The sequence below is a fragment of the Humulus lupulus genome, chromosome 7, assembly GCF_963169125.1.
Source record: "Humulus lupulus chromosome 7, drHumLupu1.1, whole genome shotgun sequence".
Classification (NCBI taxonomy): Eukaryota; Viridiplantae; Streptophyta; class Magnoliopsida; order Rosales; family Cannabaceae; genus Humulus; species Humulus lupulus.
In genome coordinates, this window is record NC_084799.1 from 205407353 (window position 1) to 205479441 (window position 72089).

A 72089-nucleotide genomic window follows, 5' to 3' on the forward strand; every position below is an offset into this window, starting at 1 on the left:
CCGTTTGGGGCATTGACCTAGTAGGTTCCCTCCCAACTGGAAAGGGTGGAGTGAAGTACGCCATAGTCGCGGTAGACTACTTCACCAAATGGGCTGAAGCTGAACCTATGAACACGGTCACATCTAAAAAAGCACTGGACTTTGTCATCAGGAATATAGTGTGTCGTTTTGGGCTTCCACGAAAAATTGTGTCCGACAACGGAAAGCAATTTGACAGTGAACACTTCACGAACTTCTGTGCTTCGCATGGAATTATCAAAAGCTTTTCCGCAGTCGCCAGACCCCAGGCTAATGGGCAAGTGGAAGCTGTAAACAAAATATTAAAGACCACGTTGAAGAAAAAACTCCAAGCCTGCAAGGCTCACTGGCCGGAAGAACTTTCGCGAGTACTTTGGGCCTATCGCACAACAGAGAGAACTTCGACGGGGCACACGCCTTATTCCATGACCTTCGGTTGCGAGGCCGTCATCCCAGTAGAAATTATGATCCCCTCTCACAGGCAAGATACCTACGATCCTACCCGGAACCATGCCCTTCTCCAGGAGTCATTGGACATGATCGAAGAGCTCCGGGAGCAGTCGCAGGTCCAACTAAAAATGTACCAAGGCAAGATAGCCCGACACTTTAACACGAGAGTCCAGAGCCGTACATTCGAAGTTGGGGATCTTGTCCTACGGAGAGTATTTCCTGCTACGCAGGATCCGGGAGTAGGAGTCCTCGGACCCAACTGGGAAGGCCCCTACGAAGTCCAAGAAAAAGTGGGCCATGGGACATATCACTTAAAGAGACTCGACGGATCTAAAGTCCCGCGCGCCTAGAACGCGGAGCACCTCCGCCGCTACTACCAGTAGGCCCCGGACCATCCAGTCGGAAGTCCTTGGTGAAATTAGCAAAAGTGAAAAATGTGGAAATAATCCTCCCTGTTGTAAAACTCACGCCTAGCAGGCTAATTTAATGAAACACGGAGAGATTCACTCCGCTTTTACTGCACTTTTTATCCCTGTGTTCAAAGCTGCGTTTTAACAAGTGACCACGCGGTCCGGAGACGTCCGGACCCCACGCTCACTTGGGGGGTATACATGGCTAAGGCATAGCCATACGCCCCTTGAACAAAACGTACACAGAACACCACTTATGTGCTAGCATTGTGTTTGAAATTTTTAAATTGTTTGAAATGTTTAAATTGTTAAGCTTAGGTTTATTTGTTGCCATGAACATGCTTGCATTACGTGTCATATGTGCATTATGTGCTTATGTGAAAATTGCCATGGAAATGCCTGCCATTATGTATCATGAAAATTATCTCCTGTGTAGCCCAGCGATGGACGGGACTGGGGGTTGAGGCACGTTCATAGAGCTACGCCAAAACACCCCCAACTCCCTGACAAGTCCTTTGCAGAATTCTCCGCGATCGCTGTAGAGCTTTGCTTCGCAAGCTCCAGCTCCGGGTCTCAGAAGGCGAAAGATGGCAAGATCCGCGAGCGCTGTAGAGCTTTGCTTCGCAAGCTCCAGCTCCGGGTCCCGCAAGGCGAAAGATGGCAAGACCCGTGATCGCTGTAAAGCTCTGCATCGCAAGCTCCAGCTCCGGGTCCCGCGAGGCGAAAGATGGCAAGATCCGCGACCGTTGTAAGCCTTGCTTCGCAGGCTCCAACTCCGGATCTCACAAAATAATGCGTGGCAAGCTCCATGGCCATTGCAAGTTTCAGCTCCAGAAGCAGACATGCTCGATCCCCCACTCACAGCCGGCCTTGCTTCGCAATGCCCCTGCTCCAGGATCACACCTGGTGGGCGTGGCGATTTCCCCGACAGCAATGAGCCTTGCCTCGCAGGGCTCCATGCCAGGTCCCTGAAGTCAGCCACCATGAGGTTCGCAACAACAGTTAGTTTTGCTTCGCAAAGATCTAACCTTGAGTCTAGCGACGCTCACCAAAAGAACTCCCGTCCCAAACAATGGAACGACTCACCTTAGCAATCCCAGCGAACAGTATAACTACAAGTCCCGGGATTGGCTATTTGCCTCAGGAAAGCTAAAATACGGTGAAAGGAGCCTGGCCGTTGGAACCAGGAAACCTTCGTAACCTAGAAACTACGTAGGAAAAGACATCATCCGTTAAAGCTTCAAGTGGGAAGTGCATAGGTTTTGGCCGTTGGAACCAAAACCCCATACGCCCCTACAACAGTTTCTACCATATAAATGTCTACCCTAAGCGCAAAGATAAATAAAGAACTCGGCAGAAAAGAAAGGAGAATGCTATGATTATGGCAAAAATGTCCGCAATGAAAAACTCAAAATGAAAAATAATTAAAGATAAAACCCCTTCAAGCATTGGGGGTAACTACAGCTTCCACGACCGCAGCTTCGGGGGCATCGGTTTCAACTGAAGCTGGCAGAGTCGGCTCATTGGAAGGCGGAACTTTGTCATGAGAAGGTTCAGAGGTCCCCGCCTCTCCGGGATCTCCCACCTCAGGAGCTCCAGCACGTTCGTCAATGTTGTAAGTTTGGACGTACGCCTCTGGGCCCTGATCCCACACGAGTAGCTTCTCCCTCATGGCTTCGGCATCATCTCCCAGATAGCCTAATACCTCCGGGTTCACTTTCCAGAGTTGATGCATGAGGACCACATGCGATATATTAATCGTCCTGTTCAGTATCACCTCAGCATCCTCCTTCTCCTTCAAGCGCTCCGCCTCGGAGGCTGCCAGCTGTGCCTCCGCGACAGTTAGTTGAGCCCTCAATTTTTCCATTTCGGCCTTGGAGGCATCACGCTCCCCCTTAAGAGAATCAATCTCCTTGCGCTGTTCCCTATTTTGGCTCAGCACGGATTGCTTCTCGGTCACATGCCCCCTGGCAGTGAATTGTAAGGCCCCGATCTCTTTATCCTTCTCGGCGAGCCCCAACTGCAGCATAGACACGAGATCCCTGCTCCTCTGATGGAGTTGCTCCTCCCCGTGCAGCTTACTCTGAAGAGTGGAATATTCCTCTTGCTGCTTAAGGAGGAGATCATTTTTTGATTGCAAGCGAGCTTCCAGGGTATCCTTCTCCACCTTAGCTTGGGACATCTCTTCCCAGAGCTTAGAGTTTTCGGCCTTCATCCCATCCGACCGCTGTCTAAACTCATTCTCTGCCTTGGCCCGGTACTCTTGATATTTGGCAAGATATTTCTTGTCCGCCTCTTCCTCAGTCGTGCACCGGGCCTGATCAATCTTCTCCGAGGCCTCCAAGGCCTGTTGGGTCAGTTTCTGCTTCTCCGCCTCCAAGGCCTGGCGAGCCAGCTGGCTCTCCTCCAGTTCAACCAGAACTGCACCAACCTCCCGGAACGAGCGTTCCGCGATCATAGAGGCCTGCAAGGAAAGACAACAGAATGAGCTAAAGCCGGACAAAAAGACAGATGATCCCAAAAAATAACAACTGACGGCTTACCCCGGATAGTTGCTGCTTCACAGCGTGTGTCAGTAACAGCGGATCCTTACTGCTACTGATGGCCCATTTCTCAGAATTGAGCTCGCATAAGCTCAGGGCCATGTCCTCCATCATCTCAGCTCCGAACGGCGCCAATGCACGTCCGAGCCTAGGCACCAGCCTCTTCTCCAAGGCTGGACCATCCAAAACCGCTCCGGCCGGGTGAAGGGATCTCACCCCCTCGGCCAGCTCAGCTCTCTTCACGGCAGACAAGTTATCTGCCCTTCCCTGAGTAACAGCCTTCTCCGCCTCTAACCGCCTCTTCAAAAAACTATCGGCCCGTCTTACACCCTCCAGGAGAGCAGCGGGAAAACTGGTTGGCTTCCGCGGAAAGTGGAACTTCAGGCCAGGCAGGGGAAGATTGGTTGTCTGAGAAGAAGGAGACCCCGGAAGGGTGGACCCCCTTTGGGCTGGAGGAGGAGGCAGACGGGGTATTAAGGCCCCGGTCTGTTGCTTTTGCTGCTGCGGCAGCAGAAGTAATTGCCCTTGTTGCTGCTGCTGGTTTGGATGTTGTTGTTGCTGCTGCTGCGGCGTTGGTGATCGTCTCTCTTGTTCTTGTTGCTGCTGTTGTTGTAGTTGTGGTTGCTGTCGTTGCTGTTGTTGTTGCCTTCGACCGGGAGAAGAGTGTCTAAGGCGTTTGTGCTTAGCGCCCTCAGCATCTTCTCCGGGACGCTTGCTCACCCCAGTTGTCCTCACGGGGAACACAAGCCCTTCCCCGTCGCTGCTGCTACTCGAGACCATCATAGTCTCGGAAGGCCCGTCAGCAGGAGACTTCTCTACCCTCGGAGACGCTTGCGCCTCGCCACTTGCCTTCTTGGGGGAGGCAGCTTTACCTCCCCTACCAGCCTTGGTCTTCCGTCCTTTCCCCGTGGACGGGTCTTGGCTGGTGGCAGCCTTCTTAATGAGTAAAGTAACCCTCCCCAACATCTTGGCTTCTGGATACTCTGCAAGAAACGTTCAAAGCAAGGTTAACGAACCAACAAGCAATGAGAAAGAAGATAAGCGGAAGACAAGACAATCAACAACATAAAAGCACAAGCAAGCCCGCCAGCAGGGAACAAGAAACAAGAAAAAGAAAAGTTTGAAAGGGACGACCATGCACGAGAAACGTGGATGGCCTTCCCCGAGCAAAATAAAACATCGCTTCCTGCTCCAGGAAGCTCCCGTACTCCTTGAAGTCCGGGAATGACATGCTGAGAGAAGAAGGGTCAACCATGATGACACCTTCTGGCAGACTACCGTCACTCAGACACCAGAGGAGCTCATCTACCCTATCGCAATACCTGTCGAAGGGTATCCTACGCGGATCTAGCCTAAGGAAACGGGGATCAAACCCCATCTGAGAGGTCCGGGAAACCTCAGACAGGCTGGGGGTGTGGATCAATCGAAAACTAGTCTTACCTCTCCCGGAGGTACTAGCCCCCGGAGCCCCTTCGTTAGGGTAAGCCGCGGCATGGCGAGCCTCGATCTCCTCTTCCTCCGGCTGGGGGTCGGGGAACCTCTCCGCCCAACTAGGAGATAAAGTATTTTCGTCCCGAGCTGCTTGGGTGATCACCTTAGACAGCTCCAGGGCAATCTGCTCCCGGATGTCAGCTGACACCTGAGTTTGCCCCCTGCCACTCACTAGCTCGATGTTTTGGAATGAGGCAAGTAACCCATACTCCCTCAACGATTCGGAGGTCACAAGTCCCTCCACTTTCAACTCTTCCTCAGAAAGCCCTTCGTAGAACTTGGACCTCCTTATCATCTCCGCGCAGCGAGGTGTCCGCGGAACGACTTCTACAAAAATCAAATACAAGCGTTAGAGATCCTCCCAAAAGGCAAATCAAACGCAAAGAAACAAAGTTGAAAAGGAGAGGAAGGAGCGCTTACCAGGGATTTTGAAGTCCAAAGATAGGGCTGGCACCCTCTTCAGCGGGAAGCCAGTCGTCAGGAACCAGTATTCCCGGAGGTCTGGAACCCTCGCGGTATGACAAGTGGGGCACATCACGTCCGGGTGCCTTTCTAGCCTGTAAAACCCCACCTTGTCTGAATGACCCCTCATAGGCTGAGACTTCAACCCGTAAAAGTACAGCACCTCCTCCGGGGTAGGAGCTTCTAGTCTCCGGGACTTGCAAAAGATGAACCACCCCGCTAGGAGCTTGTAGCTGGGAGGAATCAACTGGAAAGGGGCAATCCCCGCCTTCACACAGAAATTGGCGAAGTAACTCCTTAGGGGCAAGTGCGCCCCACACACTATGTGTGCCCAGCTCCAGGCACCAAAGCCCTCGTGACTCTGGCTAGCTGACTCGCCCAGCACCGACAGACGGTGCCACATCAGACCTGGGATGTTCTTCAGGCCTGCCTCAGAGGAATACAGCTCCAGCATGCCATAATTCCTGAAAAGGTTCGGCTTTTGGTCCATCTCCCAGATGGAACTATTGGAGGTCGGTGGGCTAGCCGCGACCACTTTCGCCTTTCCTTTCCCCTTTCCACCAGCGACAGGAGAGCCCTTCTCTTGGGCAGAATCAGCCTCCCCCACAGCAAGGATTTGTTCCTTTGAGATGTTCGTCACTGGACAAAAGAAAGAAAGAAGAAAACACTCTAAGCAGTCAGCACCCTTGTCATACCCTAGTGGTATCAAAGGCGTCGGGGAGACCCTCCCCGAAAACTGCTTGGAGAGGCTCCCACCGAGCTTACCGAGGGATTGGCACCATTCCACCCGAAGGGCAGCAAGGAACCAGACTCAGACTCCGAGCCTAAGCCCACCAAAAGAAGTGCTTTTCCAGAGAAAGACACCCTAAAGGCGTTCATGCTTATGCCCTAAAACAGCAAAACAAGGGACGACTTTCCAAACGCAAGTCGCCAAAGCATGCAGAAAAGGCTACTTATTGACTCACATCAATCACATGCCTACCAAAGCCCTATTCACGCATGCACATAAGCGATAATGGCAGAAACCTCTACTCTAACAACTACCAACAACCTAAGGTCTGGGAGGAAAGAGCAAAGTAGAAATACTTACTGATATTCGGGTAGTTGGAGGTTGAAGGAGTAACTGGATCACTGCCCAGCACGATCGCGAGAAGTAAAAGCTGCAAAGACGAACGACGATTCAAACCAGGAACTTCGGCGAATAAACCCACTGCCAAATCAAAAGAAAAAGTTTCCAGATCCTTACCAAAAGAAGTGGCAAGTTCGGAGGAACGGAAGCTGGGAAGCCTGAGAGTTCGAAGGTTTGGAAATCTGAAAATCCGAAAGATAGAGAATTTGAAAGCGTAAAGAGGAAGAAAGGTCCTTTCCCTCGTTTTTATAGCAGGGAAGAAGTCGTTTCGAATTCCTCAAACGGACGGTCCCGATCTTCCCATTCCGTGTGCATCGGATCCAACGGCTGGAGATGATGCGACGATCCTATTTATGACTCCTCGGATGGGAATAAAGTATTTATTTCCCATCATTACACCACCTCGGGCCTGGAGTACCATTAAAAACCGTCAAATCATTACTCAGATGACTGACGCACGCATACTCAACCAGTCGCCTCACGCACACGTCTTGGTCGCAGAACCATTCCCAGAATGACACGTGGTCCTTGCCGCACTTGAGTACTTGAGTTCAAACAGAAGAAATTCCCTTTCTTTTTCATACTAACACTCAGGCGGGAAAAAGGAACTCTTCCGGGAACACAGAAGGTGGCCCCTCGCCTAATCTAAGAGACCGAAACACCCGGAGGACTGTACAAGCTCCCGGATCTCTCGAAGCTCCGTGACCTTGGGGGGTAAATGTTATCCAGATTTCCGGATAGCGTTTAGATTGATGTCCTCGGGGAAGCAGAATTATCGATGTCTTTCACGGTAGGTGACCCGAGTTCGCGGATGGACAGAAAGGCTTCGCCTCTCCTGTTTAGTATCCGGATTACTCTTCCAAGCAAGCACAACACGGAAACTCGTCGACTCTCCCGGACTCCCGAAGGATACCCCTCGGGGAGGCCCCTTCCAGGAGAGGCTCTTCGAGTGGTCCCCGCGGAAACAGTTCCGTGCCTCGCACAGAACAAAACCGAACGGTCGAGTCCGGGAGAAGGCATATTTGGAACGATATCCGTCTGACACAGGATCCCGCCTGACACGCCCGTCAGGTCAAAGCCCACACATCCCAGCACGCCTAAGGGTACCTTTTCGCCTACTGTTCCGCTGACAACTTGGAAAAGACGGCTGACTTTGTGTATTCCCCATACTTTCACGTAAATATACCCACATAGAGTCTTGTAGCCATGCTACTACAGTAATTGTATCCCCTATTTATGGCTGGTGTAATTAAGACTCATGTACGTAGAGAAAAACCCTAATCCGAAACCCTAGCTATAAAGACCCCTTCATTTTACAAGAAGAGGGACGAAAAAATCACATAGCAAAAACTCTACTAAAATCTCTCTAGCTTCATCTTCTTCAAGAGAACCCGAGAGAAACACTGTGAGTGTGTGAAGTTCTTGTGCACCAGCCATCTTACTGTAACCTTTTCCAAGTATAATAACATCGACTCGTGGACTAGGGCTTGTTAACGCCTGAACCACGTAAAAACACTGTTTGTTTAGTTACATTTCAGCATTTCTACAGTTCTTGTCTTTTTATTATTCTGTTAGTTATTCGTTTCCGAAAAACTCGGTAAACAATATGTACAATTATAAAATACAAATACTAAATATGTACGATTTTAAAATGCAAGATACCAGATATGTATAATTTTAAAATGCAATGTAAGGGCAACTCCAACCATGAGCACTAAAATAGTGTTAAACCAACATCAAAATAAGGTAATTTTGACACCATATTTTTTTTCCAATCCAACCATAACACTAAAAATTACACTAAAAAATATATTTAACATTATTATATTCTCCAGAAAGTACACATTATATTATTATATTATTTTATCTTACAAATTAAATAATATACATATATTTATATATATATATAATATTAATATAAAACACAAAAATTAAAAAAAAAATTCATTTTGCAGTCGCACTTAAAGTACCATTGAAGGCATATATAGTTTAGAATCATTAATGAGTTGGCGTAACATGCATTATACCAAGTAATAAATGGATGCTTACCCTATAAAGAAAGTGAAGATGAAATAATTAAATAGGTTTTGACTAAAAAGAAGAAGAAGAGTAGGTGGCAGCTATCTATTTGACTTGAAGGAACAGAGACCACACACACTAATTAAAAGCGAAGCTTGAGCTGAGAACTCATATCATTATCGAGCTGTTAATAATATGGAGAAGAAACAAAACAGCGATCTTAAACTTCGACTTCACATAGCAGTATTCCCATGGCTAGCTCAAGGTCACCTAATCCCATTTCTCCAACTCTCCAAGTTGATAGCTCAAAAGGGTCACCGCATTTCCTTCCTTAGCACCCCAAAAAACATCCGTCGTCTCCCAGACATCATCCCCCAAAATCTCTCTCATCTCATAACCTTCGTTGAGCTTCCGCTGCCTCACGTTGATGGCTTACCAGACGGAGCTGAGTCAACCTTCGACTTACCGATTCACAAAGTCCCTTTCCTTAAGAGAGCCTACGACGGGCTTCAACCCTGCTTGACTCAGTTTCTGGAAAACTCGGGCCAAGTCATCAACTGGGTCGTGCACGACTTTGCTTGTCACTGGCTACCTAGAGTCGCGAGTCGACTCGGGATCAAGTTAGCTTTCTTTTCCATATTCAACGCCACATCAATGTCCTTTTTTGGACCACCATCGGCGAGCGGTTCTCGGAGCCGACCGGAGGACTTCACGTCGGTCCCTAACTGGTGGAAGGAAATGCCTTACGACGTCGCTTTTAAGTTGCACGAGATGGAGTCTCACTGGGACTGCATGGACTCCGATGTTTCGGATATTGAGCGAGTTAACGAGGTGGTTCAGGGCTGCGATATCATACTCACCCGGGCTTGCCTCGAGTTCGAGCCCGATTCCCTGAGTCTTCTCAAGACTCTTCACGAAAAACCGATTCTTCCCATCGGGTTGTTGCCACCGTCTGAACCAAGAGAGTATGGAGACGAGAGATGGGAAGCTGTGAATCAGTGGCTGGCTTCCAAGAACGGTGATTCCGTCCTTTACGTTGCGCTCGGTTCGGAGTTGAGTCTGAGTCAAGAAATGATGCACGAGTTAGCTCGTGGAATAGAGAAATCTGGGCTGCCGTTCATTTGGGTGATTAACGATCGCCCATTGGTAGAAGGGAAACTGGGTTCGCACATACTTCCATCTGGGTTCGAAACCCGGGTCTCGGATCGGGGTGTGGTGTGGAGGGGTTGGGCGCCACAACTGAGGATCTTGGCTCATCCTTCGGTGGCCGGGTTCTTGACTCATTGCGGGTGGAGTTCGGTGATCGAGGGACTCGGGTTCGGACGTGCGTTGGTTCTGTTTCCCGGTGGAAGCTCGGACATGGGGTTGGTTGCGAGGCTGTTGCACAACACGGGAATCGGGTTGGAAATTCCCAGAGATGATCGGAACGGGTCGTTTACTTGCGACTCGGTGTCTGAGACGATTAGGCGAGTCATGGTGGACGAGGAAGGAGAGCCACTCAGAGCAAAATCACGTGAAATGAGGAAGATCTTCGGCAGTGTGGAACTGCAGAACAAGTACTCGAACCAGTTCGCTGAGTTTCTTGCAAGAGAGACTACTGAGTCATCCCAGTGACGTTGAACTCGGATTTGGTGATTTCATTTAGTCAACTTAATAATATATAAATTGAAACAAAATAAATAAATAAATAAATAGAGATTCTATATGTAATTTATTACTTGGCAAATTCCATCTGAAAAGACCAAAAATAAAATAAAATTACAGAATGAATCTCCAATCTCATAACCATGTTGAGAAAGGAATATGTATGATGTTCTTATCACCATGCAATAGATTTGTACTTAAGAAACCAGAAGGTTTTTGAAGATGACTTACTAAGTTCCTACAACTTTATTAGTATTTTATTCTATTTTGATCCCCACCAAAAGTTATCTTCGTCTTCAAGTAACACATTACTTGTTTTGTGACGAATAATTATCAATCCTGAATCATGACGAATATAGAAACTCACCTTAGCAATTCCACATACAATCTGAAAGTGCTTAGGCCATTCTAAAAGCATCTGCAAATGTTGGCTTCTACTTTTATTAGAACAAAAGTGCTTAGGAGTATTACCAAAAATGAAATAGTCAGGACTTTTTGTTAGACATATAAACCAATAGTTTCATTTCTCTGTGAATGCAATAACCAAATATCTTTCGTCCAACTTCTTCTATCCATTCTGTGTGTTCAATTATCTCGCCCAAGACAATTTTTGAGATCATCGTAACTGCAGTAAATTTCATCATCCTTGTACACAAATTGGTAAAAATCTGTTCATCCCAATTTCATTCGGGTATGAAATCGTTTTTTGTATTCTCATCTTTCTCATCTCTCAAAACCAAGTTACCATTATCCAAGAGCTGAACCATAGACCAAATGACACTCTTATTCTGTCCAAAAAGCACAAGATTTCCTGTGTCGTCTATAGTCAGCGAGCCAGATGAATCATTACAACATTTTCATATGAGATGTTCTTATACCGAATTCCCAGATAACGATTTTTTTATGAACTCTCTGTTGGAGTAAAGAATCCCAGTTCAAACCTTCCTTCTCTGGATACCAGAGTTGTGTTATCTCCCAAAAATTCTGAAGGTCTAATTGTATCAACCTCAGCCAAAGTTGTTTTAGACAGAAAAAAGTCTCAAAATAACAAAGGCAACCATGTTGTAGTTTTCAGTCAATTTGTTTATGGAAAAACTCATGTGGTAGTGAACATTCCTCACATTTGTCTTAATAGTAATGTTGAACATTCAACAATATATAATAATCATCAAGAAGTTGCAGAGAAATAAAGGGTAGGAAAAAAAATCAGATTCAACTAAATCATCTAGCTACACAAAGATAAACCAATCCGCAAAAGAATTGGTAACTGAGATATATCAAAATTGGAGTATACAAACATTAATAACATGAGATAGTTATCTATTTCTGAAAACTGTGCTAACCAAGTTTTCTACTCTGACAAAGTAGATTTAAGCTCTTATCAATTCACCTTTGTAATAAAGCTGAGGAAACGTTGGTCAGTTTGAAAAGACTTTCAGTCCCTGCCTCACTTCCTCTTACAAATATATAATAAGAACTTAATTCATGAACAAGGACACAGTCAATATTTGGTGTTATACACATTTGCATTACCAACGATTACTAATATTCCCAAGTAATAATGTTATAAAAAGTCTATGTTGCCGTTATTGTAACACCACAAGCACTATTGGCATGAGTCCCCTCTTTGAAGACAAGGTTTCCTCTCACAAAAGTTGATGAAACTCTTCCGTACAACTTTCTTCCCATGTAAGCTGAGATTCCCTACACATACACAAATCCAAATCCAAAATCAAATAATTGATTAAGAATGATCTTTTAACTATAATGTAAAATTTAACCCCAAAAAAAAGGACATACAGGATGTTTAATGTATATAGGATGGTCTTGAGTGAGTTCAAACTCCACTTCAGGTTCCCACACAACAAAATCTGCAAAGTTTCCAACCTCATTGGATCCCTACAAGAGTGAAAACTCATGAGACATAACTTGACTTTCCATTTTAAAAAACAAAGTTGGTCAAGTGATCTTCTCATGTGTATTCATGACATAAATGAAAAGCAGGTTTAAGGTAACTGGCAGTAATATAACTTGTTAGCAAAAATAAACATTGAAACTCCAAGTGGTTAGATGCGTGTGTGAATCTTTCGGATTCAAATTCTAGCGAGTCTAGAAGATGGAATTAGCCAAATGATGAACTTACCTTCAATTCTAGTCCAGCAAGCCTTGCAGGCCTCTCACTCCACCATGAAGCTAATTGCTCCAAAGTTATTCCATATTTTTCCCAGGAAGCACAAACTGCAAATGGTCTCCAAAAGAAAAGAGAGAAAAACAGAAAATTCAGTTAGTTTTCCAAGCACATCACAAAATTATATCATATATCTACAAGAAAAATGCTAGAGCCAACCTGCAAAGATGATATTCCACCCCAAGCCCTCAAAAAGTTACCATCATCAGAAAATTTGAGATTGGGATTGGTGAAAACCAACTATACTATTATATAATGATCATCAAGATGTTACAGAGGAATAAATGACAATTGAAGTGAAAAAAAATCAGATGTAACAAACTCATCTAGCTACACAGATAAACCAAGCAGCAAAAGAATTGGTTACTGACATATGTTAAAAATTTAAGCTTGCAAACATTATTAATTAATATGGGATAGCTGTATCATAACATTCAGACCACTATTGCTGAAAACTGTGCAAACCAAAATTTCTACTCTGACAAAGTAGATTCAAGCTCTGACAAAATTTCTACTATCAGAATTTGACTTGGCTTCTTCTACAAAACGTTTGGATAATGGCAATCCTTCGAGTCCAGTTTAGTTTATGTTATGCAGCAAACATGGACTTCAAATGTTCTCAGAGATCTACACCAACCAAATCACACCTAAACCAAATACCAAACACTGCAGACAGAAAAATAATGCAGCAATGAGAAGTAAAGAAAACACAGGGGAGTTTATACTGGTTCAGAGCAGTAAAGTCTCCTAAGTCCAGTTTGGTGGCCTTGCCATCTCAATCCACTATTATCAAAGAGTTCCAGACTACAAGAGAACAATGGTGGTGCCATGAATACAAACCCTCAGCTAACACACACAGGTTTGTACACTTATAACTTGTATTACAAAGTTTCTTTCTCACACCATTTCTGAACTTCTCTTCTCTCTTTTTCTCTATACAAAACTAATAATTCTGTAACAAACTCGTCCTTTCCAGCCACCTGCCCTACAAGTTTTCAATAACTCAGTCAATCTTTTGCATCAGAGGCTTAATCACTAAAACACCTCAGCAAATGATTGTCTAACCAATTCTGCAGCTCCACACAAGAGCAACTGCTCAAGCATGTAGCCTTGCATTCCTCTATGTTCATACTCTTATTCACCCAAGAATGTTGAGAATCAGACACTTTCGAGTGAAAATAATCATCGAACACATCTTTCTCTTTGTCATCGCAGCTCACGGAGCTGTTTCTCACACACCCTTCGGACCAGTTTTCTTGATTATTCTTTGGCTTAAAACCTTTCAAACATCGGCAGACAGGATTATCATTGATCACGACACATTCTGAATTAGCTCCACATATGCCATAGTTGTCACACAGGTCTCTTGGAATTGAGTAATAACGTCTCCAAGTCCAATCACCGATAATGAACTCTGTGTGTTCAATTGTTTCGCCCAGGACAATTCTTGAGATCATTGACTCATCTTGGACCCTGAGAGTGTAGTAAACTTCATCATCTTGTTGTGATGATTCAACCACTTGTCCAACTCAGCTGACATGTCATTGTTTAGTTAGTTAATTACCTGTAATGTTTGTAGTTAGCTTTATTTTGCTTTTATCTGAGTCTATAAATAAGAGTCCTAGCTTCTTCATTTTGTACTGAATTTTCTAAGTCATAAAAGAGAGTTTTGGAGGGTTGTAAAAGAGAGCATTGTGTATTTGATCAATGCCTCTCAGTGTGAGCTGATTTGTAATTGTGTAAAGCTAGGCTCTTTGTGACTCTATTTGTATCATTCTTTGGAGATTTAATAAAGGAATCATCAGCCATTGCCTTTGGCTATTTTCTCCATCAGATTAGTTCTTTCTTTTCATTTTGTTCATTTGTTTCTTGTTTAATATTTTGATTCTCATTGTCTTGTTGCATATATTGGATTCTGTTCTTGAATTGGTGTAGGAAATTACACCACAAGTGGTATCAAGAGCCAGGTTTCAAGCTCCAAGAAATCAAGAACTTGCTTCAAGAATTCAAGAAAGCTTCAAGAATGGCTGGTGTGAAATTCGAAGTTGACAAATTCACAGGGCATAATGACTTTGGTCTTTGGAGAATCAAAATGAAAGCACTCTTGGTGCATCAGGGACTTGCGAAGGCCATTGATCCCAATAATGAAATGAAAGCTGAGGATGACAGAGAGAAATTCAGTGAGACAGAAGTAAAAGCTCATAGTGCAATCTTGCTCAGCCTTGGAGATGAGGTTCTTAGAGAAGTGTCAAATGAAGATACAACCATTGGTCTATGGGAAAAGTTGGCTGCAATTTACTTGAAGAAATCCTTGGCAAATAAATTGTATTTGAAGAAAAAGTTGTATACACTTCGGATGGATGATGCAAAAGAACTCAGAAAGCATCTTGATGATTTCAACAAGATCATTTTGGAATTGAACAATATTGGTGTCAAGCTTGAGGAAGAAGATCAAGGTATAATCTTACTCAGTTCATTGCCAAGATCTTATGAACACTTTGTTGATACAATATTGTATGGAAAGGATACTCTCACAATGGCAGAAGTGAAAGCTGCCTTAAACTCAAAAGAAATTCAGAAAAGATCAGAAGAAAGATCTGAAGCAGGAGGTGAAGGGCTGTTAATTGCTCGAGGCAGGACTGAACACAGAGATCAAAGGCATGTAAAAGGTAACAATGGCTATAAGAGGCACAACAGCCAGAAACCAAAGGCAAAATTCAGATCAGGAAAGTTTTGCAATTACTGTAAAAAGGAAGGGCATTACAAGACTGAGTGCTACTTCTTGAAGAACAAGCAAAACAGAGATAAAAGTCAAGAAAGAGGAGAAACTAGTGTAGTTTCTGATGGATATGACTCTGCAGATGTCTTGGTTGTATCGAGTGAAAATTCAGGTAATGAATGGATTCTTGACTCTGGCTGCTCTTTCCATATGTGTCCTAACAAAATGTTGTTTCGAGACTTCAAAGAATTTTTAGGTGGTTCTGTGCTACTTGGAAACAACAAGGCATGTCAAGTGAGAGGAATTGGTTCTGTCACAATAAAGATGCATGATGGTGTGATCAGAACAATACAAAATGTTAGATATGTTCCTAATCTGAGAAGGAACTTGCTATCTGTTGGGACTTTAGCTCAGAATGGCTGTGTAATAAAGATTGAAAGTAACACTATGAAGGTTATGAAGGGTTCATTACTGGTTATGAAAGGAGAATTTAAAGGTGGACTCTACTTTCTAGCTGGGAAATCAATAACAGGTACTGCTTCAGTCGTTCAAAAGGATGTTGACATGACTCAACTTTGGCACAAAAGGCTTGGACATGTAAGTGAGAGAGGTATAACAGAACTGACAAAACAAGGTCTGCTCAGTGGAAAATTAAGTGGGAAACTAGACTTCTGTGAGGAATGTGTTATTGGAAAGAGTTGTAGGGTGAAGTTTGGCAAAGGAATACATACTACAACAGAACCTCTAGCCTACTTACATTCAGACCTATGGGGGCCTGCAAAAGTATCCTCTCTAGGTGGAGCAAATTACTTTATGAGTATTGTAGATGATTACTCAAGAAAGGTGTGGATATTACTGTTAAAAACAAAGGATCAAGCTCTAGAAACTTTCATTAATTGGAAGAAGTTGACAGAAAATCAAATTGGAAAAAAGGTTAAAAAACTCAGGACAGACAATGGTCTTGAGTATTGCTCCAATGAATTCACCAAGTACTGTCAACAAGAGGGCATTGCTAGGCACAAGACAGTAAGGAAAACACCTCAGCAAAACGGATTAGCTGAGAGAATGAATAGGACACTCATTGAAAGAGTAAGATGCATGCTTAAAGGAGCTGGTTTGGAAAAGAAATTTTGGGGAGAAGCTGTCACTACAGCAGGCTATCTAATTAATAGATGTCCCTCAGTAGCCTTAGACTTTAAAACTCCTCAAGAAATCTGGACAGGAAGGAAACAGTCCTATGAACACTTGAAAGTGTTTGGATGTACAGCTTATGCTCATATTAAACAAGACAAGTTAGAGCCAAGAGCAATCAAATGCATGTTTATTGGGTATCCTACTGGTGTTAAAGGCTACAAGCTATGGTGCCTAGAACCTGGATTTAAAAGATGCATAGTGAGCAGGGATGTTGTTTTCAGAGAAGAAGAAATGCCAATGAAGACACCTATTACAGCTCAACCTGTCAATACAAATCAGACTGCTCGAATTCAGGTGGAAGATGCCAATAATGCTCAAAGGGATCAAACTGTTACAACACCTGAGGATAGATCTCAAACAGGTGCAATTGCATCTGTAGAAGTCACAGATGAGACCAGCAATCTTGATAATTATCAACTGGCCAGAGACAGAGAAAGGAGAGACATCAGGGCACCAGAAAGACTTGGATATGCTGATTTTATAGCATATGCCTTGTCTGTTGCAGAAGAAGAAATTGACACAGATCCCCTGACATATGAAGAAGCTATGAGGAGTAACAAATGCAAACAGTGGAAGAAGGCAATGCAGGAAGAAATGTCTTCCCTACAGAAAAATAACACTTGGGTATTAGTTGAAAAACCAGAGAAGAAAAAACTGGTTGGATGCAAGTGGATATTCAAGCTGAAAGAGGGAATTCCTGGAATTGAGAAAGAAAGGTTTAAAGCCAGACTTGTGGCCAAGGGATTTACACAAAAAGAGGGAATAGATTACACAGAAATATTCTCTCCAGTTGTGAAACAAACATCAATTCGAATCATAATGGCAAAGGCAGCTAGAGATAAGCTTGAGGTGGAACAAATGGATGTAAAAACTGCATTTTTACATGGCTTATTGAAGGAAGAAATTTTTATGCATCAACCTGAAGGTTTTGAAAATGGTAATCCAAATCAGGTTTGTCTTCTCAAGAAGTCTCTTTATGGTCTTAAACAGGCCCCTAGACAATGGAACATCAGATTTGACCAATTCATTACTAATATTGGATTTGTCAAAAGTAACTTTGACCCTTGTGTCTACTTAAACAACAACATATATCTGCTTTTATATGTTGATGATATCCTAATTGTAGGCAAATGCAAAAGAGACATTCACAATCTGAAGTTGCAGCTAAGTAATGAGTTTGAAATGAAGGACCTTGGCAAAGCCAAGAAGATCCTTGGAATTGAGATTGAAAGACCTGAACCAGGAATCATTATGCTGCATCAAAAGAAATATTTAGAGAAGGTATTAGAGAGGTTCAAGATGGATAAAGCCAAAACTGTTTCAACACCTCTAGCCCCTCATTTCAAATTATCTCAGGATCAGTGCCCACAAAGTGAGAAAGAAAGAAGAAACATGGAAAAGGTTCCATACACCAACATTGTGGGCAGCCTCATGTATTCTATGGTTTGTACTCGACCGGATTTGGCTCATGCTCTCAATGTAGTCAGTAGATACATGGTTAATCCTGGAGAAGAACATTGGAAGGCTTTAAGATGGATTCTAAGGTATATTCAAGGAACAACTCAGCTTGGATTAATTTTTGGGAAGAAAACAGAACAAGAAGGAGATGTTATTGGATTTGTAGATAGTGATTATGCTGCAAATCTTGATACCAGGAAGTCACTTTCTGGTTTAGTATTCTGTGTATGTGGAGGTGCTGTCAGCTGGAAATCTAATTTGCAAAAGGTAGTTGCTCTCTCAACTACAGAAGCTGAATATATAGCTGCAGCAGAAGCCTTTAAAGAAGCACTTTGGCTCAAAGGTATAACTCATGAACTTGGTTTTGACTCAAGTAAGATATCTATCTACTGTGATAATCAAAGTGCTTTGCATTTGATTAAAAATCCTATGCTACATGAAAGATCAAAACATATAGATATCAAGTACCATTTTATAAGAGACATTGTTGCCAAAGGGCAGGTTCATGCTAAGAAGGTCAACACTGAAGATAATGCTGCTGATATGCTGACTAAGAGTGTGACCTTCCAGAAGTTTAAACACTGTCTAAATCTCCTAAACATTGATAATTGTTGTTGATCTTCAAACCTTTTGAAGCTCAATTCTTTATGTCTGCTGCTGCTGTCCAAGTAGTCAAATCAAGGTGGATTTGTTGTGATGATTCAACCACTTGTCCAACTCAGCTGACATGTCATTGTTTAGTTAGTTAATTACCTGTAATGTTTGTAGTTAGCTTTATTTTGCTTTTATCTGAGTCTATAAATAAGAGTCCTAGCTTCTTCATTTTGTACTGAATTTTCTAAGTCATAAAAGAGAGTTTTGGAGGGTTGTAAAAGAGAGCATTGTGTATTTGATCAATGCCTCTCAGTGTGAGCTGATTTGTAATTGTGTAAAGCTAGGCTCTTTGTGACTCTATTTGTATCATTCTTTGGAGATTTAATAAAGGAATCATCAGCCATTGCCTTTGGCTATTTTCTCCATCAGATTAGTTCTTTCTTTTCATTTTGTTCATTTGTTTCTTGTTTAATATTTTGATTCTCATTGTCTTGTTGCATATATTGGATTCTGTTCTTGAATTGGTGTAGGAAATTACACCACAATCGTTGTACACAAATTCGTAATCAATAGATCCCATGGCCCTTGACGACACAATTTCGCAGACCCTTTACTGATAATTCGTAATCAATAGATCCCATAAGTGAAATCTCCATCACAGGGGTCATCAAAACTCTTCCATGATGATAAACGCCGACTGAGACCTCTCCTCAAGTCCCATCCCAATTTCATTCCAGGTAATATCGTATCAGTAGGATAATCAAAGCTTTCCCACAAATAGTTTTCTGTGTTCTCATCTTTCTCATCTCTCAAAACCAAGTTACCATTATCCAAGAGCTGAACCAGTGGTTCCCGGGCTTGTTTCGACGAGTTCGTAGTTTGATCATCTGTGATGTTCGTATACCAAATTCCCAGATAATGATTGTTTGAACTACCTGGAGTAAAAAATCCCAGTTCAAACATTCCTTCTCTTGATACCAAAGTTGTGTTCTCTCTCATAAATTCTGAAGGTCTAATGGTAGCAAGCGAAGCTAACGTTGTTCTACATAGAGAAAGTCTTAAAACAACAAGGGTAACCATAACAGAAAGGAACTCCATTATTTTCAAGCTCATGATGGTGCCAACGTTACCATTTAATCCAACATTGTAATGATATAACTTCGGAGCCACAGCAACGGACTTAACCCCATTATTTTCAAGTTCTTGATAATATTGGAGGTACTTTTCAGGCATCTTCTTGGAAAATCATAGTCAGACTCAGGCATGGAAAAATGCATGTGGTAGTGAACGCTCTTAACCCCACATTTGACTCAATGGTAATGGTGAATATTTAGTTAACTTTATCAAAATATACACCTACTGATGATGATGGAATTCGACATGAAGAAAAGTACACAAGTATAATTGAGTACGCAATGTGAAGGTTGACCAAATCCACATTCGGGCCAGCCTTGTTAAATAACCAAATACATCGAGTAAACAAAGAAGCCAAATAGACAGGCCTTTGATGCAGAAAACATCATAATACTTGTTGGTTCAGCTCACACTTAACTCATGCCACTCTTGTTCTTGCACGTGTCTTGACATTGGTTTAGTCTGTTAAGCCAGTTAGTTTCAGTTTCTTGGTTTTAGTTGAGTCTGTCATTCTGATATGTTCTGATTGGTCCCTTGTGTCTATTTAAGTGTACTTGTTTCATTGTAATAAAGAGTGTGACATAAGTGAGATCTTGGTTATACTAAAAAATAGAGAGTGAAACCGAGAGACTGGATTTGTCATCACTCTATTTTTCCTTGCTAGCCATCCTGTGACATTATTTGGGTGGATGCAGTTTCCTCCTCTGATACAGATTTTGAAATCTACCTATGGGCCAAGCATCTTCAGCCCGAAAGTTCAACGCTGGCTATAGACTTTTTGTTTTGGTTGTCAGGATATATTGGTGTGTTGATGATCATTTATGTATTTATTTGCTTAATTAACTTGGAAAGAAACCTGTTTATATTGAGTGAAACTAATAAGAACATATAAATTACCTGTTATATTTTTTGCAATCTCTATCATGAACTTGATTGATCCCAAGGAAGGCAGCAATGGCCTTAGTTAAATCCACTATCAAAAGAAAGAGATTACACCCTCAAGAGTAACAGTCAAGTTTCTACAAAATTCTATTAGGCTTTATGAACTTAGCTGACAAACATAATCAGAGTTGGCTAACATTCTTTCTGGTTTTCACACACTAGCACAGTCATCTGTACAATCTTGAATGTGAGAGATAGACAATGTTACTTAAAGACCAACTCTTCAGTTATTAACGGTCATAACTACCAAAACTGTTATATTGGCTGGACTTGCAGAGTATGGTATAGCCTAGTTGAATATTCAAACAACATGAAACCCAATAAAATTGATGCTGTATTTATGCTTTAAACAACTTTTACAACAAGAGTAAAAATATATATTTTCGGTAATACATTTGTGGGGTCATATAAAAATCTACTTTAGAAACTCCTTTTCAGAATTTGACTTGGCTTCTTCTACCCAAATTAGGACTCCAAATGTTCTCAGAGATCTACAGTAACCAAATCACACCAAAACCAAAATACCAAACACTGCAGCAATGACAAGTATAGAAAACACAGGGGAGTTTATATATACTGGTTCAGAGCATACAAACTCTCAGCTATTCTCAAAGAGTTACAGAATACAAATTCTCAGCTAATACACACAGAGGTTTGTACACTTATATCTCTTTTTAGTTCTTTCTCACCATTTCACCAGCCATCTACCGTACAAGTTTTCCATAACTCAGCCAATCATTTGCATCAGAGGTGTAATGATTAAAACACCTCAGAAAATGATTGCCAAACCAATTCTGCAGCCCCACGTGTACCAACTGCAAATTCTAGTTGTCACCTTAATTTTAAACCACCTTTTCTCCACTGTTGAGTTGTTTGTTTTGCCATAAATTTATATATCAGAACATGTGGTCTGAATATGATTATGATCCTCAACAATATTGCTCAAGACAATTGTTTGAACACTGTGAGATATTAACATATATTCTGAAGATTTTTCACTCAATGTTGTTTTCCCATTGGCTGCAATTGCGCAAGAAGATGAGCTTCGCAGAGAAATTCATAGGCCAAATCTGCATTTGGACTAAAGAAATATGCAGAAGTTATTTCATCTCTAAAGAAAATGCAGAACCTAATGCAACTATGGCCAGCGTTGCCATAAGCTATGTCTTACTCTTGATCACTTAGTACATATGGTAACAATCAGTCATGTACAACTAATGTGAGAGACATCCTTAAATAACAGTTATTATAATTAAAACAAGCTTAATCATATTAACTAAAAAGGGTTTAGTTGGTTTGTCGATAACTGACTTTTTCACATATATATGTAATAATTTTTTAATATTAAAATGAGTGCTTTAATATTAATTTGGAGTGTAAGTATGACTCCCATTTTCCAATATCCAACTTCATAGTGCATACTCCACTTCCCTCAAAGCCACTTTCTCTTATGTGCCCCACAACAACCAGAATATTATTTCCTCAAAAGTTCCCAAAATACAGTCTCATTCCTCATTCTAGTCAACCCAAGAAACAGAAATTACCACTCTTTCGTCTATTATAGATAATCTTAATAGGTGTTTTATCATAAATCCTAATCAATATTCTAGAGTAGTCTACTCCAATCTGCACACTAAACGAGCCATAAGACAGCACAATTTCTTGGTTATATTAAAGAAATATATATTCATGATTTCAGCTGAGGCCATTATATCCTTCTGTACATGATGTTGTAATACACATCACTTAGAAATTATTTCAACACTTCAAAATAAGACAGTACAATTTGATATTGACAGTATGTATAAGTTTCTCATCATACTCTTGCCTCACTACAAGGAAATAAGTCTAATAATGGCTTATTATAATCAAGAAAAGATTCAAGAATCACTTTTATTGTCATGAATAGCACATTCTTTTCTGGCATAGATTCATATATACTACATGTAGATTACTAATACCAATCATCATTGCATTTTTGAACGAAATAAATAGAAATTGTAATAATTCAAATTCTAAAAATTTACATGATAAACTCCGATTTGTTGTATGAATTATCATCGCGCCTCGACAGCTGTTATGCTTGTATTGCATGATGGTGTCTTAGAAAAGGGGGAATGATATCCCTCCCACAAATCTGTGTTGGTGAAATAGGCTGGTGGTTTGGGTTGAGGCAACACTTTCTCACCGCTCAACATTAGAATAACAGAAGACATATTAGGCCTATCAATAGGTTTTTGTTGCACACACAAGAGACCAATGTGGATGCAACGCAATGCTTCTTCCATGTTGTCGTTTGGATCTCTTAACAAGCACTTATCAATAAACATAAATGTGTTGCGTTCTTTCATCAAAGTCCATGCCTAACAAATATTATAAAAATATAAATAAAAAAGAAAAAACTTAATACTTACCAATCCAATTAGGTTAAGTATGCTATCTAAATACTTACCAATCCAGTGAGGTTAAGAATGCTATCTTCATCGTATAGGCCTCTACTTTTCTTTCCACTTACGATTTCAAGCATCAATGTGCCAAAACTAAATACGTCAGATTTTGTTGAGAATAAGCCATTGGAAGCATATTCTGGAGCCAAATAACCACTACATTCGCATAACATTATTTATTAGTATACAATAGATTTATATTAAAGAAAGTAAAAGGATTTCAAAGATGACTTACTAAGTTCCAACTATTTTGTTTGTGTTTCCTTCTATTTGGTCTCCACCAAAAGATCTAGCCAAGCCAAAGTCGGAAATTTTGGGATTCATGTCCTCATCAAGTAAAATATTACTAGCTTTGAGATCTCGATGTATAATTCTCAATCTAGAATCATGATGAAGATAGAGAAGCCCCTTAGCAATTCCACATATAATCTGGAAGCGCGTAGGCCATTCTAATAAATTGCGCTTCCTTTCATCTACAAATGTTGGCTTATACTTCTATTAGAACAAAATTGGCAAATTACATGTATAAAACATCACATGTATTAAAAAAAGGGGAAAAAGAATATTACCAAAAATGAAATAGTCAAGGCTTTTGTTGGACATGTACTCATAAATCAATAGTTTCATTTCCCTATCAATGCAATAACCAAATATCTTTACAAGATTTCGATGTTGAAGCTTAGCAATTAACTTAATTTCATTTTTGAACTCATCGACTCCTTGTCCAGAAGACATTGATAGCCTCTTCACAGCAATTTCTTGGCCTCCTTCCAGCGTACCCTAATGTATCACAATGGAAGTAATTATTTACTTATTTCAATATTTAATTACCTATATCTATATCTGGTAGAAAGAATAGAGAATGTTGTGAAGTAGGTAAATGAGAACTTACTTTGTACACAGGTCCAAAACCACCCTCTCCAAGTTTATTATTCTCTAAAAAATAATTAGTAGCAGTATCTATTGTATGTAGGTCAAATAATGGAAGCTCCAAGTCATCATTTTGGCTTTCGTTTGTCTCTGAAAAATTACAAAGTGGCCATGAAGATTAAAGCCTAAAAAACAAATGAAAAACAGATCATACAAGATGTAGGACAATCAAACATAGCAAGATAAATGGTTCTAGAAATATGCCATTTTAATTTTTTTATACATATCTTGGTGTGTTGTGCTACTAGAAATGTCTCCAAATATTACTTCTAATTAATACTATATTTGGAAAGTAAATTAAAACCAGTGTTACAATGTTCAAGAGTTGAATATAACAACCAACAGAAAACATCTAAGAAATGGTTATAGGCAAAGCCATTGAGCTGCATTCCCATTAACTCACATATTTTATATATCTGTTAATTGAAATATTTTCCCCCAAAATATATATATATATTACAAATTTCCTATCCAATCCATAGAAATCATGTCTCATGTCAGATTATATATATATTCGCAAGAACAATACTATTGTTCTGTGTAAAGTGATCTACTCTGTATTTGTGTTCCAACTTAGTATTTTCTTCAAGTTCTATTCAGTTTCTTATGCATTTAAATTTTATACCAAAAGGGCATTTGTTAGTAATAAAAACATGTCGATTTCTATTCAGTTTCATAAAAAAAATGGAAAGAATGAAGTAAAGGGTAGAGACTATTACCATAAGAGTATCTCCTCCTGCGAATGTAAAAGCCAACTAGAAACATGCCACCAACTAATCCGACGATGATAGCTGTAATTATCAATGCTCTCTCCATCTTGACCTTACGATCAGTTCTTGCTTTTTCATGATTAACTTTTGGAGCAGAGAAAAGCAAATATTAGAAAATCCATGCAGAACATACTAGTTATAACCAAAACAGAATACACTTGAACTTACTTTATATGGATCTAAATTTTTCAAGCTGCAGTTTACCTATTTCAGAAGCCGACATTCGAATATATAGATCTTGTCCTCCCAACTGATATTCTCTTATGTCAAAAAGATCTCCAAACCAGAGCACGCAGCCACTGCCTTTTTCCCTGATATCTAAGTTTGTATAAGCCATACAAGAGCAATTGCTCAAGCATTTAACCCTGCATTCCTCTAGATCCATACTCTTATTCACCCAAGTATATTCAGTATCAGGCACTTTCAAGTTAGAAAATCTAATGAACCCATCTTTCTCCTTATCATGGCAGCTCAAAGGATTGTTCCTCACACACCCTTCTGACCAGGACATCTCCTTCCAATTTTCTTGATTGTGAGGCTTAAAACGTTTTAGACATTGGCAAACTGGATTATTTGTTGTGACACATACTGAATTAGCTCCACATATGCCATAAACATCACACTCATCTTTTGGAACTGAGCTATTGGTCTCCCAAATTTTCTTTGATTCTATCCATACCAAGAGCTGTAAAACACTTCTTGTTTGGTTCATGACCACTCTTGAGATCACTGACTTTTCGTTCTTGACCAGTTTTGAGATCACTGACTTACCTTTGAGCTCGTAAACATAGTAAACTTCATCATCGTTGTACACAAACCCGTACTCGAAAAGTGCGTTTGCCCTCCCCGTATCAGGATTTTCGCCGAAACTTATGCCATTCCATGACCCAGCTCGATAAAATTTTGCAGACCCTTTACGCATAATTAGTTGAGGGTATGTGTGGTGTCGTTCATCAAGCTCCATCCCATGAGTCAAATCTCCATCACAGGGGTCATCCCAACTCTTCCATGCTGATAAACGCCTATTGAGACCTCTCCTCAAGTCCCATCCAAATTTCATTCCGGGCAGGTTCGTATCAGTAGGATAATCAAAACTTTCCCACAAATAGTTCTCTGTATTTTCATCTTTCTCATCTCTCAAAACCAAGTTACCATTATCCAAGAGCTGAACCAGTGGTTCCCGGGCTTGTTTCGTTGATTTCGTAGACCAAACGACCCTCTTATTCTGTCCATAAAGCACAAGATTTCCTGTGTCGTCTATAGTCAATGAGCCAGATGAATCGCTGATCGGTTCACACCTGTTTGCCACCCAAACAACAGTTTGAACTGAGATGTTCTTATACCAAATTCCCAGATAATGATTCTTTGAACTGCCTCGAGAAAAGAATCCCAGTTCAAAAAGTCCTTCTCTAGATACCAAAGTTGTGCTATCTCTCATAAATTCTGAAGGTCTAATGGTAGCAAGCACAGCTAACGTTGTTCTACATAGAGAAAGTCTCAAAACAACAAGGGTAACCATAAAAGAAAGGAACTCCATTATTTTCAAGCTCATGACGATGCCAAAGTTACCATTTAATCGAACATTGTAATGATATAACTTAGGAGACACGGCATTGGAATTAACTCCATTATTTTCAAGCTCATGATAATATTGGGGGTACTTTTCAGGAATCTTCTTGTAAAATCATAGTCAGACTCAGGCATGGAAAAATGCATGTGGTTATTGAACGCTCTTAACCCCACATTTGACTCAATATGGTAATGGTGAATATTTAGTTAACTTTATCAAAATATACACCTACTGTTATACTGTTGATGATGGAATTCGACATGAAGAAAAGTGCACAAGTATAATTGAGTACGCAATGTGCAGGTTGACCAAATCCACATTCGGGCCAGCCTTGTTGAATAACCAAATACATTAAGGAAACAAAGAACCAAATACATACTTGGATGGGATGTTAAGAGACCTAATGGTATTGGGGCTAGTTTCCACGTAACTTGGTTGTGGAAAATTTCTAGTCACTTTGTTGAAAAATACATGGACCGGTTTGACTTTTTGGACATTTGATGATGGAAATATATATATATATATAATGCATATGGCCACCGATTTGGACCCGCTTTGTACTATAGCCGAACGACTCACGCCTGTCATTTTCAATTAATAAAACTAAATACTCTACTTAATAGTACAACTGAATGTACCTGCTTGAAAATTATATATAGCTTCATGGCCCACAACATTAAAGTAATAAATTTAAGCAAAACTTGTGATAACCGGTTTTACCAACCGGTTGGAGTTTTTTTTTATTAAATAATTAGTTTGAAAAATGGTTAAATATGTCATTACATGTTGCATATTTGATATTTTATTATATTTTGAAAGGCTTAAAATGTAATTTCAATTGTCTTACTATGCATGAATATTTAGCAACTTAGATTAGTATTGCACAATAATTACATGACATCACACAAATGTTTAAATTGTTTTACACAATTGTTGCATCAGGTTTCACATTATTTTGACTATTCGTTTTGGTTACTAGAATACGTGACATATAAATGGTTGATTGATTTTTTGACTTGGTAAGACGTTTGTTAACTATTTCTTCATGCTTTTTCGTAATTTTTTTTAATTTAATTCGTAAATTCAATAATTAAAAAATATATATTCAAGTATTTAAGGATTATATATTAGGGCAAACTATTTTTGGGCATTAAAATTTCATTAATATTGGTAGGAATAAATTAGAAAGTGAAATTCTTGAGTTAATAACTATATTTTGGAAAAATACTAAAAATTATAATTTTTACACTTAATATGCCTAACATGACATTTCGCTAACTTAAGAATGTTACAAATATTAAGTTAGGTCCCTAAATTTATTAAGTTATATTTATTTTAAATATCATGTCACTTACACCTATGTTGACCAATTCATTTAAGTAGTGGTGTGGTAAAACTAAATGGATAAAATACCACTATTTTCCTAAGTGTGCATTGTTATGAATAAAAAAAAAATGAGTAAAAATAAGTGGTAATTGGGCGCAATTGCATCTTCATGACCGGCCTTAATATTTCATTCAACCACTCAAGAACCTTACTAATGAGGAAACAACATCGTTTAAACTCATAAATCGCAACCTACAAGTAAATCTCTCACAAATTTAGAACTAATTTGGTAATCATCCACTAATTAGGTTACTAGGTGTGCTATTGGGAATATTTGACTATATATGTCTAGTGTTACTAATAGTACTAACATCTCCTAATATCTCACTTAGTTCTTAGAGAGCCTTACCAATGAGGAAACCACATCCTTTTTACTTTCACTTTGCATCCTCCAAGCTAGTCTCATACTATTTGAAAATTAATTTGGCAATTATTTACTAGGTGTGATGTTGGGAACACTTGACTTTGTGTAGTGTCACTAATTTCACTACCAATGAGTTTTGGGCTCAATGGATTTAATTGGGAACCTTAAGCATAATTTGAGGTTAGTGGAAATTTTGGGAAAAAGACTAAAATACCCTTGAGTGAGCTTTGAGGATAAGCTTATAGTAAGGGGTAAATAGGTCTTTTGGCTATGTAGTAGATAGTTGAACCAAGGCTGAGTCATATTGTAACGCCCTGGATAGCCAAGACCGTTACACTGTGTGTTTATAAGGTGCCAGACTGGCTAATCAAGTTATTTAAGTAAAATCGTGTTACTGAAACAGTGGAGGAACTAGGGTTAAAAGCGTTTTGGTCTCAAAAGTTATATTTTCATTACTAAGCATTGTTTATCTACATGGGATCCCAAAAACGACAGTTTAAAAACCATTTACAAAAGTTACAAAGTTTAAATACATTGACTGGCCATACTAAGGCAAAAACGAGCAGTTAGGTAGTCCCTGTCCTGGTCCACTCCTCGATCGTGGTGATCGAACAGCTAGCTATGTACATTTCACCTTGGAGCTCTCCACCTCGGGCTTGGTCCAGCCTGCCCTTGCCTTAACCTGCACCACGTAGCACCCGTGAGCCAAGGCCCAGCAAGAAAGCATGATAACATAGTAAGATCAGCAACACTTAACAAATATTTCACAATGCTCAACCGAGAATTCAACATTTCATACATTTATCCAATCAGCAATAACAGTTGTCATTCAGACAGTCAATTAACTATATTCATAGCACAATATTCACGTTCATAACCAATAGATTGTCATACCCATCAAATAACATTCAGGGTTGGCGCCCTTAGTCGCACCCTCTAATTAGCACACTGTCTTCGGCTCAATAGGGCCGCCCCCAGTGTAATATTCACTGACTCTGGCCAGCTTAACCAAGCTCAGTGATAAATAAGCTGCCTTAGCTCCCAGTGGCCGAGCTGCGCCTCAATGCGCAAATATTGATTCCGACACCCTTAGGCTGGTAATCGCATGTCCCATGGCGTAATAACACCATCTCACGACATGATATACAAATATTGGGAACACTTAGTCCCATCGTGACCACATGGTTAATCACACTCACATAACAATACATACCAACATAGGGAACACTTAGTCCCAACCTAACCACATACTCAGGTGTAGCTTTCTTACCTTTCAATTCACTGGTTTCCGATGCCACGAAGCCGCGAGCACGGTCCTCTACCCCGAGCCTTTCCAAAGTCCTAATCACAACACAAAAATAATATTCTTTGTCATTAACCAATCCAAGACTACCTTCCCGGAACCTAATCTACACTCTCGGAACCCCCAAAACCCTAGAACAACACCCCGGAGACATCCCCCGAACCCCCGGGGCAAAGGCCAAAAATTGCCAAATGTGACACCCTGAAATTAGCCTTGTGCCGCGGCACCCACCAGTCAGAGACTCCAAGCCGCGGCACACAAAACCCGTGCCGCGGCACGCCTTCGCAGCCCAGAATTCTGGGTTTTTCCTTCGCGTTTTTCCCCAGCCTAACTCACTCCAACTCACCCCAACTTCATACCCAAGCCCCAAAACTCATTTGAAACCCCACATAGACCAACCAACAACTTATAAACACTATAACCCAGCTTAACTACACAATCACCCACAGAATTCATACCTAAATTCAAACTCTAACACCTAAGCTGAAACTTGAGAAAAGTACAAACCAGGCCCCTAAATCTTTAAACCATAGCAGCTATGAAATTGCAAACATACTTAATACCCTTACCTCAAACCGAAATTCGACCTGAGCTTCCTCCAATCCAAGCTTGAGCTGAATTCCACCTTAACAAACCAGCTGAACTCCATACAAGAAAAACCATGGCTATCTCTTAATTCTTTCAAAAACCAAATTCAGAACTTAACAAAACAGAGACCAATCCCTTACCTCAGTATAAACCTTGATATATGCTTGATTCCACCCCCTTAAGCCCTTCTTTAGCCTCAAGGAACTCAGTTCAGTTCCTCTCCCACCTTGCCTCTTAGGTTCTTGATTCTCCCTTTCCTTCTTGACCTTTCTAGCCTTCCAAGACTTAACTTCAACTTTACTTAGCAAAAATAAATCGTACATATCTTTTTCCCTCGGCCAAAGACTCTATATTACTGCCAAAAGACCTTTTTAACCTTCCTCAAATATCATTTTCTAACTAAACCTCAAGGGTACACTTGTCTTTTCACCAGCTTTGCAATTCTACCACTTTCCCCATAAAACTTGTTACTCTCTATAGTTACTAATAGTTACACAAGTTACCAAATTACCAGTTACCACTATCTAGCTTTCTAGGACCGTCTCGGCACGTGCATCACACTAGTATCACAGCACCCACGTGGTACGATTCACACATCATAATTATCACATAATATAATTCACATAGTCATATAACATGCTTAAAATCATAATCATGCATCTTAGTCATAATCATCACACATAATTCTCATCATGCCCTCCTGGCACACTAATCAAGGCCCTTAAGCCTTATTAGTGAATTTGGGTCGTTACACATATTCTGAGTTCCCCTCCCTAATACACGTTATCTCTCTCTCTCTCTTATTCACTTGGTTCCTTTCTCTTGGGGTTTTAGTCACACCTTAGGCTATTGAAGTTGTGATCCTTGGTGGTGGATTCAAGGGTGAGAAGAATTCTAGGAAGGGAGTTGGCAGCAAGTAAGGGCACCTTCAACTTGCTAGTTTTAGATTCTGGCGCTGGACTCGTTCGGATGCACCGAGTCACGCATTAGTGTGATCATCACCCTTTCGGCGCTCTTTTGGGTGCACTGGCTTCCATGCAAATCATTACGGGTGACCAAGGCACTCGTTAGGGTGATTACACAAGAGTTGGACTCGTTTCGATTCACCGAGTCACGTGTTCGAGCCAAGAGTCAGGCGCTGGACTCGCTCGGATGCTAATCTCTCGTAAATTGAGAACTAATTTGGTAACCGTTTAGTAATTATGTTACTAGGTTTGATATATGGAGTATTTTGATAGTATTTAGTGTTACTTATGGTACTAACATCCTTAATACCCCATTTACTCGCCCAACAACCCTACTAATGCAGTGAACCACATCATTTGTACTACAATTTGCAACCTTTGAAATGGGTAACCGTTAGTCTCGTAGAATAAGCAACTGCATTCGAAATTGTTTGTTCCAAGAGTACGAGTGACCTTATATCTCGTTTGACCGTCTCTAAAATTTCCAACATTAAAGATAGTGTGATTTGCATGATCTTCATAGCTGCTGATGAAATACACATTTTCTCTTTTGATTTTCGACTCCACTTTGTAGTACATTTCTCGGGTGTAGAATTTTGCACACTGATCATAATAAATACTTAGAGCATCTGAGGATGGAATTATGCTACTAGGTGTGATATATGTAATATTTTGATATATCATTTAGTAATCTCTCATAAATTGAGAACTAATTTGGTAACCATTTAGTAATTATGCTACTAGGTGTGATATATGGAATATTTTGGTCGTGTTTAGTGTTACTTATGGTACTAACATCCTTAATACCCCATTTACTCGCCCAACAACCCTACGAATGAAGGGAGGCACATAATTTGTACTACAATTTGCAATCTAAAGCTAATTTACCATAATTTGAGAACTAATTTAGTAACCATTCACTAATAAGGTTACTAGGTGTGACATTTGAAATAATTTGACTATGTCTGGTATCACTAAAAGTACTAATATCCCCTAATATCCCATTTAATTACTCGAGAGCACTAATAACATGGAAACCACATCATTTGTACTCACAATTTGCAACTTTCAAGCAAATGTCTCACAATTTGATAGTTAATTTGGTAACCATTCACTAATTAGGTTACTAGGTGTGATATTTGAAAGATTTGGAATGTGTCTAGTGTTACTTATATCTCCAATATCTCATTTACTCACTCAACATCCCTTCTAATGAAGAGAACTACATCATTTATACTCACAACTTGCAACCTCTGAGCTAATAAATCATAACTTGAGAACTAACTTGGTAACCTCCACTAATTAGGTTACTAGTTATGATATTTAGAGCAATTGACTATGCATAGTTCCACTAATTGTACTAACATCCCCTAATATCCCACTTTTTTACTCAGGAGCCCTAATAATGAGGAAACCTCATCATTTTTATCCACAAATTGCAACCTCCAAGCTAATCTCTCATAATTTGAGAACGAATTTGGTAACCATTATCTAATTAGGTTAATAGGTGTGATATTTGAAACATTTGACTATGCCTAACACCACTAATAGTACCGCGACGCTAATGCGGTTTTAGGGTGCTTTTGTTTAGGGATTTGGGAACTCACTTTGGGGACTCGGAGGAGGGACGATTCCATTACCCAATTTAATGGAATGGGAAGTCCCGAGAGTTACGGTTTAGTTTTAAAACCCGTGATTGAGACTTAGTTCCTAATAAGTGTGCCATTTATGTTGTGACTAGGAGTTCCGTGAGGTTCGGGAAAAAGGATCACACTCGAGGTCGCTTTATCATCATCCAGGACTTGAGGTAAGAAAACTGGCATATGCACATAGAGCTAATTAGTTGCTATGCATATTAGCATTGAATTATCTGTGGAGGATCGATATGAACTATATTCGGCCATCGTGAATGAACGTGGGGTCGGTCAGTAAGCACGTGTAACGCAGGCCATCGACAAGCGTGTATAACGTAGGCCGTGAGAGTGAGTTCATTTAGAGAGTGCTATCCCCACTCACTTGGCGATGTTGTTTTTCCTGGGTCGTGTGAATGATTCATATGATTGAAATAAATATACTTGTAATTGTGAAACATGTTTATGATGTATACAATTGGAATGAATGCACTTATCGTCTGTGAAGCATATGTTTATTGCTTATGAATAATTGGATTATTATTATGTATTCTGGGGTTTCTCTTGTTGGGCATCGACACACAGGTGCTCTATGGTGCAGGTAAGGGCAAGCTAAGGGTAACCAGCCATGAGTTGGAGAGCTTTGGAGTGGCACGTACATATTCGGCCTGCTTGACCATCACAGTCAAGGTATTTTGAGGAACGTAGAACATTAGTTCGATTTTGCCGCTTAGGTCAGCTATTTTTGTAATGTTTGATGTAACTATCTTTTGTTTACAAACTTTTGGGATCTCGTGTATGTGAAGGTAACCAGTTACTTCCTAAAATATACAAACAAAAGGTAACCAGTTATCACAGATCTGAAGATAGAAAAAAAACAGATCTGACTCAAGTTCTATTGGATCATTACAATGGCATTCCAGTCGTTACTTAATTTTCCTAATGAATAAATACAAAAAAATAAAATAAAAATATGGGCATTCGAATTGACTCGTCTAATTCAGTTACCCAGACCCGCGAACAGGAGGCAGAAAATATCCAAAGATTCACAGAGAATCACAAAAAGCCAATTTTCCTTCTTCAACCTTCTTTCCAGTTTTTTTGTGTCACCAACTTAAGTTAAGCAGCCGTTTATGCAGAGAACTTTTTCTATCCATTTTTTCTACCACGCCGACCAAGCCAACTGTTCGAAAAAATTACATAAAGACCCAAAAAATATTTGAAATAATTCTCATAGCTCCATATTCATTGGATTCTAGCATAACACCGCTAGTCGCCATGGATTCGCTCTCTGCAGTCTCGCCCTCTTTAGTTCTATCCCCAAATAATTCCCTTTGTCCTCGGCCTCGCCAAATGGGTTTCTATACTTCTTGTCGTTTACAGAATCGGAGCCGTCGTTCTTGTTCTTTCTCCGGTACGCGCCTGATCTCACCCATGAAGCTTTCTAGGAGATCATGGAGGAGAGCTTCTAGCAAATCAGACGGTTATGGTAAAATGAAAGAGGATATGTGACTTGGCTGAAAGAATTTTGGCTATGTTAATTATTACAGTGCCCTAATTTTGCTGATTTTTTTATTAATTTTGATTTCCAATATGAGATTAGTTTTCCCATAAATTAAGTTTTTGTTAATTAAATTTTTTCATACAAATTAAAGAAATTTTAACTTCCATATTTTTGTACATTGAGAGCTAAAATGCCATATTTTTTAAAAATTCCCTTATAAAAATCCATATGAAAGAAGCGAAAGTGAGGCCTAAACTCAAATAAAGTGTCATTATTGCAAACCCAAAAGCCGAAAAAGGCCCAAGCCCAATCCAAATATTTTAGCACCCCACGCTTGATTGATGTGAAGAATAGTAATAGATTTTTATTATTAAGAACCCTTTTCTTAATTTCGTAATTGATGATGATAGTGATGATCAAGTTCCTAAGATTGTTTTTTACAGAAAAAATTATAACATAATTTTATCTTTTTGTACGATGGTGTACATAGTTATAACATTACCACGCTAATTTTTTAAAATTTCGAATATAACAGAGTCAAAATTAGAATTCAAATAAATAATTGTATATTTGTCTGATTTTTTTATACGTAAATTATTTAAACTCTGATTTCTACTATGTAAATTATTCAAAATTTCATGAAAATTAATAAAATACATACTATATAAAATTATCACGTGAAAATTAATAAAATACATACTATATAAAATTATCACGTACAATGATATAAAAAAATTAAATTATAATTTAAAAAACACCCGCAAAAGTAATGGTTATAACGAAGAATGACTTAATATATATATGGGATATATGTAGTCAATTTTCAATATATATTGAATAGATATTTATTATATAGGAGGCGATATATTTATAATAAAGAAAAAATCTTATTTTTGTAATAAAAAATCATATATTTTTTAAAATTAAAATATTAAGAAAAAAACTTTCAATTACCGCGAAAAAATTATGTAAACTTAAAAAAATGCTCTTTTAAAAAAAATAAATAAATTTATTCTGTCTACAATCGACTCCACAATGGACTCTTACAAGGCCTGCCGAGCTACTTAAACCAGCCACTGTCGCACATTCTCAAAGCCCAAAATCACTTCTAAGAGGCTCACACTAAAGCCCATATACTATTCTCATTATAGCCCAATAATACATTATTGTACAGAATGTTTGAAGGGCGAAACCTCATCAACAAAACTCATTACTATTTTTTTCAAAGGTCAATACTATTTTGTGTGACCAATTCAAATTCATCTGAATTCAAATATCATATTTCAAAGAAATATCAAAATAAAACAATAATAATGACAACTATATATAATTTTAAACCAATCACCATATAATTAAAACTATATGTCAAGATTATTCAAACTCACACTCAATTGATGACCAAGTGCTCACCACTTTTTAATTTGAAACACTCTTATAATTCAACCATCAATTTCATATCAACTTTCTATAGTTTTCTTGGGGAATAATCTTAAATATGGGTGTTAAGCTATTATGTGATATGGAATTTTTCAAAAATAAGGCTTTTATGCTATTATTGTGTAAAAATATGGGGATTATATACTTTTCCTAATTTGTATAAGAGAATTTATTAAAGAGAAAAAACAAAGTATAGGAAACACAATTATTAGCTAACTAAATATGAGAGCTAAATTTAAAACAAAAATACATCAGCCAAACATGGATACTATTGTAAATTAGCATTCCACTCTTCTATCACTCAAACCCACTTTCTCTCTCGAAACCCACACACAAACCCTCTTCTCTTGCAAAACCCAGCCGGCAAATCCCCTCCACCTCCGGCAGGCGCAAATCTCCTCCAGCTCCGGTGCAAATTCGTTCCAGTTCCAGTGCCATCTCAAGATCCGATAAACCACAACTTCAGCCGCGACCTCCCCTCCGACAAGAAAATTCGTGATCCTCTTCTCCAGAAATCAAATTAATTCCAACCATGTTTTGCTTCAATATTTGTCATCTCCAGCGACCTCCATCTCCGACCAACTATTCTTACTCTTCTTTTCAATTTTCATATCATTTTTTTTCCAGGTCTAAACTTTTCTTTTAGATCTAGAACTAACTTGAATTTTTTTTTTAAGTTTAGGTAAACAATTGCTCATATTATTACAGATATATTTTCTTCTTCTTGAGTTACAGATCAAAACTCGTTTGTTTTCTTTGGATATGCTTTTTTTTCTATCTGCAGGTCAACAATAGGTAACTGGTTACTTTAACAATCTGATATGTGTTTATATTTCTGGGTTCTTTATGGTAACCGGTTACCTCCACGTTCTGGTATATATGTATATTTCTGGGTTTTTTTTTTTCTATCTTCAGATCTGCAATAGGTAACTGGTTACCTTAACGTGATATGTGTATAATTATGGGTTCTTTATGGCAACCGGTTACCTTCACGTTCTAGTGTGGGTGTATATTTCTGGGTTCTTTATGGTAACCGTTTACCTCCACGTTCTGATATGTGTGTATATTTCCTCTATGTGATAACTAACTCCAATTGTAAAACTTGTGATAATTTATCATTTCCAATCCCTTAATTTCATATGTACATCTTTGATTTTTATTTTCTTATAATTAGTGGAAATAGTTTGCTTTTTAATATTCTTAAAAAAAATACTCTTTTGATAATTATTTTCAAAGTAGCTTTTCAGATAGAAAAAGATGTTGAATACATTAGACAGGATGATTGTTTATAAAAATAGATTATAATGCAAAATTTATATAATTTTTTTTGTATGTACTTTACAAAATACTAGTACTTAAGTTTTTTTTTTTGTTGTCTTGTCTTTTTTCGATAAAATGAAAAAAAAAATTAAATTAAAGAAATATATACCAAAAATATTATGGAAGCTAGGAGGTACGTATGTGCTCTGTATCTAGTTAAATCTTAAAAAAGTATGGACAACATGAAATTACGAAAATGTCGGATATATATATATATATGACACACTTTAAGTCTGTCGGTGGGTTATTCTAGGTGTATTGTAGTTGTTTAAAGCATTTAGCAAATTTTTAGAAAATGTCGAATAATTTACCGTATCGAAAACTAGATTCAAACATGTTGCATTCTACGCGCATAAAAAAATTAGTTACGCATACAACAACATGTTTAAGTTTAGTTTTCGGTACTATAAATTATTTAGAATTTTCTAAAAATCGTGTTGATACTCTAAATAGCTACAATATACACGATTATAAAAAAATTACGCTAAAAACTATTTAAAGATTGAAAACACTAACAGCCTCACCGATAATAGTTAAAATGAATCCCTAAAAAAAAAAATTGTCCAATATATAGATTTTTATTATAATAATCAAAACATTATTGAACAGGCACGATTTAGCCCTAACCAATAATTTTCACATATTAAAAACCAAAAGCAGCCTTCAAATTATATACAAACATATATATATATATACACATGCACACCATATGGGTTATCTCAGTTATATATTAGTTACACTATTTCGACTTTAAAAAAGTCAAACAAACACACACAGAGCATATGTAGTTTCACATGAAATTTCTAAATATAACACTATATATACAGTACAAGTACTGTTATGTACAGAGTACAATATATTAATACAACCACGTCTGTACAACTATACCAAAATTATATGAGCATATAATAATAAATTCTCATGCAACCTATATAAAGGGAACCAACTAAAACCACAACGTACTCATCATATCATTATTTCTTAAAGTACTGTATTTTAGAGTATATATATATACATATTTTTTAAGTATGAATAGAACAATGCTTAGAGCTTATTTGGGCATAGCCATAGTGGTAATGGGGTTGAGTGGAGAGTGCTATGGTGCGTTGAAGACTGGGTTTTACAGCCAGAAATGCGTGAGCACAAAGACTACTAGGGAAAGCTCAGGTTCGTGGACGAGAACTCGGACTGTAACATCATCGGTCGATGTTGAGCACACTGTCAGATCCGCCATGGCTGAAGCTTTCAATGATGACCCTAGTATCGTTGCTGCTCTTCTTCGTATGCACTTCCACGATTGCTTTGTTAAGGTACCTTTCTTAATCATTTTTACACTATTTATATATATATATATAAATATAGGATAATTCTTTTATAAAGGCTTCACTAACCAGCTTTATTGGTGGTATTTCTTAATCCGTGAATAGTTTTCGGCGCGATTTTTTTATGACCGTGTATATTGTAGTTATTTAGAGCATTCTGCAAATTTTCTGAAAATTCTGAATAGTTTACAGTACCAAAAACTAGGTTCAAACATGTTGATTTCCACGCGCATAAAAAAAATTAGTCACGCATGCAACAACATGTTTGAACTTAGTTTTCGATACTGTAAATTATTCGGAATTTTCTTAAAATTTGCAGGATGCTCTAAATAGCTACAATATACACGGTCATAAAAAATCACGCTGAAAACTATTCACGGGTCGAGAACACTAAGAGCATCACCGGTAAAGCCCCTATAAATTTTTTTTTCATATAATTATAATTGTTGAAAATATATGGAACTAATATATGAAGCCAAGTTTTAGAAAATAGTATAATTATACATGCCTCACTATACCAACTATATATACTTATATATTGTAAACCATGTGTAGAGTGGTATAGATGTCTTTTTCTATATATGCTCTTCTTATGGTTGGGACATCAGTAATTCAAATTTTATATCTTATGGGGTGTTTGGTATGGGGTAAAGTAAATATGAGAATGAGAATCTAAAACACTTCTTATGTTTGGTTTAAATTTTAAAGAGGTAAATTTAATAATTTGTGTGGACCCTGCATGTATTTTAAGGGTAAAGTTAACCGTTTTATACACAAGAGTTTAATATTACCTCTATTATAAGTCTTTCTACACTTTTCAAGACAACTCAACTACTCAAAACAAACATCCTCTTAGTATTTGAGGTGTTATTAATTTTAAAAACTTTAAGGTCTTATATTATTGAGAAATGCTAAAACACTATATGAAGGCGTATCGGAACTCACACAATTTAATTTTATAATAAATATGGAGTATAGCGTTAATCAATCGTGAGGAGCTATCTCATGTAGTGTTGATATCGAGCCCTACAAAATTTAGTTTTATGAAAAACATGAAATATCGTTAATCAATCCCGAGAAGCCGCCTCGAATAGTGTTGAGATTTTAAGTTGCCTAATAACAACACTATATAATTAGCCAACCCTGCTCGGATGCTTATAATTTATTGGTGGTATCCAGGTGTAAGAAGTTCAGATCATGTTCGATCCATTTATTATTTTAAATTATGATAACAAAGTCTTGTATGACTCTCTATGATCAATTGTTGAAATGTTATTTTATTAAATCTTGGAATCAAATTATTCAATCTTTAATTAATTAACTAATTATTTTGTTTCGGTTATATAAAATAAAAAGGGTTGCGATGCTTCGATTCTACTAGATAGAAATGGAGATGGGGGAGACACAGAGAAAAAAGCAGGTGCAAATCTAAGTGTGAGGGGTTATGAAGTTATAGATGATATCAAGAGCATTTTGGAGACTAAGTGTCCTCGAGTTGTCTCTTGTGCTGACATCATCACCATGGCTACCAGAGATGCTGTTTTCTTCTCCAGTGTAAGTAAATATATATATATATATATATATAGAGGACAATTGTTTTATAGAAGCTTCACTTTAAGTCTTATTTGTGGAGCTTTTTAGTGTTCTCGACTTTTAAATAGTTTTCAGTGCAAATTTTTTTTTATGATCGTGTATATTGTAGTTGTTTAGAGCTTCCTACAAATTTTCAGAAAATCCCGAATAGTTTACAATACCGAAAACTAGGTTCAAACATGTTGTTTTCCACCCGCATAAAAAAAATTAGTCACGCATGCAACAATATGTTTGAACCTACTTTTCGGTACTGTAAACTATTTATAATTTTCTAAAAATCGCGCCGATACTCTAAATAGCTACAATATACACGGTCATACAAAAAATTGTACCGAAAACTATTCAAAGGTCGAGAATACTGAGAGTCTTACTGGTAGGGCTTAAAGTGAAACCCCTATATGAGAAATTTCATATATATATATATATAGTTAATAATCTCTATTCATATATAGAAAGGAATTTTATTGTAGGAGCTTTAAAAATAGCTCCACTACTAGGGCTCTCGTGTGTTCCTGACCCGTTAATAGTTTTCGGCACGATACCGTTTATTTTATAATTATTTATAGCATCCTGAAATTTTTTATAAAATTCTGAATAATTTACAGTACCGAAAACTAGGTTTAAACATGTTGTTTTCCACACACATAAAAAAATTAGTCACGCGTACAACAACTAGTTTTGAATCTAATTTTCAGTATTGTAAATTATTAGAAATTTTCTGAAAATTTACAGAATATATATATGTATAATTACTTTGTGGGTTTGATGCAGGGAGGTGAAATAGAGTATGGTGTAGAAACAGGAAGATTGGATGGAAAAGAATCTAGGGCATCCAATGTTATTCTACCGTCTCCTACAGTCTCAGTATCAGACTCTATTAAGGCCTTTAAGCAAAAAGGACTTGGTGTTAATGACATGGTTTATCTTCTTGGTGAGTACATATATACATATGTATATAATTATGCATTTTTTTCATGATTTACATTTTTATAGTGATTTTAAAAAAAAAATTGTTTGAATAGGTATGTGCAAATATTTATTCTGCTATCATTGCAAGAATAAACATGATTTTATCCGCGTGGCGATTTCAAAATTTTGTATTGCAAAATTATATTAATTATACAAAATATATAAATATTAAAAATAACATATTAATAAAAATGTATAAATTATTAGGAGGTAGAATACAAAAAATTTAATAATACATATCAGTACAAATTTATAGATAAATAGCTAAAATAAAATATAGAAATGAAACAACTATATAAAGTTATAAACACTTCTAATAGCATTTCGATTAGAGTGCCAAAAAGTTGTTGTATTGTTATATTTAGTAAATTTTAGCAAAATTATCACTTTAATGGTGTTCTAAAAAGTATGTTAAATTTGTCACATGCTAAAAATTGTGCCAAATTTAGCACAAGATATAGTATGAGTCAAATTTAGCACAACAATTACTGTCACTTTTTTATTTACTATATTATCATTAATTTATTAATTAATAACTACTTTTTTTACAATAAAAATGAAAAAATGGCTACTTTTTGTATATTGTCAATAAATATTAAATGAATTGTTGATTTTTTTTAGTTAATTTGCATCTTGTGCATTAGAGCACAATTGGTGAGTCAAATATAGCACTGATACGATTCATTTTTGTGCCAAATTTGACACAAAATTTACATATTGTATTAGAAATGATCTAAATTAGATTTTATGCATTTAGTTGAGATTAATAAAAGTAGAAATATAAGGGAATAACAAGTAAAAAAAAATATCTTTTTGGAAGAAATATTCATTCAATCAAAATGGCAGACAAACCATTACATTAGAGTAATATTCTATTATTATAATTTACTACAAAAAAAAAATGGAATATTTTTTTTTTTCATTCTATTCTATTTTATTTCATTATCCTCAATCGTTGACAGATGGGCAATATGTATTATATTTTCTTCAGTTTCAAAAGGGGTTAATATGCATTTTTACATACATTTATACTAAAAAAAAATTCAAAAATACAAATGTAAAAAAAAAGTTAGGGTGCCATGGCAAACCACAGTTCCCCATAGCTCTCCTAAAACCCCAACCATACATATGCATATAGATCTAACAGGGTCTACACACATTTATCACTAATTTTTACACCACAATTTTATTCAATGAAAATGTAATGTTCCACGTCACTATGGCTGCTTCCTGGAATGATGACTGGCCCTACAAACCAACATGAGTCTTTCCAGTGTGCTTTGTCCTTACTCGCACGCTTGGAAAACTTCCCAGGAGGTCACTTATCATCAGATTGCTCCAGGTCCAGCACACTTAACTTTGGAGTTCTCAAGTGATGGGCTACCAAAAAGAATATGCATCTTGTTGGCATAGGTAGTAATCATCAATCTATTTAAGCCATCTTCAACTGTGTAGTCCCATACCTACATAGTTTTAGGATCATCACACTTAACCTTCTCCAGGCGGTGTGGGATTGCACAGCTTTACTCGGTCTTTCCCCCTACGGATCACGGGATATTGACTGTCACAGAAAACATATTTTTATAGAATCATATTATCATTGACCTAACATATGTTATGTTGTAACAAACGCAAGAAAGATTAAAGCAAAAATCAACAATCAAGAACACACAAAATTACGTGGTTCACTAACAATTATTGTGTTAGCTACGTCCACAGGCAGATGAGAGGGTGTTTTATTTCAGATAACCTGTGAAGGCTTATCTGAAAGGGGTAAACAGATTCAAGGCATATTCTGACATGTTAAATTCGATGGGCGTGCATGCAGGTGGTCACACAGTGGGAGTGGCACAATGCGGCTTCTTCGAAGATCGTCTATACAACTTCAAAGGCAGCAGTAGGCCTGACCCAACCATGGACCCATCCTTGGTAAGAAAACTGAGGTTCCAATGCCCTCGAGGCTCCCTTAGCAGTGCTTTCCTGGACCAAACTCCAGGGAGTTCCATGGTTATGGACGAGTCATTCTACAACCAGATTATGATGAACAGAGGTGTTCTTGAGATTGACCAGAAGTTAGCCAACGATGGTCAGACCAGGAATATTGTGTCTGCCCTAGCCACGGGGTTGGTGGACTTTCGCCACAAATTTGGGGAGGCCATGGTCAAGATGGGACGAATTGGAGTCATCACTGATGCTACTAAGGGTGAGATTAGAAGATCTTGTCGAGCAACAAATTAATTGACCATAATAATAATCCTTTTGTGTTAGAGAGAACAATTCTTAATTATTATTATTATTTTGTTGCTTTAATTTCTTTGTATTATTGTTTTGATTAGTTTATGTATGCATGAAAAATCTGTCAAAATCCTTGTACGAGAAAAGGCTGCTTTCACGAGCTAAGAAAGTTTGAATTAATGTCTCGATCGACCTTATTATTATATTTTTAATTGATATATATCTTTTAACTTAAAGTGTTATTTTTTTCGACCCTTTATTAGTTTAATCTAGTTATGCTGGTGATCTCTATTGTGAGTCCTGTCTTTGTTCTTATTATTTTTTGTTACAACAAAAAAACAAAAAATAGTAACTTTCTCCTTTACTATTGTAATGTTTTGGTTCATAATAGTGCAAATACTATTTTTCTATGAATATTCCTCAACCCATGTTTTATTTTGTTTATTCAAGTGTCCCCTAAAATGGTTAATTATTCTTCTTTTACCCTTGTAATATATATGTGTGGTACATCAATTTTTCTCATAAACTTTTATTTTTCATCAAATTAATAATACCGCTAAAGTACTCTTAATTTTTATTTTTGCTATAAATTTTGCCTTTTAATAATACCACATTGGATTGTGTTAGTTTCAGATTTAGTTGTGATTAGTATTTTTTAAGAATGAAATTATAGGGAAAAGTTGAGAACTACCAATTTTTAAGAGTAGTTAACTAAAATTAGACACTAAATGTATTTAGTTGAACTTTACCCATTATTATCATGAGATTTCTCAAATTACCGTTATTTGAGCACATGATTCTAAGTATTGTTGTAATGTATATTATATGTGTCATATTATAGTTAAATTGGAAATACATTCTAATTGTAGTGTGTTTAAGGAGGAAAAAAAATCATGTAATTGAAGGGGTATAATGGGTACATTAATTGAAAATTTGGGTACTAAAATAAAAGTTAAAAATAATGGGTAAAAATTAAAGTAGATCATTTAAAATGAGTAAGGATCTAATTTCCACGAAATTATATGATAAACTATTCCTATCTTAAGCTTTAGTTTCACATATAGTAGAAAGTAATCATCATGTTATTATTAATTTATTATTATGTCTTATAGAATATTTTGGTTGTATGTTGGGTTTGTTTTAAAATATTTGATTATATACATGATACGCATTTAACTAAAATTTAGAAAAATATATAATACACATGGAGTATTATATTTCTAAATTTTATACGCAAGTGTACATATATAATAAGTAATATAATAATAAGTTGAGTATCATCTCGATTGAAATTGAATTTGCAATAAGTTAGATAAAATCAATATTTAACCATTTGGGTAAAACAAATGGGTATGATTTGAATCAAGATAAAAACTAAGAAAAAAGTAAATAAAATAAAGAACAAAAGTGAGCAATATAATGATCAGCTAGAATTATTAAATCCTCCTAAAATGTAAATTTAATATAATGTCATAGAAGATTGCATTAACAATTAAACTTTGTCGACCGAAAATTTAGAAATTAACATATGATTTTTCTAAATCTATATGCTATGAGCTCTCAAAACTAAATTAGACATATTTTTATGCAAATCTATAATTAAGAACACTAATTAAGCATCAAATTTCCAATGGGTCATACAAGGTAAATAGTACATTTATATACCATCTACAAATCACAGTTAGTCATTGTGATATAATGATTCATGAATCATTCAGGCAACATACAATTGGTGATAAAGCAAAGGTGAGTAATTATCATTTAATACACTTGAATGAACAAACACATTAAAAATGTCATAAACATCCATACAACATCAATTTAAATCCATAATCTAAGATTCATTAATATTCTAGCTATAAGAAAATTAGTACGTACTCAAAAACACAAAAATACCTAAATAAAATATATCCATAAGTATATCAAAAACAAAATAAAGAAAAAAATACAAAAAGTAAAAAATAAAGAATATTCATTCTCTTTTTTAGTATTTCTCTCTCTAGTTTCAGCTTTAGGATAACGGTTCTCTCTCTAAAATGGTGACTGCCTTTCTTTTATAAGAATTAAGGTAAAATTCCTTTCCCAAATTAGAAGACCTATTCTCATTCTTTTTCTTTTTGGTCCACTACTTTTCGGACAAAAGTATGCACATGTGACGCTTTTCTCAACCCACGCCGGTTGTCGAAGTCACCTTAAAATGACTTTTTCCAACTAAGCTGTAATAGTCCATGTAGCTCCAAAATGGTGCAGCAAGTTTTTTAGCAAATCTATATTTCAGCTTTTCCCCACTTTTTCTTATCATCTTTTAATTCCATTTGTATTCATTGCTCGCTTAAGCTCTTTTTTCATAAAAAAATAAAATAAAAGCAAATTAATTATTCAATTCCAAAATAGTTATATACAACATTCAACTCTAAAGATAGACTTCACAAGACACAAAGATGAAATTAACTAAAAATTCAATAACTAAATACTCAATTCATCACTCTTTTATTATAAAATCAAGTTTTAAAATAGAATAAATAACTCTATATCATAGAGTTATCATACCCTCAAACTTATGTCATTACTCGTCCTCGAGTGATCAATCTAAAAAGAAGAAAAGAAATACAAGAAAAACTAAGGGTCTGATTGGTTCGCGATTAGAAAACTGTATTTTTGAAAAGTGGATTCTGAAATGAAAATCTGAATTTAGTGACTGAAAACATGTTTCTGAAAATGTGATTGGTTCAATGTTTTTTTAGTTTTAAAAAATAGAATATATGATTGGTAGAAAATCTGAAAATACAACATAAACAAAATAAGTGATTGGTAGATTTTGTATGCTATATCAGCAACATGAATAAAATTTGATTAAGATCAATGATCCATATTTATAGTTGTTAATTAATAATTCTAAAAATAAATTTTGATTTTTTCAAATTTTTGGATGGGTTACCTAATGAAAAATGTGTATTTATTATGAAAATATAATATTGTAAACTTTTCATTTTTCAAATGCATGTCGATTTCTAAATATAGCTATGCTATCTCATTGGTTAGAAACAACATTAATTATGACAAAAAAATAATAACTATATTCAAAATTAATGTAGAAAAAAAATATTTACCTATGACTTGCTATACCAAGATACTATGTTGCCACATCATCATAATTGTTAGTACCCATCTATGGGTGGTAACCATTAAGAAGTCTTCCACATATATATATATATATATATAAATTAGTCTAACTACCCAACCAAACATACCCAGCATCTTACTCATTAATCAGTGTTATTATCTTGTCATTTTTTGTTGTTATATATATATATATATCCTCATTTCTTGTTGTTATATGATGTACTGTAAGTCTTTATATGTCCAAATAGCCATATATATTTATATTATGCTATCCTTTTCAAATATTATCCCTTTCAAATATCAATCTACGTCAAAACTCTTGTATAAAATACTTTAAGGGCAGTTGTTGCATAATTCTAAATTTAACATATATATATATATATAAACACAAAAACCCACATTTAACTTATATAAATAAAAATCTCACAATATATATACATAAAACATAGCAAATTTTAGAGATAGTTTAGGTTGATAATGGCAGAAGAGAAAAAGGTAGATGGGAGTGGAGTGGAGCAGTTAAAAAGAGAAAAATGGCTTTAGTTCACAAAATAGAGAAAACGATATTTTCTCGTTTTTCATTTGGCAGTGTAAAGTTTGAATATTGATTTGGATTCCATTTTACAAAATAACTTACCATTCACTTATTTTGATGGGACCCACAAACTCTAAGTTTTCAAAACTATAAAATTGAACCCAAAATACATACCAATCACACCCTAACTTACTATAAGACACCACTACAAAGATGAGTTGTGTACTTAGTATTTGGCCTGACAAGAGAAATGCTCTCATAATTTTATTTTTACTATAAATTTTTCCTTTTATTATTGGTTAACAGTGATGATGTCATTGGATTGTGTTGGTTTCAGATTTAGTTGTGGTTAATTAGTATGTTTTAAGAATGAGATTATATGATAAACGATGCCTATATTAAGATTTAGTTTGATAGTAGAAAGTAATCATCATTTGGTTGTATGTTGGGTTTGTTTTAAAATATTTGATTATATATATATGAAATATATTTAACTAAAATTTAGAAATATAATAGTATAAACTCATAATTTTATTTTTATTTTAAAAAAAATCAGAACCTAGCGAGGGACACAGTAACTCATTTTTTCGAGCTTAAATTAATAATGATACAATGTAATAAATTGTCTAGAACATTCTTTCATTCCATCCAGTTGCTGTGGTGTAGTGGTTATCACGTTAGTCTTACACACTAAAGGTCCCCAGTTCGATCCTGGGCAGCAACATATATTGTTTTTTATTACTATATATTTTGATTTATTACTTGTTTGGACTTTGTATTTTGATAAATTATTTTTTGGACCCTGTGTTTTTTAAAATAGTTCAAATAGACTCCTAAATCCGATTTTGATGAACAAAAAATTAAATATAACAACACAGTTATTAAGCAAACTCACTATATTTTTGTTCTGAGTTGTTAGTTTGATGAATTATTTATGATTAAGCAAACTCACTATATTTTTGTTCTGAGTTGTTAGTTTGATGAATTATTTATGATTTTAGTTCAAAAAACTTTGATCAAAATCGGATTTAGGAGTCTATTTGAACTATTTTAAAAAACACAGGGTCCAAAAAGTAATTTGTCAAAACACAGGGTCCAAACAGGTAATAAAACAAAACACATGGTCTAAAAATGTATAAACCCAATAAAATATATTTCACTAATAAAGTACACAATAAATTGTTGACCACGTTTTCAGTCATCCAAATGACTATCTTACAAGTATAGACCCAGTTACAAAATATTTTTCCCTTCATTCTGGGAAATTACAACCTAATTTATTTGAATTCAAAATACAAATAAATATTGATAAATACAATTTAAATGTATTATTTAAATAAATATTTCTTAAATATATGTTGTTTACACACGGTATTAACCAATCCCACATGAATAGGATTTCATAACTACATTCATGTGTGTTGCTTTAACGCGCTTTCGAGCTTGCTTGTTGCTTCAAGCTCAACACTCCAATAACATCGCCTCCTTATATCTGATCATTCTTTCGAAACTACCTTTTGGAGGAAACCTTTGTTTTTGAGCTCACAATTCATGCTCGAGGGCCAATGACGTGGCACCTTAGAACTTGTTGATTATTTGTACAAGTATTCATGCCAAATATTTTTACTACTTTCAATCTTTACACTTGTGTGCTTATATTTCAAGGATGCTAATTCATTTTCGAAATTTGAGTGTAACATTTTGCCTCCTCATAAGTGTCTTTTCGAGCCCTGTGAGAAGGAAAGTTTTGAACTTCACTTTCGGGAAACATGTCCACCTACCACACTCGAGTATGGACACGCGTCAATGTGAGAATAGATACTGAGAGTACTTGAGTACCCTTCTTTTGTACACGTCTTTTCAACTCCCTCTTTTTGCTGCCAGTCTTCGAGATTGAACGTGGTCCATTGGATCATATATTAATCTACTTTGATGACCCAGATTTACGCGCAAATCATCGTTTGAGCCTATTTAAACCCTCATTTTCCATTCATTTATCACTTTTACTTCAGAAACATAACTAGAGCTTGTATGTTATCTGCAAAGAAAAGAAAAGAGATCTCAAAGATTCTCCAGTTTCCTACTCGAACCCCTTTCAAAAACGAGTTCCCAAGAATTTCGTTGCACAAATATTACCAATCCACTCTCAAATTTTATCATCAACTACCAACGTGTAAGTTTCTCAACTTCTCCCCTGCAATAATGTCTTTGTGAAAGCTTTTCACATTTGTTCTTGATTTTGTTCTTGAAAATGTATAGGAAAAGACGGTATTTGATCATTTTCTAAGATGTTTAGGGATAAAAATGAGTTTTTTATAGGCTAAATGTGGTAAAAAAAAAAAAGGTATCTTTTCTGGGTTTTAGATAGGTTAGATACGAATAACTTGTTGAGCAAGAAATAGGGGTTTTAGAATAGGGTTTTAATGCACTTTAATTGATGATATCCCCATTTTTGGGCAACGATTCATTTTTCCTAAAAAATATCAGAATTACTTGAATTGAAAATTAGGCACCCACTTTTTGTGGATATAATCAGGCACCAACAAAGGCTCGGAGTATCAAAATTATATCCACAAAAAGTGGGTACTTAATTTCTGATTTGGGTAATCCTGATTTTCTAAGAAAAATGAGCAGTTACCCAAAAAGGGGTTATTATCGATTTTTGTGCATTAAAACTCTATTCTAAAGCCCAAAGTCTTGTTCAATACGAAACCCACTTCTATTATATTCAAAATCCAGAAAAGGTGCCATTTTTACCATTGTTGACGCGGTTCTTCGCCAACAGGTAATTAAGAGAATGAGAGAAAAGGATTAGTGCTAAATGTGAACCGAAATAGATATATAATCTTAGGGGATGAAAGGGGTGACTCAAGACACGGTTTTTAAGTGGTTCGAAGGTTAAAATCCTTCAACTCCACTAGTCAATATTATTGATCTGTACTGAGTATTTGGTTACAAAGTATTTCTTACAAGAGATTATTTTTCCAACCCCTATCAACTCCCAGGGTCTCCATATTTATAGGAGAAGGCACTTGGAAGTTGGTAGGGAGGTCATCCCGTGACCTTCTTACTTGTAATATCAATTCTGTGACATTCATGATTAATTCCTAAACCTGACACATAAGTGTGGTCAAATCAATAGGTAAGGAAGTAATGGGCCGCACGGTCTAACCCCACCGTGGGTGTCTGAACACGCACGTTCCTGCTGCGTGTCCAAGAAGTCAAGGGGATATCAGACACGTGATGCCTGATATATGCACGTTTACCTTGCGTGTGTTTACTTCTCAAGGGGTCACAACCCCGCATGCAGCTCGTACCTCGAGCTGCATGCTGGACTCGACCTTCGGCCTTCAGGGGACCAGCTCCAATCTTGGACAATGGAGGGGAGCCCTTTGGGATTCCTCGAGCTAACGACAGAAGCTCCGGTCTTAGGGGAGTTCATGAGATAACTACGTTTAGTCAGCAGCTCGGCTTGCTAACCAGCCCGTGGAAAAACCAGGGCGTACAACCATATTTATCTTAGACAAACTATTTTCATCCCTAAATCTCTTAGAAAACAGATCAAAATACCCATTTTCCCCATAAATCCCCAAGAAAAAAATCAAGAATGCCTAAAAAAATGCATAACAAAGAGAAATCAAAAACTTACACGTTGGAAGTTGATGAGAAAGTTGGAGTATCGACTGGTAGTATTTGTACAAGGAAATCCTTGGGAATTCATTTTCGAAAGGAGACCGAGTGGGGAATTGAGTGATTTCAGATATATTCTTCTTTCTATTTGAAAGGAACATGTTAATTCTTGAAAAATGGCGACAAAAAAGGGACTTGAAAAGACTTGGGCAGAATTTCAATACTTGAGTAATATTAATTGTTATATTATTTCATATAATATAATATTAGATTAAATAATGTGACAAAATGTGATTTGTCACACCTTGTAACATATTATTGAGAGTCACAAAATTGGACACATGTGTGTGCCCAAATGTGACATATATTGGAGTTACAAAATCAGTTACAAATTTGTAACTCCTAAATATTACCCAATAATGTGTATATTATATGTTACACATTTGAGATTGGATTTCACAAAGTCATGATGATATATGACTGTTGGAGACATATTTTTAACTCCCAGTAGGTGTTTGGAGGTTACAAAATCATGTAGGAAAGGATTTGGGACGTTTTGGAAAAATCACATTTTTGTGCTGAAAAGAGGTTGTGGCCGCGGCCTGGGGGACAGAAACCAGTGGCCGCGGCCAGTGAGGCTGACAACCTATGTGATTTTTTTTAGTTTTTTCCAAATTGAACAGTTCTAACATCCCAAATAACTCTCAAATCTCCATTTTAATTCCATAAACATCCAATTAAACATTGGTAACAGCCATGAGGGTTGGTGGAATTTGGAATTCAAAGGGGTATCTCTGTAACGCCCTAAACTCCAGGGACCGTTATGGTGTGCCTTCTAAATGGTACTAAACTCGCTAATCGAATCATTTGGCCAAAATCGTGTAACTAAGTATGATTAGCAGTTTAAGGATTAAAATTTTTGGATAAGATATAATGTTTCATTAGAACGTTTAATATATATATTGGGATCCCAAAATTATAATTTCAGAGTCTACTACAAGAAAATATTTACAACAGGCCGATCTAAGCGGCAAAATAGGGTTCAACCCTAGTTCCTCTTCCAACCTCGGCCGTGGTGGGCGAGCAGCTGCATATGTACACATCATCACCTAAGCTCTCCGACTCAAGGATGGTCCAGCTTTCTTTTGCCTTTACCTGCACCACATAACACCCATGAGCCGAAGCCCAGCAAGAAAACTTAATATGCTCATGGACAGTTATAACATGTCATTAGATCGTAAGGCACGCGCCTAGCAAATATAGCCCTACTCAGCAGGCAAATGAGTTCATGTAACGTTGAGTATAGCACATCAACCAATGATCATAATAATCATCCAGGACTCCCAGTCCAAATATAGAAGAGTGACAATAGTACAGTCGCTAGACAGTTCCCTTTAACCATGTGACGATAGGGTCACCAGGGCTTACAGATAAGTGATCCTTTCACTAGCTTAGGCAGGATAGGTATCTGGTGAAATAGTCACCAGCATAAACCAATCGAGCAGATAAGTGATCCTTTCACTAGCTTAGATTGGATAGGTGCATGATGATTAGTCACCAACATAACCTTCCTCATGACCATAGAGTCATAACCCTGAAACATCGTTCCCTAGCCATGTGACAGCAGTCACCTAGGCCCTGGCTCTCAGTAACTAGTCTTAGACTAACCAAGCGCTTATAAGATTCATCGACCTTAGGGTTGGTCCAGCATTAATACCCCATATGAGTCATTCAATGCTGATATCGATTAGATCTAATCTTCACTCGGCCCTGCGTTCAGGATGCTTATGCCGTTTCTGGCTCTTAGGTCAGTATCCCTGACTAGTCAGTGCTGTAACGCCCTGGCTACCCCAAAACAGTTACGGTGGACCGGAAATTTGACTCGTTACCTGAGTCCTTTGGTCAAAAACGTGCTCTAAGTGTAATTAACAGGTTGAGGTACGAAACTAATAAAAAAGAAATGGAGATTTTATTACAAACTGCTCTGCAGAGCTAAACAAAACATTTACAAGTGGTTCTCAGTACAAAATGGTCACTACTGTTTTAAATTTACAATCCCGCCGACCTAAGCGGCAAAAATAGGGTAAACCCCCTAGTTCCTCTGAGAACTCCTTGGTCGTGGTGGTCAAGCGGCCGCATATGTAACGACCCCAAATTCAGTATTAAGGCTTAAGGGCCTGGAATAGTGTGCCTGGAGGGCATGATGGGATTTGGTGTGTGTTTCTATTGAGTTTTATGCATGATTATCATTTAATGCACGTTATATGACTAATTGATTATTTGAGATGCATGACTATGTGAATTAGTATGCATGTAGACCTGATTGTCTTATAATGAGCATGATTGTAATCTGGTCATGATAGGGCATAACTGTGATAATTGTACTATGTGAATTGTGCCATGTGAGGTGGTGTTTTTATCAGGATGCACGCATCGAGACGGTCCTAGCGAGCCATTTAGTCTAAAAGTCACAACGGGATGTTGTACCCGGCTCGGGAGGAGCCTAGGGGTACTTCGGGAATCTTATAAGTTGAGTTGAGAATGAGTGGTTAGTTATTGGTAATTGGGTAACCATTTGTAACTGCTGTGGGTAACAAGTTTTAAGATAGAAAGTGGTAGAATTGAAATGAAAGTGTAAAGACTTAAGTGCCCTTGGAGGTTTAGCTAAGAAGGATTATTAGGAAGGGGTAAATTGGTCTTTTGGCAAGGCAAATAGGCAAGTTTCAGCTGGGTATATGGGGTATACGGTTTGGGCATTGAATCATTTAGTGTTTTGATAAAATTAGAAGAGAAGGAAAAGAAGAGGAGAGAAAGGCTAGGGCAAGCAAAGAAGAAGAAGAGAAGGAGAAGTGGGAGTCTAGGAGAGATCAAGGAAACTTTTAGGGTGGATTCTACTCTTGAGGTAAGGATCTTATGCTTGTTTAAGTTTGTTTTCTGTGTTGATTTGAGGAATTTAATGCTTGAGTTAAGATTTTTCATGGGTTTTGGGTTAGTTGCTGAAATTTGAGATCAAATGTGTGGATCTTGGGTGTGTTGATGTTTTAGTTTTGATTCTAGTGTTTATAGGGTGTTAGATTGTTCATTTGAGGTTTGGATTTGAGTTTTGGGGTTTAGGTATTGGTTTGGGGTGATTTGGAGAGGTTAAAGCTCGGGAAAAATGCAGGAAAAACCCAGAAAATCTAGGTTCGCGAAGAGTGTCGCGACCCTGTTCTTGGGCACCGCGGCGCGAGGAGGCTTCAGGATGGGGGCTAGGTCGCTGGGCGCCGCGGCCCTTGATGGGTGTGCCGCGGCCCTAGGCCATTTTGGCAGCCCAAAAGTTGAGTTTTTAAGGCTTTTGCCCGGGGACTCGGGGGATGGTTCCGATACTTTGCTTTATGGATTTAGAGGTCCCGGGAGTGCGGGATTGGTCCCGGGAAGTGGTTTTGGGCTTGGTTAGTATTAAAAGTGTTTTATGTGTGTTGTGACTAGGATTTTGGAGAGGCTCGTGCTAGTGGACCGTGCTCGTGATCGTGGTGCATCGGAAAGCACGGAATACAGGTAAGAAAACTGTAACACCCGAGATTAGGGCATGGCCCCACTGTGTGATTGCAGGGCATGGCCCCAGATTGTATTAGGTGCAAATGTTTAACCTTAAATGAATCATGATGTGTGTGAATGACTATTTCGAATGTACTATATGTGTGATTATGATGAAATGAACGGCAAGGGCCGAGTGCGGCGTAGGCCGGGTACGGCCGTGGGGCCGAAAGTAACACACAACACATGGGATGCTTATATTCAGGGTGGGACCCAAGGGATACATGAGTTATCCTCGCGGTGAGAACCGAAACTCCAGGCTTTGGTAAGGCCTCAGGGGCGGCTTGGCCGTACTTGTTTATTATGATGGTTTTCCTATTTATCAGTGAATTATGCCAACTATTTGATTTGCATATGTTATGTACTATTTGGGTTTTCTTGCTGGGCTTCGGCTCACGGGTGCTCCGTGTGGCAGGTAAAAGCAAGGAGTCAGTCAACCGGCCATGAGTATGGAGAGCGTGGGGGCGGCGCGTACATGTTCGGCCTGCCCAACTGCTTTGGTTGGGGGCATTTTGTATATGGCTGTATTTAACCATTCTTTTGATAGCTGATCAAGTGTAAAACTATTTTTGAGTTGTAGATATTTTGTAAACCTTATTTTGGGATCCCAGATGTTTTATAATTAACGTTTTTAATGAAACTAAACATTTTCTAAGAGTACAGCCTTAAACTCTGGTTTATTCACACTTTCAGTTTTAGAAACCACTTAGAGTCAGTCAAAAGCACGATTTCTATTTTAAACTCACTAAGTAACAGCTCTAAGGTAGTAGGGCGTTACAGCATATGTACACAACACCACATCAGCTCTCCACTCAAGGCTAGGTGAGCTTTTCTTTCCCTTTACCTGCACCACATAGCACCCATGAGCCAAAGCCCAGCAAGAAAACATAATACTTCTCATAGACGTTATCAAATGATTATCATTATAATCATACTGAACATAAAGCTTTCAACAAGCAAATGAACATCACATGATTTTAGCGGGAGAGTGGCTGTTAAGTAAGCCACTAGCCTCCAAGCTCTCCATTCTAGCAGGAGAGTGGCTGCTAGGTAAGCCACTAGCCTCCAAGCTCTGTTTATTCATCGACCCTCAGGGTCGGTCAGGCATTAACGCTCCTTGAGTCATTCAATGCTAATGGTCGATTAGATCTAATCTCTATTGGCTAGCGTGAACCACGCTAAGTCCATCCTTGACTAATAAGTCAGCGCTAAGTGACCAGTGTCCAGTATCACCGCCGAACTTGACTAATAAGTCACAGCTTCACAGCTGACACTAACACCTTTGCCAATTCTGACTGACAAGTCAGTGTAACGTGACCAGTGCCCAGTACCACTGCCGAACCTGACTAATCAGTCACAGCTTCACAGTTGATACTGGCACCTTTGCCAAACCTGACTAATTAGTCAGTGCTATGCACAAGCGAACAACATACGCTAAGCATTCCATGTTCAATCCATGTCCATATTATACAATCAACATGCCTTACAAATATCCATGCATGTCACACTTGGGGTGCAGTTTTCTTACCTCTGGTCCGAGCAAGAACAAATAAAAGAGTGACCCTGAGAACGATCAACCTTTTGGTCCTTTAGCGGTTACCTGGCCATAACCAAATTATGGGATTCCATCAATAAAATGAATAATAAAAGGTTCCCAAACCAAAACCTAACCTCCGGGACCTCAAACACTACTCAACCGGGTAGTAGGTTCATTCCCGAGGCCTTAGGCATCCCCATGCTAAAAAGCTCACTTTGGCCAAAAATGCCTTAAGGGTCGCGACCCTCCTTGGCCATGCTGCGGCCCGCCCCTCAAACAGAGGTGCCCAAACTCAGATTTCACCAAGGGCTGCGGCGCAACACCCAGTTCAGCCAAAACCCCTGTTTTTCTTTCTCTACGATTTCTCTTAGAACCAGCCCTTCAAACCCAGTTTAAACACCACCCAAACCTCTTCCAAACACCCATTTAAACCTCCAAATATCACCCATAACTCTCCCCCATCATAACCCAAGTAAAACCCCACAAGAACTCCCCTTGATTCCAACTTTCCACACCAAATTCTAAAGCTGAAATCTTAAAACGAAAACAGAGCATACATGGAAATTAATGGCTAAAATCTTACCTCAAGTTCAGGTTATGGTGATCTTCCACAGTGGAACACTCTCCCAAAGTATCAAGGCTTAGCTCCTAAGCTCAAATCCTCAACAAGATCTCAAAACTCACAAGGAAGATGGTGGAAGGTGAAGGTACGGGAAGGAGAAGATGGGAACTCTGTTTTGGGTTCTGTTTCACAGCCATCTATACATCATATATATCCAAATCACAAATGACCATAATACCCCTAGATCTTTAAAAGTTTCTAAGGCCAACTCAAGGGTAATTTTGACACTTTCCACCTACACCGTTAATGATAATTAACGCTTCCCAATTCCCGCTAATCTCAATATTCTCAAACACCAATATTTCACATCCCGTTACCCTTTAATCCCCGGTAACACTCTAATCATTAAAACACCCCGAGACTCACCCCGAGCCCCGAGCTTAAGCCCGTTATGACCAAACCGATAATTAACATTCCTTGATCGTCTCATGCCAAATAGCTCGAACAAACCCACATCATAATGTGGTCTCAAATTATATCACCAACACGCGAACAATTAGTCAATTTACCCTCAACGGACCAAATTACCATCACACCCCTGTATAAAGAAATATGGACTCACATGCATGCATTTCACATCATATCATAATATAATCAACATATACATGCATTTTATCAATTAATAACATAATTAAGCAAGTATGGCCCTCCCGGCCTACTGTTCACGCCGCTAAACACAACGGAGAATTCGGGGCATTACAAGTGCCATATACAAGTAAGCAATGCCACCAAACATATATCACATATCCCATATCTGAATACAAGGCATTCAGCATGCTTACTTAACAAATACCAGTACAATTAGGACCATGCATAAACACAGAGGCTCAATGTAATGCCCCGAATTCTCCGATGTGGTTTAATGGCGGGATTAGTAGGCCGGGAGGGCCATACTTGTTTAATTAAGCCATTAAATGATATTATGCATGTATATGTGAATTATATTATAATATGATGTTAAATGCATGCATGTGGGTCCACATTTTTAATTACAGGGGTGTGATGGTAATTTGGCCCGTTGAGGGTATAATTGTACAATTGTATGCATGTCGATAATATGTGTTGAGACCACATTATAATGTGGGTTTGTTCGAGCTATTTGGCATGAGACGATCTTAGAATACTGGTTAGCGGTTTAGTCACAACAGGTTTAAGACCGGGGCTTGGGTTGAGTCTCGGGGTGGTTTTAATGATTAGAGTGTTACCGGGTATTAAAGGGTAACGGGATGTGAATCATTGGTGTTTGAGATTATCGAGAATAGCGAGAATTGGAGAGCGTTAATTATGATTAACAAGATAGGAGGAAAGTATCAAATATGCCCTTGGGAGCCTTTAGAAACTATTATTTGACCTAGAGTAAAATGGACATTTCACCCCTAGGATAGATATATTCAGTGTTGGCTGAAAGAAGATAGTAAAAATAGAGCAAGATTTTGAGTTCTCCCATACCTTCTTCTCTTCACTTTTCTTTGTGATTTTTGAACCAATCTTGAGGATTCTAGCTTGGGAAGCAAGCCTTGGGAGTTTGGGAGTGTGTTCCACCGTTGAAGAGCATCATAAGCTGAGCTTTGGGTAAGTTTCTAACCATAGAATTCTCTGGTTTGCCCTGTTTTGGTTTTGTTTTCCAGTTGAGATTTCTAGGGTGAATTCTTGGTTTTGTTGGGAGTTTTGGCTAGGGTTCCCACGCTTGTGATGTTTGGGATGTGTTAGGATGGTTTTTGGGTTCATTTGGCATCAAGAATGGGATTTGGAAGCTTGGGAATCAGGTTAGAATCAAAGGAGTTGAAGAAGGTTGGTTCAGGGAAGTGCTGGTCTGGAGGTAGCGCTATAGCGCCCACCCTAGGGCGTTACAGTGCTCCTCAGGAGGGTTTTTGGCATGTTGGTGGTTCTGAGTATAGCGCTGGGGCGCTAGGGGTTGAGCATTGTAGCGCTACCCTGTTCCTTCTAAGTCCCGTTTTGAGTGTTTTTAAGGGTTTTTGACTTGGGGTTTCTGTTAGAGAATATATATTATTGCTCAATGGAATTATGGAAAAACCAAATACAACTCTATTAAAAAATACAATGGACAAGATAATATTGATTAAATAAGTATTACAACTCAATTGCTCAAAATACAAGTAAATAAAAAGATGTAGAAGAAGAATATTACAAACTCAATACTATAACAATACAAGTAAATAAGAAGAACAAAAGAATGAAAGCACAAACAAACTCTCACACAACCAAAGTGTAGAGTAGTGGGAATCACCAACTTGAACAAGGTTCAAGACCTTTGTCCAAAAGCTTATTTCCCCCTATTCTCTAAGCACTAATGGATCTCTCTAGGAAATAGCTCTCTGGAATTATCAAGACTTTTGGTGTATTTTTCAGCCAAGTGCTTTGTGGATGAAAAATGGTGTGTCATACAAGTTAGCATTAGGCTCCTATTTATAGAGTTTTAGATACCCCTTTGAATTTCAAATTCCACCAACCCCCATGGCTGTTACCAATGTTTAATTGGATGTTTTATGGAATTAAAATAGAGATTTGGGAGTTACTTGGCTGTTGGAAACGTTCAAAATTGGATAAAAACCGAAATTCAAAGAAGCTGTCAGCCACTAGGGTTGCGACGCTTGTTCCAGGCGCCGCGGAGCTCAGTCAAGTTCAGCCACTAGGGTCGCGGCGCATGTTCCAGGCGCCACGGCACTCAGTCAAGTTCAGCAACAAATTTTTTTAGTTTTTTCCAAAACGTTCCAATTCATTCCCACTTGATTTTGTAACTTTCATACACAATATGGGAGTTAAAATCACATCTCTATCAGCCATTTCTCATATGGCTGTATGAAATCCAATCTCAAATGTGTAACATATAATATACACATTATTGGGTAATATTTGGGAGTTACAAATTTGTAACTGATTTTGTAACTCCAAAATATGTCACATTTGGACACACACATGTGCCCAATTTTGTGACTCTCAATAATATGTTACAAGGTGTGACAAATCACATTTTTTCACTTTATTTAATCTAATATTATATTATATGAAATAATATAACAGTTTCATTCCTTAAGGCCCGGGATCGAATCTACTCACCGTGTGGGCATGTTTCGAGGTCCCGAGAGTGGTGCTTAGGTTAAGACCCTATTCATGTGGATTCTCATTAATGGAAGTTATAATTGGTTGTGATAAGGTAACCGCTAAGGAACTAAAAGATCGATTGTTCTCAGGGGTCGTCCTTATTATACTTCTCGCTCGAACTTGAGGTAAGAAAACTGCACCCTGTGTATGAGTGACATGCGAGTTTGGTATTGAGGCATGTTGATTGATAAATGTGGACATGGATTGCATATTAAATGTTGGTGAGTATTGTAGCACCCACAATATTTAGATATAATATAGCCAATAATCACATGATTGCATGTTGATCCCAAAAGATGGTGTTTTAATAATTAAACTCGCAAGTGCACGAATCGTTTCGGAATATAATGTTCATGTAAGTACGAGGTCGAACCCATGGGAGTTGACTAACATCAAAAGAAACTATTTCAAACAAAGCAATAATATTCTAACCTAGTTCCAAATATTTGATGAGATTTTGTTTTAGAAAAAATAAAAGACAAGTAATAAAAATATTTAAGATTAAATAGAAAAATTGTTTTCAAATGATATATAAAAAATAAGATTATTAAGATGTTAGAATCCACAAAATGCAAGTTCAATAGTATTTATAAGTATATTGATTCCCAAGTTTTAATATAGTTGAAATAAATCACACTATATATTTTTTCAAAATATATTTTCTATTCAAGCACAAGTTACTCTTTAAAAAATGTAGGATTTTTCTTCACTTATATAAGATATAATTTCTAAGCATTAGTTGTGTTACAACCTAATGAAACTACAAAAAATCAAAGATATTATGTTTAGGCAAAATATGATACTTATGCTCTAAGAATTAGATGTGAACAATTTAATGAAAAACATTTAATCAAAGAATATCATATTTTTTTTGCATAATGAAGAACTAAGTGTAATATGCTTTAACACTCAATAATAGATGAAAAATACATATCATTGATAGAAAAATCCATAAACAATGTTACACAAATGGGAAATCAACATACAATAAAAAATACTATCTAGTTACATTTTGCTTCATCATCATCTTAATAACCTTTGAAAAAGATTAGAAGCTCATAACTAGATAAAAATTACAAAATAACATACTTGACATGCTCTTCAAAAGATGAAAATGGTAGAGAGAAACTAGTGAAAAGAAGAGAGAAAAATGTGTAGAAGAGGTTGAAAAATATGAAGAAGAAGAGCTCCCCAAATGGTCTTACAAGACTCTATTTATAGGCAAAATGTGGATATTAAATTAATCAAATTAAAATAAATAAATTGATTAATTTAATTGTGTTGGGAAGTGGTAGGATAAATAGAGTAAGTGTAAGAGTATTGGAAAAATGAAATGTTTGGTTGGGTAAAAGATTAGTGAAAAGCTATGGTAAAAAAAATGAATTAGGAATGTTTATTTAGGTGAGAAAAATAGGGAAGAGCGAATTGATATTTAAGTGAAAAATATTGGGAATGAAAAATGTGAATTTTGATCTTAGTTTTATGGCTATTGGTTTGGTTGTCTTGGCATGGCTGAATTGGTGTGGTCTTCGGAAGGCTGCAGAGAAAAGGAGACCGAAAATGGGCCTGGGCTTGAGTGATGTGCTGAAGAGGGATTCAGTTGAGGCTTCAGTGATTAAAGGGCCAGGCGAATCGGGCCCAGGCCTGGGATATGTGATGCTCGGCAGGTGCTTTGGAGCTGGCCGAATGTTGGTGGAAGAACCTTGGTGAGCTTCGGACAGCTGGCAGGAGAAGGATATGCTGAAGCTGAAGCATAGGCGTTGAGAGGGAATGCTGAAGGCTGATGGTGTGAGTTAGTGGCATGCATCAGGCGGGCCTGGCAGGTGAGTGGGCTTGGGCCCAGGTGCTTTGATAAGTATATTTTTTGTATAAAGTTTACCTTTCTACTTATCAGATTTTGTGTTCATAAGTAGTGTGTTTGGGGATAGTTAGAATCGTTTTGTTAATTTGATTCATTTAATCTAAATTATTATTTTTAAGGATAATTGTATATTTTTGATGATTTTTGGTTGAATGATGATTTTGTAGGATTCTAACCATTGGAGTAAAGTGTTAAAGAGGAGAAAAATCGAGAAAAGAACAAAAGTACAGAAATCTGAAAGCTTGCCGCTACAGGGAAAAGTCCCTGCCGCTACGAGGGAAATCAGAAAGGTCCTTGCCGCTACAGAGAAAAGTCCCTGCCGCTACAAGAGAAACAGAGAGTCTCGTGCCGCGGCAAGGAAAATTGCATACCGCGGCACGCAAAGCCCATATCGCATATCTGAAGCCTCGTGCCGCGGCAAGGAAATATGGCTGCCGCGGCACGCGTTAAAATTCAAATCCAAATTCGATTTTTCTTAATTTTTAGACGGGAAATAAAAGGGGGATTAGGTCATATTCGTGAAAAAAAGTTTGAGATACACGATTTTAGAGAGAGGAACACAGAGAGAGCGGAGGAGAAGAAGGAGGATCGCATTCAACCTTTTCAATAGTTTTCTTCTTCTCTAAACTCTTTTATTCTTTGATTCTGGTTATGTTTTTAATCATGATTGTTGGCTAAGTTTCTTTTAGGTTAAGGGTTATTCAAAACCCAGACATGAATGTTTGATTTGAGATTTGAATATTGTTCTTGATTTCCATAATGTTAAATTGCTTCTATTCTTCTATGCCTATTGTATGAAATATTGTGATTCCTTGTTAGGGTGTACAACTAATTAGGGCTTGCATTATTTTACTGTCATCTTAGAATTTCTATTCACCTAATAGTTTAGGATTCTAAGTGTTTGTGATAAATTGCAATTGATGATGTGGTCAAAAACATTGTTGATTGTGATGAAGAATAGAACCTAGGTTAAATGAATTAAATGCTTCATTGATTTATTGCCTAGATTAACCTATCTCCACTGTTGTTAATGCTTTTACTAAATTAAATGAATCGTATGCTTAATAGGTTTGTTGTTTGGTAAAAAGAATTAATTATTGAGCGCTTAGCCGTAATTGATTGTGATAGGGAGATTGAGATAATTGACTGCTTAAGCGTTATCTGTAGGGTTAATAGTTTAATTGGGAATCGGAATAATATTCATTATTGATATAATTGCATGACTGTCTGAGGTGGAGAATAATTCTTAACCATCTTTAAAATCGTTGTTAATCTCTTCTTGCTATCAATTGTTTTCTTAATCTTTGCTTTTACTTTTACTTTCCAAAACCCCCCTTTCCAATTTAACTTTGTTAAGCTTTTGTGAATAATAAACTGAATATAGTTCCCTTGGGTTCGACCTCTATTTGCCGTTATACTAAATAATTGGTTTGAGAGTAAATAAAATATTTGTTAAATTTGGTACGCAATACGACACGCATCAAATTTTTGGCGCCGTTGCCGGGGAACTATTTAATTCTTTTTATTATTCATATTGGTTTACGCTTACTAACTTGATTTCTCTTGGCATCTCAGAGTTATATGTCTGGCGAAGACACTCAGAATAGGTTGGAGGCAATCAAACAGTATCTTGCTACTTCATCTTCTTCTCGGACTTCGCGGACTATTACTGATAATCCACTCTTTCAACGTCTTGCTCATCAAGTGGATCCTGTGAAAGTGCCCTTACCATCTCACGACTCAGATTCAGACGATTCTATTACATCTTACAGAGATATGGCACAAAATAGGACGTTGAAAGAGTTGGCTGCGCCAGATATTGATCAACAACCGCTTTGCATTCAATATGCACCTCTTGATGTGAATTTTGAGCTTAAGTCGGGCCTCATTCATCTATTGCCATCGTTCCATGGGCTGCCTGGTGAGGATCCGAATAATCATCTCAAGGAGTTCCATATTGTATGCTCCAGTATGAAGCCAGCCTCAGTGACAGAAGAACAAATAAAACTCCGAGCTTTTCCTTTCTCTCTAAAGGATTCAGCAAAGGAGTGGCTGTATTATCTCCCCCCTGGTACTGTGGAGACCTGGAACACTATGAAGACCTTGTTTTTGGAGCGGTATTTTCCAGCGTCTAAAGTGGGGAGTATAAGGAAAGAAATTTGTGGCATCAGGCAGGCTGTGGGAGAATCACTCTACGATTACTGGGAGCGCTTTAAGCGGTTGTGTGCTAGTTGTCCTCACCATCAGATCAATGAGCAACTATTGATTCAATATTTCTATGAGGGATTACTGCCGTTGGACAGAAGTATGATTGATGCAGCCAGTGGAGGGGCACTAGTGGACAAGACTCCTGCAGCAGCCAGGAGCTTGATTTCTAATATGGCAGCTAATTCCCAACGGTTTGGTATTCGCCAGGAGCATATGTCAACTTCAAGAAGGGTTAACGAGGTGCAAACTACTGTTGATAATCAACTTGGTCAACAGATAGCTCAACTGACTTCAGTGGTACAACAACTAGCTTTGGGCCAACAGGTGCGGCCATGTGGAATCTGTCAAGTAGTGGGGCACCCTACTGATACGTGCCCCACTCTAGTCGAGGGAGAAACTGAGGGTGTTAACGCTGTAGGAAATTTTCCTGGTCAATTACGTCAGATGTATTATGAACCATTTTCACAAACCTATAATCCTGGCTGGCGTGATCATCCAAACCTTCGATATGGGAATCAACAACAACTAGCTCCACAACCAACAGCAGCAAGACCACCTGGTTTCACTACACAACAGAGGTCTCAAAATAATTATGCACCTAGACCATCACAACCACCGCAGGCTGCTCCACCACCAAATGCTAAACCTTCTACTGAGGATTTAATCAATGCTCTTGCCACAAATACTCTTCAATTTCAGCAAACCACCCAAGCTTCCATCAAGAGTTTGGAGAATCGGGTGGGACAATTAGCGGCATCATATAACCGGTTGGAGGCTCATCTGTCAAATAAATTGCCTTCACAACCTGAGATGAATCCCAAAGAGAATGCTAGTGCAGTAACTTTGCGTAGTGGGACGCAATATGATCCACCTAATCCTCCAGTGCCCAGTACATTGTCATCCAAGCCACAAGTTGATTGCTCAGTCAATGATGATGTTCCACCAAAGCCAACCACCCCTACACAACTCAGGCCTAAGCCTACTATTGTCATTCCACCTCCATTCCCAAGCAGACTGAAAAAGACTAAAAAGGAAGAGGTTGACAAGGAGATTCTTGATACATTCCGAAAGGTAGAAGTGAATATTCCTCTTCTTGACGCTATTAAACAAGTGCCGCGCTATGCCAAGTTCCTGAAAGAGTTGTGCACTAATAAGCGTAAGTTGAGGGGTAATGAAAAAGTTAGTGTGGGGGAGAATGTTTCCGCAGTTCTACAAAAGAAGCTTCCACCAAAGTGTAAGGATCCTGGTACTTTTACTATCCCTTGCACTATTGGGAATAAAAGAATTGAGCGGTGTATGTTGGATTTGGGAGCCTCTATCAATGCCATGCCATTCTCCATTTATGCTTCATTGAATCTCGGTCCACTTGAAGAAACGGGGGTGATTATTCAACTTGCTGATAGGTCGAATGCTTATCCCAGGGGTGTAATAGAAGATGTTTTAGTTCAAGTTAATGAATTGGTGTTTCCGGCTGATTTTTATGTTCTTGATATGGAAGATGAATCTATTCCATGCTCCACTCCAATTTTGTTGGGAAGGCCATTCATGAAAACTGCGAGAACTAAAATTGATGTGCATGACGGTACGTTGACCATGGAATTTGATGGGGAAACTATTCGATTTAATATTTTTGAGGCTATGAGATATCCAAGTGATGTGCACGCTGTTTACTCTATTGATGTGTTGGATAGTCTTTCTCAACGAGTTTTAGATTTGCATAGTGAAGATGATTTGGAGGTTGTGTTGAGGGAGCATCTTGTGTTGACCGATGAAGATTTGTCTCATGAGATCATGGATGTCATAACCACACTCAATAGTGGTTTTGACAAGACTTTTAAGAAGGTTGCATTTCTTGATTTGCCGATTTCTAATGAGAAATTGCAGCCATCAATTATTCAAGCTCCTACACTTGAATTGAAGCCTCTTCCGGAGCATCTCAAATATGTTTACTTGGGGAAGAACGAGACACTTCCTGTTATAATTGCAAGAAATCTTAACCAAGGCCAAGAAGACAAATTAATGAGAGTACTCCGAGAGTATAAAACAGCCATTGGTTGGTCTATAGCGGATATTAAGGGGATTAGCCCTTCCATGTACATGCACCGAATCTTACTTGAAGAAGGGTTTAAGCCAACACGTGAGGCGCAACAGAGATTAAACCCACCAATGATGGAAGTTGTGAAGAAGGAGATTCTGAAGCTCCTTAGTGTGGGTGTGATTTACCCAATCTCTGACAGTAAATGGGTGAGTCCAGTTCAAGTGGTACCCAAGAAGTCTGGCATTACTGTGGTGAAGAATAATGAGAATGAGTTGGTTCCAACTCGAGTTCAAACAGGGTGGCGGGTGTGTATTGATTACCGCAAGCTAAATTCGACAACTCGAAAGGATCATTTCCCCCTACCATTCATTGATCAGATGCTCGAGAGATTGGCTGGCCACCCCTATTACTGTTTCTTAGATGGTTATTCGGGGTATAATCAGATTGTCATAGCCCCAGAAGACCAGGAGAAGACGACTTTCACATGTCCCTTTGGCACATTTGCTTTTCGGAGAATGCCATTCGGTTTATGCAACGCTCCTGCTACATTTCAGAGATGTATGGTTAGTATCTTTTCAGATTACATTGAGAGCATTATTGAGGTATTCATGGATGATTTCAGTGTATATGGCGATTCATTTGATAAATGCCTGCATAATCTTACTTTGGTTCTCAAACGCTGCATTGAGACCAATCTAGTTTTGAATTGGGAGAAATGCCATTTTATGGTACAGCAGGGGATTGTTTTGGGACATGTTATCTCAGAAAAAGGAATTGAAGTGGACAAGGCCAAAGTTGATCTCATTCGGTCTTTACCACCTCCATCTAGTGTCAAGGAAATACGGTCGTTTCTTGGTCATGCGGGTTTCTATCGATGATTTATAAAGGACTTCTCTAAAATCTCTACGCCACTGTGCAAGCTCCTCCAAAAAGATGTTAAGTTTGAGTTTGATGAGAAGTGTCTACTGGCCTTTAATATATTGAAAGAATCTTTGACTACAGCTCCTATTATCCAGCCACCGAATTGGGAGTTGCCTTTTGAGCTTATGTGTGACGCTAGTGATTATGCAGTGGGTGCAGTCCTAGGGCAGCGGGTTGGTAAGCTTCCTCATGTGATTTACTATGCTTCTAGAACTCTAAATGATACACAGTTAAATTACTCTACCACTGAGAAGGAACTATTGGCGGTTATCTTTGCTTTGGAGAAGTTTCGTTCTTATTTGATTGGGACGAAAGTAATCATATACACCGACCATGCTGCTCTTAAATATCTACTAGCAAAGAAGGAGGCTAAACCAAGACTTATTCGGTGGATTTTATTGTTACAAGAGTTTGACTTGGAGATAAAAGATAAAAGCGGCTCGGATAATCTAGTGGCTGATCACTTGAGTCGGTTGATTCGGGAGGAGGAGTTCTTACCATTGCATGAGCGGTTTCCAGATGAGCAACTCCTTGCCATGCAAGAAGTTATTCCTTGGTATGCCGACATTGTAAACTATCTTGCTTCAAAGGAGTTACCAAGTGATCTCACACAAGCACAACGGAACAAGATTAAGCATGATGCTCGCCACTATATATGGGATGAACCTTATCTTTGGAAGCATTGTACTGATCAAATCATTCGTAGGTGTGTACCGGAATCTGAATTTCGTTCCATCCTTGCTTTTTGTCATGCTTATGCTTGTGGTGGCCACTTTGGACCTAAAAGGACAGCTCGTAAGATATTTGACAGCGGTTTCTATTGGCCTACAATTTTCAAAGATGCTTATGCTTATTGTAAGGCATGTGATCGTTGTCAACGAGTTGGTAACATAACGGCCAAGGATCAAATGCCTCAAACTCCCATTTTAATTCTTGAGATCTTTGATGTTTGGGGTATGGATTTCATGGGACCATTCCCATCCTCTTTCGGCTATGAATATATTTTATTGGCGGTAGACTACGTGTCTAAATGGGTGGAAGCGATTGCAACTAGAACGGAAAATTCAAAAACAGTAGTGGATTTCATTCGCTCCAACATTTTTGTGCGTTTTGGTACACCTAAGGCTATACTTAGTGATCGAGGCACTCATTTTTGTAACAAGAGTATAGAAGCATTGTTTCGACGCTATAGTGTAACTCACAAGGTAACAGTTGCTTATCATCCACAAGCCAACGGGCAAGCGGAGGTTTCTAATCGTGAAATCAAATTGATCCTTGAGAAAACTGTAAATGCAAACCGGAAAGATTGGAGTACAAGGCTTGATGATGCCTTGTGGGCGTATCGAACGGCATATAAAACACCTATCGGTATGTCACCTTATCGGTTGGTGTATGGTAAACCTTGCCATCTACCGGTGGAGCTAGAGCATAAGGCGTGGTGGGCTGTAAAGAAGTGTAACTTGGACACGGTTGCTGTAGGACAACAAAGAATGCTTCAATTGCATGAGTTAGAAGAAATACGCAATGAAGCATACGAGAGTTCGAAAATCTATAAGGAGAAAACCAAAGCTTTTCATGACAAACATATTCTTCGGAAGAGCTTTGTGGAAGGTCAGAAAGTTCTCATGTATCACTCTCGCCTTAAACTCTTTCCTGGGAAGTTGAAGTCTCACTGGTTAGGTCCGTTCATTGTTACTAAGGTTTTTCCTCATGGAGCGGTCGAAGTTGTAAGCCCAAGCACGGGGAAGTCTTTCAAGGTGAATGGCCAGAGACTGAAGCCTTATTATGAGTCAATGGCCAAGGAGGAGCAAGTTCATGTGATGTACCTTGAAGACCCAGTTTATGTTGATGAAGATTGAAGTTCTGAGTCGAGCTAGCGACGTTAAACGTAGCCATCTTTATTGTTTTCAGTTTAAGTTATTTTCTTTATTTTTAATTTTATTTTTATTTTTAAGTTGAACATTTAGTTTTTTCAAATTTTTTCTGTACTCTGATTCTCTCTTTAAACCGTGAAAAACGTGAAAAAAAAAAAAATGCAGAAAAAGGCATCATGCCGCGGCACATAAAAGTCTTGCCGCGGCACAATACGAAGGCCCGAACCCGAGACCACTGTGTCGCGGCACAGAAAATTGCCTGCCGCGGCATGCTATGCACACCCCCAGGCCGAGAGAAGTCTGCCGCGGCACAGAAAAGTGCTTGCCGCGGCACGTGCAGAACCCCCAAAACCGAGCCTTATGTGCCGCGGCACGTAAAACTCCCTGCCGCAGCACGAGTCCAGTAACTGCTTAAATGCCTATTTTCTTTCCCTTTTCACAATTCCTTCACCCTTCTCCTAAATACAAACTGATTCCCCCCTTCTCTATTCTTCTTCTTCTCCTTCTCTTAAGCCCTAAACACCATTTTCAATCCTAAACACTCTCATCATTCTCACCATTCTCCCATTCCTTAAATACCCTCATCATTTTCCCATTCTCCCTCACCATCTTCATTCATCATACCCATCTACCCATCCTTCATTATACCCATACCCATTCCTTAAAACCAAATCATTTGCCACCCATTCTTCTTCTCTTCAATTCCTACTCATTTGGAAGTCTTTGCAAGGGATCAAGCATCATCAAGCACATTTGCATCATTTTTGGATTGGATTCAAGGTATTTTTCTCTATTTGCAAGCTTTGATTGAGGTTTATCAACTTCTATTTCCTGTGAGAGTGGACGGGTTTTGTTGGATCTCCTTCTTTGATTTTAATTTCTGTGGTGAAAATGCTTGTATATTGAGTGTATCTACATCTTGGGGGTAGTTGATCAAGCCATACACTTGTGATCTCTGAAGTTTAAACTGTGCACTCTACATGTTCGATGAAATGCCACAGTGAGTTGAATAGTCAGATTTGAGCGTGTTACATCTTCTGCTTTGTGCTGTGCCATTAATTATTACTCATTACCACTTTGAAGGCGTTAATCCTCAATTATTGCCTGTGATATAATGTCGAGCAAGAGATCACGCACTGACCATGCAGGCCCGTCTACCACAGCCAAAGTCAAGTATGATGCAAAGAAATTCACTTCAAAAGAAGCGTTTGAAAGCTACAAGGATGCCATTGATAAGAAGAAGGCATGGGTGGCAGAACGGGGCTTTGATCTAGACATGCATCATCCTTACCCAAGGTTGATGAGTATCATCGAGCAGAGGGGTTGGCAAAGACTGTGTGCCCAACCACAGCCCGCGGTTGTTTCGATTGTTCGTGAGTTCTATGCTAATGCAATCGACCGCAAGAATTTACAGGTAATGGTTAGGGGTGTTTCCGTTACCTATTCTGCCTCTGCCATTAACCGTTACTATGGCTTGCCAGACATTCCCAATGACGAATTTAATGCTTCTGAATCAAATCTGGACCCTAATGCCATTATCCAAGCTATTGGCATTCAAGGAGCACGGTGGAGGGCGACAGAGAATGCCTTGTCACACAAACTGGAGTCCAAGTATATGGACTATGAACTTAAGGCATGGCATCGTTTTGTTGGGGCAAAACTATTCCCAACAAAACATTTTGGAACAGTTGATTTGGCCTGTGGGAATTTGTTGAGGGCTATTATGACCAACGAGACTATTGACGTTGGCAAGATCATTCACGCCTCTATTCTGAAGAGTATGGCTAGCACACAGTACAGGTTCTACCATCCTTCATTAATCACAGACTTATGCAAGAAAGCCGGTGTGCGCTGGAATGATAATGAAGAGGTCATAAACCCAATGCATATCATTGACATGAATACTATTCAGCGGTTTGACAAACCCGCAGCCACATCTTCTGAGCAACCTGCATCTTCTTCACATGCACCTGTGTAGCCTCACACAGGCCGATCCAGGTCACTTACTGATCGGGTTGCCGCCATGGAGACGGAACTTTACCGAGCTCGCATTGACATGCGAGCATATCATGATGAAATGGTGGCCCACAACCAACGGATGATGGAGATTGCTGCTTATCAAGACCTATGCTTCAGGATGCAGCAAACCTATTTAGGGGCGGATATGTCTGCATTCCCACCGGCCCCAAATTGGTTGCCACCTTATCCTCCAGCTGTTCCAGTACAGCCGAGTAACACTCAGGAATATGGAGATGCTGATGAAGCAGCTGGCACAGAGGAGTTCAACTATGATGAGGATGACACTTTTAGTCGCAACTGATGAGGGAGTTTTCTTTTTTCGTATTTTCTTATTTTTCTTTTATTTTATTTTCTTTTCTTATTTTTCTTTTATTTACTGTTCTTGTCTCAATTTGTACTTATCTCCATTGAGGACAATGTTCAATTTAAGTGTGGGGGACGGGTAACAAATTGTTATTGTTTGTCTGGTTAATTGTCTTTGTTTATAAGTGTTTGTGTGTGTGTTGTTTTGTCTTGTGTCTTGGGCTAGTCTTATTGAATGCAATGGTCGATGATGAGTTTATGAGTGACACTAAACTTGAATGCTAGAAGATGATGGATAGATTATGATTCGTGTGATTGACTCCTGTTTTGATGACTACTTGAATTTGTGATTTAAATAGCGATTTATTACAGTTAGATTGGCTACTTACTTGTGTTAGGAATAGTTTATGCATGTCGAAAAAAAAAATAAAAAAGAAAGAAATATAGATATATTCAACTTAGCCCCCGCCACTTTAGAACACACTAGTAAATTGCTTGAGGCGAAATCATAAGTGCACAGAATTAGGAAAATGATAAAGGCAATTTCTTTGGATCGTTTGAGCCTTTCAAGCCTACCTTATCAACAATGTATCCTTAGTTCCCTGTTTTGGGCCTTATTGACCATATATTTTTTTCGATGAAAACTCATTACTTAACCCTAAACTTCTTTCTTTTTCTTTATCTGTGTTGATAACCCATTGCACCATGGCTTAGCTAGTTAAATTCCTACTATGGGATGAGAGGTTATATGAAAAAAAAAAAAAAAAAAAAGAGAAGAAAGAAAAAAAAAAAGAAAAAAAGAGAAGTATAGTAAGAGTTTCTGTATATGATGTGGTTATAAGTGTAAAGATCTCCTATTTATCCCCACGAAATATGTTAAAAGCAAAAAGAGAAAAAGAAAAGAAATTTGTTTTCTTGCATGAAAATAAGTGTGGGGGAAAATAGAGAGATCAACAATGTATGAAGTTTATGAGGGAATTGTTGAAGAAGATCCAAAGTAGAAATAGAAAAAGTATATATTAGGTATGCTATGGTGCAATATGAGCCTAAAATGTATCTTTCTCATCTACCCTGTACCCTAGCCATCCATTATAAGCTGATAAAGACCTTTTGATTCTTGATTCTGTGTGTTTATATTAGTGGAGAGTAATTGGTTAGTGTCTATGGAGTGGTTGCCCTTTATATATATATTCATTTTCTGATGAGGGGCTAGTTTGCTTAAATTTTTTTTTTGAATAAAACGACATGTATAAATTCATCTTGATTCAAGTGAACTGGTAAGTATGACTGTTATAACTCGTGGTTTAAGGCAAATTTCAAGTGGTTCATCAATTTGGGAGTTGAAAATCTGATGGTTATGAAATTCAAAGTCACTATAGCATAATATTTTAGTGAAATTCTCTGAGACAATCATCGTATTCAGTGAGACCGCCTCTGTGTTAGTTTTTAGTTTTGTTTAGAGTCTAGTGGGTTTGCTAAGGGACTAGCAAAGTTTAAGTGTGGGGGAATTTGATAAGTATATTTTTTGTATAAAGTTTACCTTTCTACTTATCAGATTTTGTGTTCATAAGTAGTGTGTTTGGGGATAGTTAGAATCGTTTTGTTAATTTGATTCATTTAATCTAAATTATTATTTTTAAGGATAATTGTATATTTTTGATGATTTTTGGTTGAATGATGATTTTGTAGGATTCTAACCATTGGAGTAAAGTGTTAAAGAGGAGAAAAATCGAGAAAAGAACAAAAGTACAGAAATCTGAAAGCTTGCCGCTACAGGGAAAAGTCCCTGCCGCTACGAGGGAAATCAGAAAGGTCCTTGCCGCTACAGAGAAAAGTCCCTGCCGCTACAAGAGAAACAGAGAGTCTCGTGCCGCGGCAAGGAAAATTGCATACCGCGGCACGCAAAGCCCATATCGCATATCTGAAGCCTCGTGCCGCGGCAAGGAAATATGGCTGCCGCGGCACGCGTTAAAATTCAAATCCAAATTCG

The 72089-nt window shown here is 38.0% G+C and overlaps 3 protein-coding genes and 1 non-coding gene across 5 annotated transcripts; 3 read left to right on the forward strand and 1 right to left on the reverse strand.

Moving 5' to 3' along the window:
* The first annotated feature begins 8671 nt into the window (after positions 1 to 8671).
* On the forward strand, positions 8672 to 10299 carry LOC133789204 (UDP-glycosyltransferase 91C1-like). Its single transcript, XM_062226969.1, has one exon. It carries the CDS (start codon positions 8718 to 8720, stop codon positions 10134 to 10136), a length of 1419 nt encoding a protein of 472 aa, XP_062082953.1. The 5' UTR covers positions 8672 to 8717; the 3' UTR covers positions 10137 to 10299.
* Positions 10300 to 22141: 11842 nt separating this feature from the next.
* Positions 22142 to 26161, reverse strand: LOC133789199 (G-type lectin S-receptor-like serine/threonine-protein kinase At4g27290). Of its 2 annotated transcripts, none has more exons than XM_062226964.1 (7): positions 24747 to 26161; positions 24492 to 24611; positions 23735 to 23862; positions 23412 to 23622; positions 23078 to 23315; positions 22848 to 22998; positions 22142 to 22758 (listed from the first exon to the last, which is right to left on the reverse strand). In XM_062226964.1, exons 1-7 carry the CDS (start codon positions 26092 to 26094, stop codon positions 22453 to 22455), a joined length of 2502 nt encoding a protein of 833 aa, XP_062082948.1. In that variant the 5' UTR covers positions 26095 to 26161; the 3' UTR covers positions 22142 to 22452. The 2 variants fall into 2 exon arrangements, with proteins under 2 accessions (XP_062082948.1, XP_062082947.1); XM_062226963.1 differs by having other exon boundaries at positions 24492 to 24626; positions 24747 to 26159.
* An 11525-nt stretch (positions 26162 to 37686) lies between these two features.
* On the forward strand, positions 37687 to 42732 carry LOC133792639 (peroxidase 60-like). The gene is made up of 4 exons (XM_062230546.1): positions 37687 to 37920; positions 39289 to 39486; positions 40297 to 40456; positions 42323 to 42732. Exons 1-4 carry the CDS (start codon positions 37687 to 37689, stop codon positions 42730 to 42732), a joined length of 1002 nt encoding a protein of 333 aa, XP_062086530.1.
* A 4306-nt stretch (positions 42733 to 47038) lies between these two features.
* Positions 47039 to 47111, forward strand: TRNAV-UAC (transfer RNA valine (anticodon UAC)). Its single transcript has one exon. It is a non-coding gene; the product is annotated as a tRNA-Val (tRNA).
* The last annotated feature ends 24978 nt before the right edge of the window (positions 47112 to 72089 follow it).

What these genes read in the sequence shown, in the direction of transcription:
- LOC133789204 (XM_062226969.1), top strand. Translation starts at nt 8,718, where the DNA reads ATGGAGAAGAAACAAAACAGCGATCTTAAACTTCGACTTCACATAGCA.
- LOC133789199 (XM_062226963.1), bottom strand. Translation starts at nt 26,094, where the DNA reads ATGAGCTTGAAAATAATGGAGTTCCTTTCTTTTATGGTTACCCTTGTT. An exon ending in AATGTCGGCTTCTGAAATAG is followed by an intron (nt 24,627 to 24,746) that starts GTAAACTGCAGC and finishes CTGCTCCAAAAG; the next exon opens with TTAATCATGAAAAAGCAAGA. An exon ending in GTTTTGGACCTGTGTACAAA is followed by an intron (nt 23,623 to 23,734) that starts GTAAGTTCTCAT and finishes GTGATACATTAG; the next exon opens with GGTACGCTGGAAGGAGGCCA.
- LOC133792639 (XM_062230546.1), top strand. Translation starts at nt 37,687, where the DNA reads ATGGGGTTGAGTGGAGAGTGCTATGGTGCGTTGAAGACTGGGTTTTAC. An exon ending in TCCACGATTGCTTTGTTAAG is followed by an intron (nt 37,921 to 39,288) that starts GTACCTTTCTTA and finishes TAAAATAAAAAG; the next exon opens with GGTTGCGATGCTTCGATTCT. An exon ending in TGACATGGTTTATCTTCTTG is followed by an intron (nt 40,457 to 42,322) that starts GTGAGTACATAT and finishes GCGTGCATGCAG; the next exon opens with GTGGTCACACAGTGGGAGTG.